The sequence below is a fragment of the Triticum aestivum genome, chromosome 4D (assembly GCF_018294505.1).
Source record: "Triticum aestivum cultivar Chinese Spring chromosome 4D, IWGSC CS RefSeq v2.1, whole genome shotgun sequence".
NCBI lineage: Eukaryota > Viridiplantae > Streptophyta > Magnoliopsida > Poales > Poaceae > Triticum > Triticum aestivum.
The window spans coordinates 514,974,814-515,045,766 of NC_057805.1; the positions used below are offsets into that span (position 1 = coordinate 514,974,814).

Genomic DNA, 70,953 nt, shown 5'->3' on the forward strand with positions numbered 1-70,953 from the left:
ACTGACCTTACCCACAATCTTTTCCCTTTTCATTTCCTTTTATCAAGGAAAGAATGTAGTGTTCGTGTTTTCCTTGTCTAGGACAAGACATTGTGAAGGCTTTTGATGCAGTTTGACAAGAAGCATCTGGGGATACTAATCCAGAGGTTAGGCAATGCTTGTCTTGATTTTTCATTTTTGAAGCCACATATAACGAACTGTTTGCTGGCTTGCCTACATCAATGTAATCCTCCACGCTGAAAGCACTCTTTTGAGATTTGCAAGAAACCTATCATACTGCTCACTGTCAAGCCAAAATTAGATATCTGAAGGGCAAAAACTTAGATATATTTATTCTGTTTTATTTATTAAACCTATCATACTGCTCACTGTCACCTACAACTACTAACCAGTTATTCTTCTCATATCTACAAGAACACACTTTTATATATGCGCTTCTATTAGGGCGACTGGATTGATGTAACAACACTTTTACCTTCAAAATAATTTAAAGGAATGTGAAGATGGGCCTTCTTGAGTTTCAACCACATCTACTAACACTTCTCAATTATGGCTAATCTCCTCGCAGTTTGGTCTGCTTATTTCACCAACTAGCCCACTACCATGTGCCGGAAGTTATATTGTTACTTAATAGAGGCTACCCATTCTAAACATCTTTTTTTGACTGTGTTGTTAGATTATTTTATCCAATGAAACCTGGCATTAATAATAAATTCCCTACAATAACAATGTGCTTTATATGAACATGGTTGAATATAATTACCAAACTTTGATGGATGTTCTGTGGCATGCCAGTCATGCATATGGAGAGCACAAATGCAAATGTCCATTTTGTATTGACGATGCTCCCTTTTGAGCTCCCTTTTGAATTAACATGATTTGCCAATTATTTTGGACATGATGTATTACTTATTACTAGAAGATGCCCCGCGCGTTGCTGCGGGAAGTTTGAACAAATAATTTGTAAGGAATAAAATACCAACTACATGATATACAGGCAAAAGAAAATAAGGTAATAAAGCGGAAGCTCAATGTTGTATTATCAGTGCATCAAATGGTGTTTTGAACATCCAAAAAATGTGGCTCACCCACAAAAAGGTGGCTAATAAAAATTGTTGAGTATACGACTATTAGGAAGTATAGGATAGACTAGGATTTGGTTCTGCCTTGTCTTGTACTCCAAGTTGATCATTGTACTCCTATATATATGTCCACGAGGCTCAAGCAATACAAAAAACTATTTCACCAATTCCCTTCATCCCTTCTAACATGGTATCAGTTTCCGGGTTCTAAACCCTAGCCGCCGTCACTTCCGCACCCGCGCGCCGCCCCTGGGGCGGTCGGTCTCCATGACCGCCGCCGGGGGCCGCACCGCCCGTACCTAGGGTTCGTCCGCCGGTCGTGTTGACCGGCTGCCCTAGAAAGTCTTTTCCCCGAGCCCTTGCTCCGGGTTTTCTCTCTCCCGCCGGTCATCTTGATCGGCGGTTTCTTTTTGGTTTTCCGATCTAATCATGATCGGTTTGCGTCGCCCACCGCCGCTGTCGACCCCGTGTGCCTCTACTCCAACAGCGGCGTGATCGGCCGGCTTCTTCACCGACCCGGCGGCCTCGCGCGTCGTCCGCGCGTCTGCCCGCCGGTCGCCCTGACCCGGCGGCCTTTCACCGCCGCCGTTCGCGCGCCGACCCCCCCCCCCATCGATCTACGCTGGCCGTCACCGCCCTGCTCCGACCGAGACTCCTGCATCACCCTGACCCGGAGGCCTCGCGCCATGCGGCGGCCAATCATAGCCGCCCTGCCGCCCGCCATTGCCGGCTTCATCTCGGACTCCGCCGCCACCCAGCCTCCACCAAGCGGCGTCCCCGACCTCGCGCGCGATCGGATTGATCACCCGCCCACCGGCGCGATCCGCCTCAGCTATGCCGTGCGACCGACCTAGCCCGTCGATTGCGCGCGCCTTCGCAGACCCTGTGAAGAGCGTCCCCGAGTTCGGCGCGCCCCTCCACCCATCGAGCAACGGGCTGCCGCTGTGTCACCCCGTCGGGCCGCAGCGCCGCCGCCCCGTGGTTCTTCTCCAGGCTGCACCGACCCGCATCATCGCTGTGTCGCCCTTCACGCCCTAGTGCCACGGCCCGCGGTCCACCGCCGCCCCGAGGTCGTCCGATCCAGGTCGTCCCCGTGGTTGCAACCACCCTCGCGCCGCCGCTGCGTCGCCCCGTAGGGCCGTAGCGAGCGTGGCACCCGGTCTCCGCCGCCGCCTGAGGCCGTCCCCGCGGCTGCACCGACTCGTGCGCTGCCGTTGTGTCGCCCCTTCGGGCCACATCGCCACGGCCCGCGATCCCCGCCGCCGCCCCGAGGTCTTCTCGCCGTCGCCCCGACCCGCCTGTCCGCCGCTGCTGCGTGGCCCCTTCGGGCCGTAGCGCCGCGGCCCGTGGTCCACTTCGCCGTCCCCACGCGTCGACTTCCCGTGGTATGCGCCGCGCCGTCTCCCTTGGCGCGGGAACGCCACCGTCCGCGCCGGTCTTCGTCACGCTGTCAGGGTTGTTCGCCTACTTCGAGCATAGCCGCCGTGCTCCTAACCTAGCCGCCGCCGCTCTTATTTGGCCGCCGCCGCAGCTGCCCGTCCACCCCCTTCGTCTTCGTCCAGCACCAGCCCGTCGCCAGCGTCGCCGTCATCTACCCCGACCGCTTCATCTACTCCGACAACCGCGGGCGACATTGGCCCCGCGCCGATTGGCACCGCAATTGTCGTCGAGTCCTTCTCTGCTGGCCTCTCCAACTTCTTCGACATGGCGTACAGCTCGTGCAGGTCCCAGTCTACGCATGCCCGTTGCTTGCAACACCGCCGCGTGCCTTCGTCCACGACGTGTCCCCGGGCCTGGCAAGCCTGGTGCGGCGCTTCGTCAACTTTGTCTTTGTCCGTCTATGCATGCGCGGTGCTGGCAACACCGACGTGTGCCTTGGTCTACGACGTGTCCCTGGGTTTGGCAAACCCGGCGCGACGCCTCGTCAACATCATCCTCCTTCCGGCGCACCACTACATCGACACCACTGCGCCCATGACTAACTCGGCGCCTCCTTGCGCCCGCTGCTCCACGGCGACTCCCTCGACAACACCTGCCCCGACTCGACACTACTAGGAAAAGGCCTACTAATGGCGCACTACAGGTGCGCCATTAGTACCACGCCACTAGAATATTTTAGTAATGGCGCACCACAGGTGCGCCATTAGTATCCCACAGGTGCGCCACTCGTATCTGGTATACTAATGGCGCACCACATGGAAGTGCGCCATTAGTAACAATTTTTTAATTTTTTTTCGTTTTTTCTTAATCTCAGGTCACTATTTCACATATGAGATATCCAACACATATATATACAACAAGCATCCATATAACAATCATATCCAACACACAAGTTTCATCATATATACATACATAGCCAACACATAGTTGCATCGTTACATATTACAAAAGTTTCACATTGTTCATCCAACACCGTTATCCATCAATTCACAAAAGTTTCACATTGATACAAAATAAAAACACAAATGGAAAAGAAGCACTCCATCCATGCAAGCTTCCGTGAATTAAATCAAATCTGCAAAATGATAAACAAGAAGTTAGAAGAAGAAGAAGAAGAAGAAGAAGACTAGAAGAAGACTAGAAGAAGACTAGAAGAAGAAGAATAAGAAGAAGAATAAGAAGAATAAGAAGAAGACTATAAGCTTATTATGTAAACTTGATCATTTTGTGCTAACATAAGTAATTTTGGAGCTAACCTATAGGAAATTAAGCATATTAGAGATAACATACGTAACTAAGTATATATATATATATATATATATATATATATATATATATATATATCATTTTGGAGATCTGACATACCTGACATAGTTCAGTTCTCATTGTTCTTCTCCTTCTCCTTCCTTAGCCTGATGCGCCAAGAGCGGCGAGGCGGTGGAGGCAGCTGTGGGATGTAGTCTTCTACCACAATTGGCGTGGTCATGTCGCCCAGCTGTGGGATCGCCGGCGCCACCACCGGTGCGTGGTCATTGTCAGGCACCACCACCATCGCGAGGCCACCTTCAGGCAGGACGGGCACGACCATCGCTAGGTCATCCTCAGCCACCACCATCTCTTGCCCATGGTCAGCCACCACCATCTCTTGCCCTTGGTCAGCCACCACCAGCGCTAGGTCATCCTCAGCCTGATGCCCATCGTCATCCTGCAGCTCCTCATCCCCACTCTGCTCCTCTTCTCCCTCACTCCAGTCTGGATCATCCTTCTTGTTGTCTTTGCTGCTGCCAGAATCGCTGCTGCTTTCGCTAAAGCCAGAATCGCTGTTGCTTTTGCTACAGCCATAATCACTGCTGCTTTGGCTATAGCCAGTGTCGCTGCTGCTGCTCCCATTGCCTGTCCAAATGCAACAATGACCGTTAACAATCGATGTGAGACAAAGCCAAATGTAGAGGAATAAGAAGAGGCAGAACGCACGAGCATCTTCGTCGTCAGCGTAGCGCATGCGACACATAGTCGTGTTGAAAACCTTCACGATGAGCATTGTGGCGTCATCGTCGTACCTGAAGAGAAGAAAGTACCCGGTCCGCAGGTCGTAGGCTCTGTAGAACTTCTCCCAGCCACGGCACAGGTACATGTGGCCCTCCTCGATCACCAACTCCACGTCCCACAGCCTGCGAACCCCGCTGCCGGCCTGTCGGAGCTTCACATTATCTGGCGGATCTTCACCAAGCATGTTCATAAAAGTGTCAGGCAGCCTCTGCAATTTGGGACAAGGAGTGATGTAGCAAACAACAGAGTTATCATAATGAGATGGATGAAGGGGAGATCTCTCGTTTTATATACCTGCCTCCTGGCTGATACTGAAGCCACAAGGTTTTGACATCATTAAACCCACCCACATGATTGAAATAAAAAAAACATAACTCTACATATGCAAAGACAGAAGGCATAACAGAGAAAAAAATCATTATAAAGAAACTAGTTGCTGACATTAAGCTTGCACATTCAATAGGTCACACCTTTACTGCTGAGCCGGATATAGCGTTGGAACTCTGTTTTGGGGTCACTGCCATACTCCATGACATCATTAGGCTGATGGTTCTGAACCTGTAGAAAGCAATATAATTCATACAGACATAAAAAAAAAGGCTCAAGCAGCACTCCAGAATTAATTGAACATGGGGAGGAAATTGTCAGGGCCAACCTTGGGTAAATCAGATATTGCATCTTCGAGGACGAGAGCTTTTTTCAAGTGTTTATTTGCTGCTTCCTCATAAGCAACGAGACATCTCTGAGGACAGAACATCATTTTAGTAGGATGTAACAATCATTAGTCTTCGAGAAGAATGATATCAAATAAGATAGTGGCCTGTGATGTATTTTCGTACCGAAAATGCATTTGGCACTAGTCCTCGCTTAACAACATCATGGGTGGGAAGCGGGAACTTCGGAAGTGCATTGGTGTAGTTGATTATCTTCTGCTCAAAATTTATGCTGCTATAATGTTGTATGATAATGTTGTAAGGGTACTAATTGGTCTCTTCTGCTACTTATCAGAGATGGGGGGAAGCAGCCACCGCCGCTCTGGCTCACCGGAGTACGAGTTGGATGCTTTCGAGTTCTTCAGTATCATATTTGGGACTTCAGTATCAGCCACGAGGCAGGTATATAAAATGAGAGATCTCCCCTTCACCCATCTCATTATGATAACTCTGTTGTTTGCTACATCACTCCTTGTCCCAAATTGCAGAGGCTGCCTGACACTTTTATGAACATGCTTGGTGAAGATCCGCCAGATAATGTGAAGCTCCGACAGGCCGGCAGCGGGGTTCGCAGGCTGTGGGACGTGGAGTTGGTGATCGAGGAGGGCCACATGTACCTGTGCCGTGGCTGGGAGAAGTTCTACAGTGCCTACGACCTGCGGACCGGGTACTTTCTTCTCTTCAGGTACGACGATGACGCCACAATGCTCATCGTGAAGGTTTTCAACACGACTATGTGTCGCATGCGCTACACTGACGACGAAGATGCTCGTGCCTTCTGCCTCTTCTTATTCCTCTACATTTGGCTTTGTCTCACATCGATTGTTAACGATCATTGTTGCATTTGGACAGGCAATGGGAGCAGCAGCAGCGACACTGGCTATAGCCAAAGCAGCAGCGATTATGGCTGTAGCAAAAGCAACAGCGATTCTGGCTTTAGCGAAAGCAGCAGCGATTCTGGCAGCAGCAAAGACAACAAGAAGGATGATCCAGACTGGAGTGAGGGAGAAGAGGAGCAGAGTGGGGATGAGGAGCTGCAGGATGACGATGGGCATCAGGCTGAGGATGACCTAGCGCTGGTGGTGGCTGACCAAGGGCAAGAGATGGTGGTGGCTGACCATGGGCAAGAGATGGTGGTGGCTGACCATGGGCAAGAGATGGTGGTGGCTGAGGATGACCTAGCGATGGTCGTGCCCGTCCTGCCTGAAGGTGGCCTCGCGATGGTGGTGGTGCCTGACAATGACCACGCACCGGTGGTGGCGCTGGCGATTCCACAGCTGGGCGACATGACCACGCCAATTGTGGTAGAAGACTACATCCCACAGCTGCCTCCACCGCCTCGCCGCTCTTGGCGCATCAGGCCGAGGAAGGAGAAGGAGAAGAACAATGAGAACTGAACTATGTCAGGTATGTCAGATCTCCAAAATGATATATATATATATATATATATATATATATATATATATATATATATATATATATATATACTTAGTTACCTATGTTATCTCTAATATGCTTAATTTCCTATAGGTTAGCTCCAAAATTACTTATGTTAGCACAAAATGATCAAGTTTACATAATAAGTTTATAGTCTTCTTCTTATTCTTCTTCTTTTCCAAAATGACATAGGTTAGCTTCATTTTACCTAAGTTGGCTCTAATATGCTAACTTAGAGAGCTTATATGCTTAGTTTCCTATAGGTTAGCTCCAAAATTACTTATGTTAGCACAAAATGATCAAGTTTACATAATAAGCTTATAGTCTTCTTCTTATTCTTCTTCTTATTCTTCTTCTAGTATTCTTCTAGTGTTCTTCTTCTTCTAGTATTCTTCTAGTCTTCTTCTTCTTCTTCTAACTTCTTGTTTATCATTTGGCAGATTTGATTTAATTCACGGAAGCTTGCATGGATGGAGTGCTTCTTTTCCATTTGTGTTTTTATTTGTATCAATGTGAAACTTTTGTGAATTGATGGATAACGGTGTTGGATGAACAATGTGAAACTTTTGTAATATGTAACGATGCAACTATGTGTTGGCTATGTATGTATATATGATGAAACTTGTGTGTTGGATATGATTGTTATGTGGATGCTTGTTGTATATATATATGTGTTGGATATCTCATATGTGAAATAATGACCTGAGATTAAGAAAAAACGAAAAAAAATTAAAAAAATTGTTACTAATGGCGCACTTCTATGTGGTGCGCCATTAGTATACCAGATACGACTGGCGCACCTGTGGGATACTAATGGCGCACCAGGTGCGCCATTAGTATATATACCAGATCGCCATTACTAAAATATTCTAGTGGCGTGGTACTAATGGCGCACCATGGCGCACCTGTAGTGCGCCATTTGTAGCCAAAACAGATGCGCCATTAGTAGGCCTTTTCCTAGTAGTGCCTTTTCCTAGTAGTGCCTTCACCCCTTCTAACAAAAATTAATCTTTTATGTCCATGCTTCAAGTTAGGCTAAAGGTTTTAGTTACATTACATATCTCAGCCATTTAGATGGTTCGTAGATGTTGGTATATAGATCAGATTTAGATACAGCACATTCACGTATCCTTGTACTTCCTCCGTTTCAAAATAGATGACCCAACTTTGTACTAAAGTTAGTACAAAGTTGGGTCATTATTTTGGAACGGAGGGGGTATTACATAACAATAAAATGAGTAAGTAACATTTGTTGACATTATGTGCAAGCATCAATATATTTTGCCTGTCAATAAATGATACTCCCTCCGTCCGATAATACATATATATTGTGGAATGGAGGGAGTATTTCTGAAGCTTTCGGATGACCAACATTACCAAGTGTATCAAGTTTGTTCTCTCTCTCTCTCTCCAATTTAGTCTCAATACTGCCATATGGAACAAACAAAAAAACAAAATACTATCAGTGAGTGTTGGGGAAAGGGGAATCGTCGCCTGAAATCAAACAAATCTGACTTATATCTGCTATAACATAGCTGTACTACAATAGGTGCTATACTCGAGTTACTATCAGTATAAAAATAGCCATTTCATAAACCTGGAGGAGAACTTGGGAAGAATATGTACCAGCAGGGAGACAAAAATCTGCAGAGTATGCCGACCAAGATGACTACTTGGTCGTCGTCCAGCACGCACCAGGCCACCTGAGATGATGGGGAGCACCATCTCGGATATTATTAGGATAGGGAGCTCCAACCATCAATTACTGAATACCTGTAACAAAAGTTGTAGATGAGAGACGTTGTTGTTTCTTCAAGAGTAGACCGTTCCGCTGAATCCACAAAGTAATTGTTGTGTAGTGGGATTTGATCAAGATTGGAGAAGATGAAGACGAAGGGGAATCCGCTGCCGTGGGGAACTGGCGAGGCACTCTGTTTCTGTTTGGGAAGGATGCGATGGGAATCGCCACAGACGGAAATAGACGTGCGTGGGCAGGCTCTCTCGCCGGTCCTACTGACAGTAACCGAAGCTAACATGACTGTTCTCTGGTGTACATGTTTGGTCCCACAATGTAATCCTCTAACTAAACGTTGATGTGGCACTGATGCTGATGTGGATAAGCTGCATGTCAAGTAGGTATGCACTGCATTATATAAGATTATTTTTTGTTGTTTTTTCTTCTGGTTAGTATTTTTAATTACGATTATTACTCTTTGGAATAATCAATAGTTTAGTCTCTACTATTAAAGCGGAGTACGTAGGTCGTTTTGTTTCGGGGAGGGTGAGGCGCAGCCTCGCGAAGGAGTGGAGAAGACAGCGTGCTCTGGTCCTCCTAATGTCTTCCATGACAAGATCAGATTAACTTCCCCACCCTTTGATTCTGGTTTGATTTCTTGAGTTTAGCTAAACACCTTTGCTTGTGTCCCTAATTCCCCATCACTCTTTTTGTCACAGCATGGTCAGAAGTTGAAATTCCTTTGGGCATAGTTTCCCAGCGCCTTGAGGAACAACATATAGTGTGAACAAAAATGACATTAGCCCATTAGAGAGACTGGTGCTAATTCTTTAGCATGTGTGGTGAGATTATGTTGGTGTGTGAAGTGTTGAGGAGCAGAGTATTACCCGTTCCACAACTTCAAGCTTGGGGCATCAACAACGGTGCCTTCACCCTTTACTTGTGCCTGTGCCCACATGGCCATCTTTGAGATGTGGTATTCAGTCACATGGCAGAGTTTTTGCAAGTGATTATATGATTTGAAACTCGGTCACTTGACACATGTTTCATTGATCAACTTTGATATTAGTTACCTTTCAGATATTTAGCATTCTGGAAGTTGGATCCACCCGAACTGGATATGCATACTCTTCATCACCCCCAATTCCCGAGGTCACTCATGTGGGCTCCTGATCTTTGATTTACTGATTTGAGTATATGTCGCGTGTTGATGCATTCTAGGTCCTTGAGGTTAGGTGTGATAACTAGCGACACATGGTGGAGCTTTTTTGGTAGGATGTCGCCGGCGGCGGCATCACCTGCATCATCGTCTCCCAGACCGCCTTCGAGAGTGTGTGCACCCGACCGTCAAGCTTGTTATGACGCCCTTTGAATTTCCGAGAAAGTTGCAGCCTTTCCAGATTCATCAACACAGTTCACGTTAGTAGTCAATATGGTTGAGATGCATAATAATACGTACTTCGTTTCATTTTTTTGTGTACATGGCATCTTGTGATAAAGTGTTCCTTGTACCATGTAACTAGGGACAATTAATGGATAATTACAATGGACATGCTCCATGAGACGACCGGTCAGTTGATAGATACCACCTGCATATAAACGCATCGAGGTGCTATCTAGATAGCACCTGCATAAAAAGGCGTCCAGGTGTTACCTATCGTTTGTAATGCAGTGCACGATGAAGTTGTTCTATATGTTTTAAACCACCTCCTTTTATTGTGTGCATCAGATGATTTAGTATATGTCATTCGTTGAATTGCATTTTTTATCTAAATACATTGCAAGTAAAGTAGAATTCAATTTTTCTACACATTTGAAAATTGATATGCATTATGTTTATATAAGCAACAAGTATTTTTTTAAAGCCCGTGGCAACACATGGGCGTTTTACTAGTGCCAATAGTGTATGATATGTGATGATGTTTAGCTGCAGGCACGTTGGAACTCCTGCGAAGTATTTGCTCTACTCTAGGAAACAATCTGGGAAGTATTCACGAAAGCTGAATTTACCAAATCGAGTGTTACATGCACGGTACATGAGTTTTCATTCTAGAATACAAAGTGATAACACACCCGTTTAGTTACCTCATGGGTACATGTTTTCCTTACAGAACTAGAATAATACTACAGATGGAGTTATATAAGTGGTACATTAAGGATAAGCACTCACGCAATGAAAATTGGGGTATAAAAAATAACCGTGGACCGGATCTAGTCATAGTCCCTCCTCAAGTGAGCTGAGAGGGGAAGTTATTTTGGTTGGTCACTCGGAAGCTAGGTGAGGCTCTGGACATACATATGTGGTAGGGGAAATGGCCAATCTTCTGGTGTGTTTGGCTAGGCATTCTTCGGCTAGGCGTAACCGCCGGTTGTGCTAGTCGCCGCCATCTCCGGCTGAGCAGTCTTTGGCGCAGCATAAGCGTCAGCAGTGCTAGCTGCCGGCGTCTCCGGCTGAGCATTCTTCGGTGCAGTGTAACTATCGGATGTGACGGTCGCCGCGGTCTCCTCCTTCTTCGGCTCCTCCTTCTTCGGTTCCTTCTTTGGCTTCTCCTTCTTGGGTGTATCTACTTTTTCTTTTGGTTTCTTCTCCGCACCAGTGTATCCAGAGGCGTCATTCTTTCCTTTGGACTTCTTCTCATTTTTACTTTTGGGTTTCTTCTCGATGGTGGAAGGCTGGGAGGGCTCACTCTTTCTTTTGGATTTCTTCTCGGAGGCAACTTTAGATTTCTTCTCCTCAGCAGCCTTGGTGCCACCTTCGGGTTTCTTCTCCTTGCCAGTATAGCCAGAGGCACTTACTGGTTTCTTCTCTGCGTCAACATTGTTGGGGGCGACGTCAGGTTTCTTCTTACCACCATCATAGCCAGCGACGACTTCGGGTTTCGTCTCCGCGCTGGAGGAGACGTCTGTTCCGGAGACGGCATCTGGTTTCTTCTCCACACCAGCGGAGATGGCTTCGGGTTTATTCTCAGCACTGGCCGAGACAGCTTCGGGTTTCTTCTCAATACCGGCGGTGTATCCGCCGGTAGCTTCAGATTTCTTCACTCCACCGCCATAGTCAAGATCACCATGGGCCGATGCTAGGGGGCTGGCTGAGGCAACAACGAGGAAGAGCAGAAGGGCTAGAGCGAGCTGGGCCCTCATGATAATCAATCAACCCGACGAACAGTGGTGGTGCGATGAAATGTCTGCAGGAGGAACTCGGGAGGTATTTCAATGGTGAGGGAGGGATCTAGGGAAGGAGATGAGAGATGGTGCTGGTGGGTCTTGTTCGTTTTTCCTAGAACCGTAGCCGCTAATCTCGTCCTGTAAAACCATGCGCCCGCCGTGAAGAAAGGAGCCCAAAGAGAAGCCGGTAACTTTACTAAATAAGGTCTAATCCATGTTTTGTTTACATCTTTTCTCGGTGATGTTTTCAAAATAGGCAGCATGCATGCATGCAACTTCCTTTTCCTTTTCCTTTTTTCTTTTTTTGAGAGACTTGGTTTTCTCAATAACATGTGGGCGCTGACTCGAGCTATCGACCATGGTAGACGCAAATAAGATTACTCATCTAGCAATTCAGACATGTTGCAAAAAAAATTCCTTTCATGCATCTACAAAAATTACCATGTTATAGCCGTCTTTGTAATGGACCATAGGATATTATTGCGGACTACAACAACTGTGGCATGTGCTCCTCGATACGCCATTGATCTCCCATTCCTGACAAGAACAAACATCGCTCAACGCTCATGATTCCACTGCTCTTGTCGCAACACCGCCACACGGCTTGCATAGCACAATGCAGTCGCAGCACCATCTTTCCCAGTGCTGCCACAATTAAACTAGATAGACGCAAGTTTAGTGTTCATTAGATACGACAAAAAATCATAAAACTTGCGTGTGGCAGTTAAAAAGGAGAGCAAGCGTTAGTTTCCATGGACGAAACTGGTCGTGACAAAGCCTATCAACCATCTCAACACCTTCTCTATGGTGGTGTTATCTTTGGGATATACAAGTCACTGGTTCCAGGATCCAGACATGAAAAACAACAACTAGTATGGGACTGCCGGAGCTGGACTTGCCATTTTTCTTGAAAATTTGCCTCATCCTCCTCTGATCTGTACGTAACATTCACGAAAATACATTTCAGTTATATGTGAACCATAATATTCTTGCCTACACGCCTATACCTACTCAATATATACTATTTTATGGGGTGCCTTTCAAGTGTACCAAAAAGTTCTTTGTTATACTCTTTGTGAAGAAATTAATATAGCTCCAATGTCCAAGCCTCCATCTGCGAATATAAAGCTTACAATTAGAGCGGGATGGGATACATACCTGGTTTTCTCTAAAATTTGATGGAAATGGGGCACAAACTACATCGCCCCTCTTCAAAGAAACCTACCTTGAATGCTCGGATCAGGAAACTAAATTTAACAAGTAGTACAATTTTGTCTTCAGCTGATCAGCAGTTCCAGCTCCTCTGTTTGGTAGGAACAATGCTCAAATATTCAGAATCTTCTACAGTTTTGACAAAGATTCAGAAGATGTGTACTTATCTTGCACAATTTTGTCAAATACAGCTTCTTTTGTAGATATTCATCATATCTCCATGGTTATTACTTAGAGCATTCCTAACCGATCCCTGATAAATAGTGGAGTATTTAGTGGAGTTAACATTTAGTGGAGTAAATTTACTACACTAAGTTTTGGCCAGACCTAGCCGATCCCCTATATATGACGGTGTAAATTTTTTTCATTTGTTTTTCATTTTCGGCCACTGAACACATTTCTTTGCATCATTATTTCATTCAGCGACATCTTGATACATTGGAGTACATTATTCACATATTCGCTATGAGATCGAGAGCAAAGAAAATAGGAAGCACAATTTGACATTTTAAAAGATATCCAATTTCCATAACTACTACCACTAGTTGGATTAATATTTTCTCTATGTCTTCATTGTTTATCTGCAGCTTCTCGGGCTTGCACACTTCTTTCTTTCTTCTTCGACTTCAAAGAAGTAGATGTTGCTTCGCATGTAGTCTCATCTCTAGCCTCTATTCTAGCAATCAGTGCACGAGCATCTATCAATTTTCGTGATATCAATATATCGATGTAATCTTCTTATCAATACCAAAACTTGCATCCATCATACACATAAATTAGAGCAAACAATGATCTACCGAAATTGTGCCGAATCCGGTGGAATGAAAAGACTCATACGCCATCTTTATTGCACTTGAAGAACACCCAGCCAGGATGTTCCGGCATGGTAGAAACTTGGTGCACCACCTGCCACGGGTAATCGTTGCACTTTATGAGCGGCAACTGTGAGCCAACGAGCCGTTTGGCCAGCGCTGAGCCCAGCCAACGGTCGCCCGTGTCTTCGCCAGCGAACCGCTGACGGGAGAGATCCGAGCGGCTAGAGGCAGAATCAATACCTGCATGCGGTGTGGAGGCATTGTCAGGGCTGTGCGGCCCGGTACCCGGCCAATCCATGGCAAGGCACAGTCGCCGGATGCGCCAAATCTGGCGGCGGATGCGGAAACCGCAGATCTGCCGGTTGTGCGCCAGCGAAGGGCGAGAGATCACAAATCCGGGTGGTCAAGGACCGCGGCAGCGGGCAGTGAACGGCGGGGGTGGGAGGGGCCTCGCCAGCGAAGATGTGGCGCGGGAGTGGCGCGAGGGAGGCAGCGGAGGAGAGTGGACATTTTACTCAACCGCCGATAGGTGGACTAAATATAGGGAGGCCGGGCGCGGCTGAGGATAATTATCCTCCACTACGGCGGATTGGGTGTCTGTTAGGTGCCGGTTAGAAAAGTAAAACCGAATTTTTACTCCTTTAACCGGTTATAGGGGATCGGTTAGAAATGCCCTTACTAGATTGTTCATCTTTAGTTTTGTATGGCACAAAACAGACAAAGGGAGGAAGAAAAAAACACTGTGCACTGCAGTCTGCTATTCTGTGTGAAAAATGCTAAATGAAGAGTGAAAAAGTTGTGGACTGTAAGTTTTCTGTGATTTAAGTGTTCGTTTGCTGGAAACCAAGTGCTGTTATGAGTAAGGTTGGAAAATTCATATATGCTTGTCATGAAATATGGCATATCTTGTTCCTCTTTTGCGAGTGGGACCTCAACTAATATGTTTCCTCCAGAAACTTGGGTTTGTAGTGTGTTTCACAGATTGTTGCAGTATGTATCAAGGACTCATGGCATAACATAAGGATATTCTTGGTGCTTACATTGTAAATCCAATCTTGACATGTTGCAGCAAACGTGCAGATTTACGTCGATCGTAGTTTTCTAGCGTTTAGGCCAAGAGTTTGGTGCCCTAAGATCATTCTTAGCACCGTGTTTGGGCGTACGCTGCACGCGCTCTCATCATTTCTGCACCACACACTAAAGGACCTCAGGACACAGACCAGCAACATCAACGTCGACAATGACCCTGTGAAAAGGATGATCTGTTTTGAACAGGGCATGCACTGCCGCGCAGCAGACCAACAGCCAGCGCTTCTTCGGCGGAGAGCTGCTGGAGAAAAGTTGCACCCTAGGCTGGCTACAACATTTTGGTTCATTCGTGTCCATCCACCTTGCAAAAAGATTCTTGCTGGTTAAAAAGGAAAATCAGGTTTTGATAAATGGTAGCACAGTGTCGTTGGTTAAAGATAATTAAGCTCGTTGAAAGGGAAAAATGTATAATCACACAATGAAGCACGCACAAAGATAATTACTAAGTTGACTGCCCCTTTCCCGTCAGCACCAAAGTCTTACGGATACCGGTCAGTCAGTCAGCCACGCGCTCTAATTTCATACATCGGGAAAGAAAGATGAAAAGGAAGGATGCATCTCAAAGAGGCAGCAAAAAAGCGGCACTCAAGTAGAAGCAGTAAGAGCATCTCCGGCCGTTGGCCCCCAGGAGGGGCTAAAAATCGCCTCCTGGGGACGCACCGGCGCTAAACCGCACGCTGGGGGCGTGATGCCCCCCAGTCGCGGCGCCCATTTTTTTTTGAAAAACTTAAATATGGCGCAAACACGGCTCAAATTTAACGCAAACATAGGCGAGTTCGTTCAAATTTAAACATATTTAAAAAAAAAGAAAAAAAACTACTAGGGGCTGCTCCTCGCCGTCTCCATCGCCGCTCCTCGCCGTCTCCATCGCCGCTCCTCGCCGTCTCCCTCGCCGCTCCTCGCCGCCCGCCACCCGCCCTTGCAGTTCTACATGCCGAGGAGGCTGTACAACGGCGTGTAGTCGCTGCCGCCGCCGTCCCTGCTGCATCCCTCCCCTGGTTGGCGCGGCGGGTTGGACGGTCCGGTGGCGTCCTCGTCGTCGCTGTCGAGGATCACGACGCCGTGCTCGTCCTCGCGCCCACGTTTGCGGGCTTCTATCTCCTCCAGGGCCCGGCGCTGCCGGACCATCTCGTCGCGGTAGTAGTCGTCCCGCGCCCACTGTAGGGCCTCCTCGTCGGAGAAGCCGCGCCGGGCTATCTCCTCGTACTCCGGGGGGAGGCCGGGCTCCGGCTTGGGCTCGACGAGGACGAAGCGGCCGGAGGGGGGTGGAGTCGCCGATGTGGACGCCGGAGCTGCGGGTGCGCCCGCTGACAGGCGTGTCCTGGGGCTCCGGCTTGATGGGGCGGAGGCAGGGAGAGCCGGACGAGCGGCCGAACGAGGAGGAGGACGCCCCGGGCCGCTCCATGCGCCTCAGCGTCCAGGAGCTCCCACGGCGGCGTGAGAAGGACGGGGGAGAGGGGTACTCGAGGCGCGGCGTGTTGCCGCCCTCGATGTACTCGAGGACGGCCTCCAACGTGCGGCCGGGCACGCCTGGCCGCACGCCCCCGAGCGCGCCGGGTTCGGGTTGGGTCCGCCGGCGCCAATTTCGGCCCGAGCCGGCGAAAACTGGGCCCTTGGGGGCGCGACTGGGCCTTTTTTTGGCGCCGGCGGCCGAAAAATCGTCTGGGGGGCCTTGTTGGGGGCGCGGCTGGAGATGCTCTAAGCTTCAACAGCACACGTTGGGAGCGCCATCATTCTTTTGCCATCCATTCAGGTCAATGTCATCGTTCATTTGACGTTTCACAACGGATTCCAGAATTTCATACTTGATCAGGGATACTCTGGTAGCAATGCATGCCGGGATCATCCAATGCCAACTTTGACTTACAAAGGCAATGTGATGTTGATCAGAGTTTTTGAACTTCCTTTTAAATCCTAGCGGAGTTTAGTACACCATAACCCATTTCATAGAACTTAGCCGAAAAAACAAACACCATATGTCTACGTGCTGAAAAGATCAGAAAATATCAAAATATTAATATGCAAACATATATTATTCGATAAAGTTGATATGACTATTTATGACCTGGGTAAGTCATAGAGCATCTACAGCAGGATGCCTAAACACACAACCCCCCCCCCCCCCCCCCCCCCCCCCCTCAAACGGGCGCCGGCGGAAGGCTCTCATTGCCGAGCGCAAGCGGCGGGAGAAGCTGCAGCGGCAGTTCGTGTCCCTGGCCACCCCTTTGTTTCTTTTTAGTTTGTTTCTGAGGTCAAATTTCATAAAGCTTGGTCAAGTTTATAGAAAAAATATATCTTCATCGACAATACCAAATCAATATTATTAGATGCATAATTAATTAATTTTCGTATTATACAACTTTAATATATTTGATGTTGATATGTTTAAATATAAATTTGATCAAAGTTATATGAAGGTTGACTTCAAACTTATATGCGGAGTAAAAAGAAACGGTAGAAGTATGTGACAAGACAACTTGGCAATGGCATTTGTGTGAGCATCAATAGTACCTGCAGCTTAATTAGCCATTTCTTTTAGGCGGACAAGATCTCTTTGCTTGGGAGCGCCATCGACTGCGTCAAGCAGCTGGAGGAAAAGGTGAAGGCCCTGGGAGAGCAAGGCCTGCTAAAGTCGCCAGAGTGCACCTTGTTCGAGAGCAAGTGCAGCATATCCGCCGCCGACAAGGACGACTCAGCAGGCCCCAGCGGGAGCGGCTCCGGGTCCGGGGACGCCGAGTACTCGAGCCCGGTGGATGTCGAGGCCAGCACCCGCGGGAACACGGTGCTCCTGAAAATCTGCTGCAAGGAGAGGAGGGGGGGTGCTGGTGATGGTGCTCTCCGAGCTCCAGAACCAGGGCCTCTCCATCATAACCACCAACGTCCTACCGTTCACAGACTCCTGCCTCAACATCACCATCACCGCAAAGGCAAGTCCTCTCTGCCCCAGTAATACATTGTGCAAATCCGGTTATAACTTGCAATAAAATAAACTGCGGTGGCTAGTCTACTACTAATGCAATATCAAAAGATTGACATGTTCACTTCTGTGCAGATCGAAGAGGGGTTTTCGTCTGCAGTTGAGCTGGTGAAGAACCTGAAAATGGCTCTCAGAAGCTTCAGCTGGAACTCGGTAGAATTAACGGAAGCGATTTGTACAAATGATTAGACCTTCCCCCTTTTACTTTCTGAGTGTGGACGTGGTATCCATTTCCATGAGTGTTGTGTGAACTCTGTAACCATTTCAGTTTACCTTTCCTGAGAAACCGGCTGAAGTGCTACTTTTTTCATTATAGATAAGTTACATTTATGAGTAACCAGATTTCCTCTGATTCCTTGCTCCAATGTATTCGGTCGACAAGAATGTTCTACATACAAAAACCGTCTATGAATCACTGCTGGGGAATGATTATATGCTGAGTGTGTGTGGCTTTGCCGAGTGCATTCCTTCAGGACTCACCGAATGACCACCTAAACCGAGTGCATATAAAAACATATACTCGACATTCAGAATGAAAAACTCGGCAAAGCCACGTTTTACTGACTGTTTTAAGGATGGCAATCGATAAATCATGTGACACGTGTCCGCCAGTCAGCCTGGTTGACAACGGAGAAAGAGCACTCGGTAAATCCTTTTTTCTTTCTGTCCTTTATTTGCTTTCTTCTCTTCTCTTATCTTCCTTTCTTTATCTCTTTATTACAAGCCAAGCCAAACAAAAGTGGACGGCGGCATGTAAGAGTGAAAACGACGGTGCCATTGCACAAGACAACGGAGATCCGAACCTCAACCGTACGCAGCGACCAAAGGAGCCACAAGCATGATGAGGGTCAGAGTGAGGTCGAAGCCAGCGCCAAGGTGGAACAACCAGCAAGCATATGGAGGAAAGAGGTGGCGAAGCGAGAATGCGAGAGGACTCGGGGTGCCGGAGGAAGAAAAGGGTGGCACACAGTATCACTACAGACGAAAGAGCACAGCCAAACCCCCTACCCACTGGCAAGCGGGGCACATAGTAGACGGACCCAACGACAGCTAGAGAAAGGTCAATCTAGAAAATGCACAAAGACAGGAGAGGAGAAGCTGCAAACCCACCCACTAGGATACAACTAACGTGACCACAGTAGAAAGAGCAGCAAGAGAACTCACCCAAGGACCCGATCACACAAGCCACTACACCGTGGGACCCAATGGGGCCCAATGGTAATCGAGACCACCGCAAAAGCAGGGAAGAGCAAGAGAGAGTAACCGGCAGGATGAAACCTTAGCTTGGTATGTTTTCTATATATAAACAATTAAGTGCATTTCTGGTCCTATTTTAATGGATAAAGCTCAGGTTCAAACTGCAGGTAAACTAAATCATGGCTAGAAATGGGTTGAAAAGTCCAAGAAGGATTCCCAAACACTAGGGAGTCGAGACTCGGGCACCATGGAGCTTATTGCCATTTTCATACTCAAAATTTCAAAAGAAGTCGGGAAATCATGAAAATTGGTATGATGTCATGATATGACCCCTTTTATGCAGACGGGTTTAGTCGTTTGAGGGACTTTTTTGCGTGATTTCTCACAAACCCAGGGGATTTCCAAAAAAATACACCCCTCACCTCCTTTTCGGCCACTGACAGACGGCCAGGGCCTTTGACGGCTATAGGCAGATTTACCACAGGTGTTGGCACCGATTCGATGTACTTTTCAACTCCAGGCAGCAAAGTGGACATTGCATGCAACTTCATGTACGGCTAGTGTATTTGACCCTTTATATATCTAAGATAACAGTACAATTTCCAAGATTAAGTTATGATACCCTGACAGATCTAAAGATCTAGATCTGTCTTCTCCATTGATTGCATCCGCTTAGAGCGTTTTGGTTTAGCTGTACTTTTTTCGAATAGCGCCCAATTTCACTCATAATGCATGAAAGTGATGAAACAAGATCCTCCCAGCATCAGGTCCAAGCCCACTCAACTGCCACCCTCACAGTCATAGAACTACCACCACAAAACTCACAGCGCCCAGCACCTCATGCATCGAGACTTCAATACTCCAGGCAGACAGCGAAGGGTCCTAAAGAACCGGTAACCAGAACAGATCATCTACCAACTAGTAAAAGAACTAGTGAATGGACCAACAAAATATTTAGATGCGATCCATATACAACGTGCCAACAAGATGGTTCTGCTAGACATAGGTATTTACTTAGTAGCACAAGTTGACGCAAGCAAACTCCTCAAAGTTCGCTAACTTCGTCCAATTAAGCTGAAAAGGTATTTAATTTCATATTTTGATGGCACCTTTCACAATCAGATCAACCTCGTCGTACGTGGGATCTATGACCACTATGAGCAAAATAGCACGGTAGGACCTGTCAGTGCTAGACATGGATCACGCCATTTGATCCTGCGTGCAAATAGTATAATAATAAAAGTTAGCTGAATACAACAGCATATAATATATGTGAAAGTTAGAGATAAGGTGAGCAAACCTCGTCAGTGAGCAAAACTACCTGTAAATTTAAACACACAAGTCTTACTTTTATAAATCTGTGATAACATAGTATCCTTTACAAGATTGGTTTATGATATCCTGACAACTCAAAAGACCAGCCTTGTAAATTATTTACTTCTGTTGGAGCTAGCCTTTTGGCTAGCTGTGCATTCCGCAAACAAAATATTCAGATGCCACCCGAATGCAATATAATGTGCCAACAAGATGGTTCTGCTAGCCCTAGGTGTTCAATTAGTAGCACGGAAGATGCAACCAAACTCATCAAACCTTACTAACTTCATCTAACTAAGATGAAATGCAGTTAATTGTAGCATATGTGATATGCATGTGGTTGTAGTGTGGGTAACTACCCAGTGGAGTAATTTGTCGATGCTGGCAATCCAGTGGAGTAGTACAGAGTAATCTTGAGAGAACCGAAATGGCCTTTAGAGTAAGCAATTTAGAATTCCAAGAAACAACTAAATCTAGAGAAAAATCTGCATCGCAATCTTATATTGCTCATGTCAGCCGAAAGGTGGCATCAAATATTCCAAGCTGCACATGCACCTAGAGCAATGCGACAACATGATGAGTATCTAATCTAGTAGCTTAAAGCCCTAACCTCGTTGATGGGATTACTAAAGCAAAACAAATATACAAGGCATTTGTCCTCTTCTCGTGCCCTCTTCAGGTTTCTACTTTCCAGCTGGTTGGTCCGGCCGGCACAGTTGTCTTGTATTTGCACTTTTTGATTTGAAGCCACCTTCCTGGGATTTGCTTGCGTATCTAATGTAAAGCTTTTAGGCTCAGCATAAAGAATGCAGCGACATGATCGCATGGGCCTCCAAAATAATTTATAAGATGATATATATACACTATGGTATTAGTGTATGCACACTAGTGGAGTTCATAATTACTGTACTTAGTGACCCTCCAACAAAACTAAATTCATCCAGATATACTTACAAATTACAGGCACGTTCGTCACGAGCCTTTTGCTATCAATCACGACGGCTTTGCATTGCCCAGCGTGTGCGTGTTGTTCACCAGCCAGGAATCTATCAGCTAGCCAAAATTAAAGCACACCCGCCAGAATCGATCAACATCCACGAGTTAGGTCGACCAACCCACGCCACTCTATATATGTATGCTAAGCATGACAGGACGCCGGTCAAGAAACGAGAGCAGCGGAGAGGAGAACGCAGGTAAAATAACGGAATTGGAGGTTTCAGGTATATTCACCAGAAACTCTACTACTTCTCCATGACCAATAAGCTTGGTGTTCTTGGGTCTGCGCTTGTATATGTTTAGTGATCAAAAAACCTTCTTGTGCAGGCAGTTATGGAGCAACCAAACCAATGGCTTGCGCAGACGGTATAATATAAGCACATGCACTTGTTTCAAATCTAATTACTTTTGACATCTGAATGTTTAGATGGTGCGAGTTAATGGTATTGCATTGGTATGTAGTTTAGTATGAAGTAATTAACTCTTACTGCAATGGCTCATGTCATGTCAGCAAGAGGAGGAGCTAGTTTACATGTACCAGCAAGAAGGGGGTCACGTACCTCTACCTCTACCAGGCATGGAGCAGCAGTTCGCAGAGCCACCGCTGGCGGATCATCAAGAGCGGTACTACACGCCACCAATGGCGGTCCCGCCGTTCAATCCATCTCGCAGCTCCAATTTCCCAAGCTTTGTCCGCCAGGGCAGCCGTCTCAGCCGCCATCGTCCAACTTCGTCTCTTTCGATAGCACCCTCAACTGCTCCGGACGAGCCTGCTGGCGGCACGACGGCGCCCAGGGGACGATGCAACAGCTGCAGGTGCCACAGAGGCGGGGCAGGGCGCCAGCGAACGCGCAAGAGCATGTCATTGCCGAGCGCAAGCGACGGGAGAAGCTGCAGCAGGAGTTCGTGTCCTTGGCTACCATCATCCCCGGCATTAAGAAGGTGCGTTTATGTGAACGCCAGGTACCTGCAGGCTGCAGCTTAATTAGTTAGCCATTGCCATTCTATTCAGACAGACAAGCTATCTCTGCTGGGGAGCACCATCGACTATGTGAAGCAGCTAGAGGAGAAGGCGAAGGCCCTGGATGAGCAAGGCTCACGGAGATCGTCAGAGTCCATGGTGTTTGACAGCAAGTGCCACATATCCGCTGCCGACAATGGTGCAGCAGGCCCCAGCGGGAGCGGCTCCGGGTACTCGAGCCCGGACATCGAGGCCAGCATCCTGGGGAACACAGCGCTCCTGAGTATCTGCTGCAGAGGGAGAAAAGGGGTGCTGGTGATGGTCCTCTCCGAGCTGGAGAACCAGGGCCTCTCAATCATAAACACCAACGTCGTACCTTTTACCAACTCCTACCTCAACATCACCATCACAGCAAAGGCAATGGCCCCTCTACCCTCCTATCCTACATTGTGCAAATGCGTTATAACTTGCGAGAGAACAAACCGCGATTTGCACTCTAATGCGGACTACAAACGGAGCAAAATAAGTGAATCTACACTCTAAAATATGTATATATGCATCTCTATGTAGTCCATATTAAATCTCTATATTTAGAAATGGAGGGAATAGAAGAAAAGGAAGATAAATGTTCTGAAACTTTTTGGTCTCGTGCATGTCCTAGAGTACAGGTACGGGCCTTATTCATGATTTTTCCTAAATCAACCTGAACTGCAAAAGAGAGGGGCAGAAATTCATCAATCAAGTTGAAACTACTGGGAGAATCGACCATACAAACACTGTCTGATCCGAAGTGCCCTTATTTATGGATTCATGCCTACAGATTCATAGGAGAAACTTGCTTCGAAGGCTAATTTGTACCCAAGTTTGTTTATGAAGTTCGGACAATAACTAGTCCCTTAGCAGAAGCTCTGTGCAAGAAAGAAGCCATTTGCAGAAGCAGAATAGTTCAAGGAAGAAAGGAGAGGATGGCGGACGAGGAACCTGAAATGATTCAAGAGCCCGCACCAGACGCCGACGCCTCGCCACACCCACCGGCCGGCAATGGAGGCGCCGTCGCCGCGGAGGGTCTGGAGCATGATGCCATTGTCACCGAAACCTCCTCATCTCGACTTCCTCAGGCCCAACTACACGGCCCATGTTGACTCCCATATTCCGTCAGTTCAAAACGGTCGTGGCCCAGGTCAACCACCCATTCCACCGCAGCCATGCGCGCCGGCCGGCCCCAAGCCGTACGACCCCGCCCCAGCGCCTCCCCTTCTCCATCCTCCCTCCTCTCTCTTTTGTGAGCCGGCGGCGCGCATTCCGGCATCTCGGCCGCGCCTCCCCTTCTCCTTCCTCTTTTCTCTCTGTTTCTCGAGCTGGTGGCGCGTAGCCCCGGAGCAAGCAGCGGCGCGGCCTCGCGCAGCACGGGGGAACGTGGGGCCGGCGACGGCCGCGCCTTCCTTCTCCATCCTCCCTCCTCTCGGCTCCAACCTACCTGGACCTCGCGGCGCCCTCGCGCCCGTCCCGTCCCTGCGTCATGGTGGCCACATGAGCGGACCGGCGTCAAGCACGACGTGCGGGTCATGGCAGATCCGGACCGCGCGGCCATGGATCCACTGTGGTCCCCGGCGTCCTGGATCCGGCGAACTTTGCGGCTAGACGGCAGGCGGCTTCCTCTGGTGGCTCGACCACAGGCTGGGTCGACGGACGCCGGAGCTCTAGCAACCTCGGGCTGAGGGTCAAGGCGCGGCCCACCCGCCCGGCCAGCTCCGCCGCCGACTACTGCAGCAGCCGCTCACCTGTGGCCGTGCCCTCTACTCCCGCTCCCGGCGACGAGACCATTGCAGGCGTGCTGCTCTGCTCGCCTACTTGGGCAGCTCAAATCTATGTGTGGACCTGATTGCGTTTTGTTTTTTTTATTGAAGGGTGTCCCTGTAAAATTACAGGGACTGTTTTGTAAATCAAGAATATCCCTCAGCTAACAATGTATAAAGTCGTCCACCATGAACCGTTACGCCACGTCATCAAATGTGGGACCCACATGTCATAATCACAGTTAAAATGCCTGAAGTGACCGATTAGTGTTTTTTGCAAAAAATTAGGCAAAAAATCAGTGGTTTCTGGCAGAAATTCGTAAAACGGTCTTTACTGCAAACCTAGGCGCTAATGTGGTGGTTTTCTGCAATTCACTCGTTTCCTATAGAAAGACGGATATTGCATATTTTGAAATATAAGACATAGGTTGCTATAGAAATCGGAAAGTCATGGTAAAATGGTTAAAAAGAAGTGATCAATAAAACCATGAGAACTTAATAAGTGATCGCATGATCAATAGTGGTACCCCGCAATTCAGTATCAGTTGTTTGAATTGTTTAAACGTTTGGATTTTTCCTTGAATAAACCTGTAATATAATGGTGGTTTGGACCCCGAATGTTTCTGTTATATACTTTGAGGGATATAAAGTTCATAAGACGATGTCTTATGAGTGTTATATCAACAACTGGCATACTACATCATGCAGTGGTATTGCTGGGTCACCACCATGAATGTGGCAAGCCAGACACCAATGCGAAAGCGGACAGTGATGTTTCCAGCAAGACCGTCCATGATGGACATGTAGAAAACAGCTGGCATGGAAATCGTGACGAGAAAAGCGCAACCATAGAGCATGTCAAAAAGGTCACATATCGTGCCATGGCTAGCCTCAAGAATACATCGCCGAAGGCAGAGGCGACCCGGGCATTGCCGATGTCGGCCTTGGTGAGGTTGAGGTGTCACAAATGATGGTGATGAGCGGCGGGGCAGCGAGGGCTGAGACAAGGCTTGTGAAGGACATCCATCCGAGATGGAAAGCGAGCGTGTGAGGATTGCCGGGGAGAAGATTTTGATGGACAATTACAGATAGCGTTTCAGCTGTCTACTGCATTCAGCTTTGATATGATAATCAATCAAGCAGTGTTTTCACTTGGTCCTCGCAACAGAAACATCGGGCTTTAGTTAGTACTCCCTCTGTAAAGAAATATAAGAGCGTTTAGATCATTTTTATATTTCTTTACGAAGGGAGTACATTACTGCATAGTGGGACAACGCATCCCACTTGCAGTAACCTTGGTTCAATCTAACTAAATACTACTGCATGCATAAAATATATGTTAAAGCTTGCCCGCTTGTTACTAACACATCATTCTCTTACTCACCCCACCAAAGCCATGCTAAACCAGCAGCACGGTGTGGTCATCAACATGCATGTAGCCTCAAAGCAACGTTTAGTTCTACTGCCGCGTTAGAACCACATCACTAACTTGGAACCGATTCGATTCAACAATGGTGACTGATTCTGCAAATATCACGCATAACAACAAGCGGGCGGGTCCATGAATAGGCAAGCGGATCAGACTAGTATCTGTGTATCATGCAGGGCACCTGCTTGCTTTAGTTACATAGCATCCTGATTAATCTAGTGCAAGTGCAGGTTACAGTGGACCTGCTGCTATTAAGGCAGTGCAGCTCTCTGCTATTTATTCCTTGACGAGGCCCTGTCCAAAAGCTTCTTGATATAATTGTTCTTCACATGGCACTCCTGTTCCTGTTTCAGAGGAAACAAACGAACGATCAGAATCTGAGATAGATAACCAAGCATCATAATATATTTGTTTTTATTGATCCTTTTTCCCCGCAAAATATAACAGAATATATTTGATTTGCCACTTTAAGGACCAAAATATCAAATGGGCAAACAAGAGAAAAATGGTTGGTACAACGATAGTCAAATGTTATGCACGCTCAGAAATCAAATCAAATAATGGATCTGCTAGATCTATGTAGTTGTTTTTTTATTACAAAAGGCTACAAGAGTGGAGGTTCAATGCCACCATATCCCATACGGTCAGAAATTTCCAATCTATAGTTTGTATTCCACCACAACAAAACTCCCATCATACAAGGGAGAAACACCACACAAACACAAATTGCCCGTAGCTTTGTAATAGCCACTTTGCAATCATCACACACAAGGAAAGATTTCATGGTGAATCAAAATTCATGGATAAGCTCAAGCATACTGTAAGCAATATTGGGGAAAAAACAAGCATTGAAAATCTCATACATAGCTTGAGGTTCACAGTTTAAAGGAAGACAGCAGAAAATAACAGCATGGTAATGTTGCTTAAGTAGTATTGTTCAACTGATCTTACGGCAAGCATTTCAAATATCAGTTATGGCCTAAGGAATAAATCATGCAGCCAACACCACCACACAACTATACCAAACACGATGTACAGTAAAGCACAAAATTTTGTAACCCCAACAAGTGCACTACACAGATCCTCTAAAGTTCAAAAGGCAAACCTTTTAGGATCATCCTTGAGGGCAGGGAATGTGGGTGGCCAAATCATCATAATAGGATGGACGCCGCCATAACATCGATCATCATCTGTCTCCTCATATACTTTACGCAGTGTCCTGCACTTGATATCCAAGTAGAATATGTATCGAGAAACCTTTAAAAATACAAACTGAGCATCGTCTCCCACCTTCCCTATAAGCACATACGGGTGATCTTTCTTCCCCAAAATAGCACGCATCTCATGCAAATAGATGTGGTATCTACCAGCAGCCAGTTGCCCCCCCTTGTGGAGCCATACGCAAAGTTGAAACTCCTTGGGACGGACATGAATGAGATATACACCAGAAGCATCATCAGTCCGTGACAACATGATTTCTGAAGAGGCATACTCCACTCCTTGTGGGAGGTGAATCGTGGAGAAACTTGAGTCAGTCAAATCCAAGACAATAATGTCGTCACTTTGGGCGGCCGCCATATAGATTTTGTTGTGGACGAGCACAGGCTTTGGCCTTGGCCGCGGACAATGGAGCTGGTTTGTGGCCAAGGTAAGCATGCACCAGGCACCATCTTGCAACACATATAGGCGCACCATGACCTTCTTTGTCTCCTTGGCAGGCTCCACCAACAAATAGAAATAGGACAGTCCATCGCCTTCTTCTCTGGAGAGGATTTCAGCGAGAATGTAGTAAATTCCGGTCTCGACACAAGGGAGTGGTGGGATGATGGGCATATCTCTCTCAGGGCACAACAGGTGGTAGACTTGATACGTCCATACTCCTCCTCGTCGGCCGCTGGTTAAGATATTGCCATTGCGGCAGTCCTCAATGTTGATGTAGTAGGCAAACCTGCAGCTCGCAAGGTGGCGGACAACGACGGCAAGCTCCGGGGGTTGAGGCTGCATCGGGATGAAGCGTGCACGCTCGAAAAAAGCGTAGAAGCCGAGGAGGCGGGGCGGGTGGATCTTGCGGAAGCGGCGGAGGAACCGGCTGTTGGAGGCGTGGTGGAACCAGCGCCTGCAGACGAGTGCGGCGCGGACGAGCGCGGTGGGGAACGCGACACGGAGAAGGATCTCAACGAGGAGGTCGCTGTCGTCGAGCACCTTGGCTACCGCGGCCACCATCGATGTCGGGGTGTATCGCTGCAACTCGAGATCCACGCATGGTTTCTCCTCCTCGCTGGAAAATCGGCAAACACAGAGCGGCGTCAGACAAATTCCTCCGGCCAACAATGTTGCTGCAGTTAATACATCCAATGCTGCAAGAACAGAAACAAACTGCGCGCAATGAAAATGAAATCTTACGGTTGGGGGATCTCATTCTCATCAGCATCCATCATCAATCCCCCTCTCTCTCACGGCTTCTTACTGTCGCCGCTCCACTACAAGCAAGTAGTAAAATGCAAGCTAGGGTTTCCACGAGAGAAGAAAAGAAAAGAAATCGGTGGATCTCTAAGAGGGAAGGAAGGAGATAGAAAGCCGGAGCTCAAATCGGGAGGCAAAGCGGTGGCCGCCGACGGGGACGGTGTCAAGCTGCCGGCTGAACGGCGGCGCACGCCCTGTCCTTCCCTTCAGGTAGGGCTATGAGCTAGGGGGCGAGTGATCTGGGCGGAGAGGAAGATAGAGGCAGCGTACCAGTTATTCTTATGTCCAGCCCGGTCCAATTAACAGTTTTATTTCTTCCTGGGCCAAGAGAAGAAGATAACCTTTTTCTTGTTTTTTTAGATATACGTATTTTCCGTTTTTTATCATCTTTTTCATGTTTTATTTCGTGAACTTTTAAAAAAATTGGAACACTTTTCCAAACACGGGAATATTTTATGGAAATATAGAAACATTCTTGATATTCATTAATATATTATAAATTTCTGAATAGTTTTTGAAATTCAGGGAAAATTTTAAAATTCATGAAAATATTATGAAATTCAGGAATATTTTTAAAATCCAGGAATATTTTTTGAATTACACAAATAATTTTAAAATTCATGACCATTATTAATCCACGAATAATTTTCAATTTCCCCTTCAGATCTGCATAGGGAGCATGTGCTGGCAGCTGTTCGTAGGGTGTTGCATAGAGATCATGGAGCTCGGACTGATGATCATGAGATGTATCCCTTCTGTGTTGGATTGGTTAGATTTGAGGACCAGCTGATTCGTGATGCTCTGGTTGATACTAGTCCGCATGCGCTTGGCAATCACTCCACTTTTACCTTGCTACGACATGATGAGGGACCTAACATGCGTAGGCCATTGATCGAGAGGGAAGCTTGGACCATGCTCCTTGCATTTCCTATGGATTATCAGACTGAATATCATCTCATTAAAGAGGTGTCTTGCTTTGGGCGTATTACTTACTGGCATCGCCCTGGTCACTGTAACGCGCATGTTATTGTGCGTGTTCTTATCAATGAAGTTGCTCTGGTTCCGTTCAGTCTTGTGGTGAAAAGTTTACAGATATCACCGGGCTTGGAAAGTCGTGGTCTGTCCCTGTCTACATTCTCAATGGAAGAAATCCCAACCCAAACCTGGCTGGGAATGAAGATGAGGTTCCTCCTAGAGGCTGCAATTCAGCAGGCGCAACATGATGCGCAGGTTTGGCAGATGCAGAACACGGCTAACGCTTGGGAGGCTGCTCCGGCTCCTCCGCCGCCTCGGCAGGGCTGGGGAGAGTGGCATGTGCTGCCTCCTGTCCCTGAACCTTATCGGGGCTTCAGTTACCGTCAGATGACTGGATATGAGGGGCCGTCAATGATGGATGGAATTCAGACTAGTGGCGCAGAGTAGGACGATGGTCTTCGCGTCTGGAATGAGCACGTTGCTATGGTTGAAAGGGCAACTGATAGTGTTGTTGATGGGACTGCTGCAGGACAGTTTGTTTTTCGTCAGATTGGCAATGACGATGTGGAAGTAGAGCTACCTGTTGGTGAAAATTAACTTGACTTCTTGATACACTGCTATGCTACAGTTTTCATGCCTCGTATTGGCCTCTCTGCTACTAATGTGAATCCAATGGAAGAGTGCATGATCTTCATGCATGGCGTTCAATCTTTTCTGCATGAACTGATCGGAGTGGCCGCCGCACCAGGTTCCCTTTCTCCTTCTGCTCATGTCAATGCAGTTACTTACATCTCCCAGGAAGTTTGGTGTGCAGTACTTGAGGTCCTTGACGACAGGTTTTTGAATGCAGCTGATGACATCACTGATGAGTATGACAGTTACTCTTCTTCTTTGGGCACAACTGAAGCTATGGCTGTTGACACTGCTGCGTCTAAGAAACGTCGTCGTGTGATCACTCCACTGGATGTCTCTGAGGTCAGGCGTAGCAACAGATCCACGAGGTATTTAGGTTTCAAGGCTCCCTCTCTTTCTGAAAAAGGAAGCAAGTTTCCCATGTTAAACCAAGGCTAGCTGGTGCCTCATTAATTGGAGGATGTTCCACATGATCAATCAATGGAAACAGAGGATGATGCTACTGTTGGGGAGTCCGATGATCACAATGTTCCAGAACCTACCTCGATTGCTATGATACAGATGGTGGGCACCTCCATGCGCGGTATCCCTGAAGCTGAGCTTGCAGAGGAAATCCTTCTGAAGGATCCGTCTACCTCCATTTAGGCACGATTCCTGATAGTTTTCTCTACGCTTCAGTATTTTGTGGTCCCTGTCATTTACTTCCCATTATCACTTTGTTTATTTTATCTGAACTATCCCGACTGCACTATGGAACATCCTATGTTGGAATATGCGTGGTATGAATGACGATAACAAGTGTCTTGCGCTGCGCAATGAGATTGATGAAGCTAACTGCTCCATTGTTTGTTTGCAAGAAACAAAAAAAAAAAGAGAATTTTGATCACTCTTACATTCATAAATGTTGTCCACACCGCTTTGACAAATTTGAATTTATGCCATCGACCGGTGCCTCGGGTGGTCTAATTATTTGGTGTAGTAGCCAATTCTCGGGTGTGGTCATCCACAAAATGCCTTTTGTGCCTACAATAAAATTTGAGGCTCTGTAATGCAATAAAACCTGGTCTCTTTCCAACATATATGGACGATGCACGGGTCAGGAAAGAATTGTTTTTTTTTTGATTGGCTTTCGGATTTGGAAATCAATGTTGATGATCTTTGGAATTTCATGGCAGATTTTAATTTTATGCGATATCTGGAAAATAGGAATTTACCAGGAGGAAATGTGGATGATATCCTTAAATTTAATGAAATAATTAGCGGACTGTCTTTGTTAGAAATTCCTATCAAGGGCAGACAGTACATGTGGTCCAACATGCAGGATCAACCTCTTTTGGAGCAGCTTGATTGGTTCTTCTCCTCGCCAGAATGGATTTTAGCCTTCCCCAACACTATGGTAAAACCCTTGGCTCGCCCAATCTCCGATCATGTACCTTATGTGATGTCAATTGACACTGCGATCCCTAAATGCAAACTATTAAGATTTGAAATTTTTGGGCCATCTCATCCGGATTTCATGTCAACAGTGGAGAAATCCTGGAATACTCCTCTCAAAGCTTCTTCCTCTGCCACTAGACTTTCGGGGAAACTTAAAAGGCTTAGATATGCACTTAAAAATGGAGTAAATCAATATCTAAGCTAAGTTTGTTAACTGAAAACTGCAACAAGGTTCTACTTCAACTTGATGAGCTAGAGGAGAAAAGATATCTCACGATACTGGAGGCAAATTTTAGAAGATTTTTGAAGAATCATTTAATCAGACTTCTCAAAGATCAAAATGAGTACTGGAAGAAATGATGCACATTTCGTTGGGCTGTCAAAGGAGAGGAAAACACCAAGTATTTTCAAGCTAGAGCTACAGAAAGGTATCGACAGAATTCCATTCCCAATTTAAAAATTTCAGATGGCCGTCTTATTGAAGATCTTGATGAAAACGTGGCTGCTTTTCTGGAATGCTACACTCACAGGATGGGAGTCTCTCAAATGCTCTTGTGTATGATTTCCAACTATCTAATTTAGTTCAAACTGTTCCTGGACTGGATGAGCTTCCGGCCCCCTTCTCAAACGATGAAATTGATCATGTGATCAAAATTATTCCTGCTGATAGGGCCCCTAGCCCAGATGGTTTCTCTGGACACTTTCTCAAGGTATGTTGGGATATTATCAAAGCAGATTTCTATCAGTTGTGTGCTGATTTTTGGGAAGGTAAAATAGATTTCAAATGCTTAAATACATCGCTTATAACTCTCATACCCAAGAAGATTACTCCAGAGACAGTCAATGATTTTCGGCCAATTTCTTTGCTGAATTGTGTGCTCACCAAAATTTTAGCCGAAAGATTGCAAGCTTGGATTCTTAAATTAGTGCATCGTAACCAGTATGGCTTCATTAAAACAAGGACTATCCAAGATTGCTTGGTGTGGGTGTACGAATATTTATATCAATGCAAGCACTCTGGCAGGGAAATTGTGGTTCTAAAACTGGACTTCGAAAAGGCGTTTGATACAATGGAACACAATTTTATCCTGGATATTATGGAAGCCAAAGGTTTCGATGATCGCTGGTGCATGTGGATAAAAAAATGTTGAACTCTGGATCATCTTCGGTGCTTCTTAACGGAGTTCCTGGGAAAGAATTCAAATGCAGAAGAAGTGTACGACAAGGCGACCCGGTTTCCCCATTACTTTTTGCGACAAGCCAAAGGTTTCGATGATCGCTTGTGCATATGATGGGCAAGGAGGAGAGCAATTCACGACGAGGAATATCAAGACCCGATGTCTACTTGGGGTCTCATAAAAAGATATTTGGAGGAGATTCAGGTTTCTGCAAAACCCAAGAAGTTGAATGTGAATCAAGGAACACCAAGGCCGACAAGAAAATGGCTTACTCCACATGCGGGGTGATTTAAGGTTAATGTTGACGGGGTTCTATCTAGAGATGGCCGGAAGGGTGCATGCAGCATCTTCTTTGTGTCGAGATGAAAAGGGCCAGTTTGTAGGTGCTTCTGTGGTTGTCGTAGAAGGCCAAACTGATCCATCGTGCCTTGAAGCTACTGCATCTGTATGCAATGAGGGTTTTGCTCCTGCACATGATCTTAACATAGATGCAGTAACATTGGCCTCTGACTGTCTACAGGCGGTAGCCAACTATCATAAAAAGGCCTTGTGCTCGTACATGATGATCTTGAGGGAGATGGAGCATCGTGCATCATCATTCAGACGGACGGGCGACTTTAGTTCATGAGCATTTTTTTTTTTGACAAAGGGTGGATTTTATTAGCTTATAATGGAGCATCAAGAGGATACAAACACAATGAACACACACCCGGCCTCTGCATAGCTAGGATGCACACAGCCAACACCAACACACACAAAAAACGCCAGCAAATAGCAAAGTCATATAAGACCAAAGCTATTCGTAGACGATGAAAAAAATTCCTAAAGAAATCAGATCTGCAAGTAGCAAGCTATAGCAAGGACCATATCCGCACCAACCATTTAATAACACCACACGGATGATGAAGTTCTTCAACAGCAACGCCTTTAAGAAGGGAGCAACGCTCAAGCGTCACCGTCACCGGATCCAATCACCAAAGGGAAGAATCTAGGTTTTCACCCTGAAGAATCAGTCCAAGCAAAACCGAGCAATGCCTTCAACAAGGTAACGACATAATATCGCCATTGCCAGGTATAACCAACTCGGGTCAGACCTAGGCTTTCACCCCGGAGCTCAAGACCGGAAAGCTCGAGTAGCATGACCATCGACGTCACACATGTGTTGTCACCACCACTTTTCCGCGATCCCAGCAACAAAATGCGATATAGAGAGAGTATAGCATAAGCTCATTTGTTTGCTAAGGTTGCGTCATCTTTGGACGTAGGCCGCTATGTCTGGCTGGGTTCTATACTTGATATATGTTGTATTCCTTTGAACGCTTTGAATGAATAAAGAACCCTATTCCATTCCAAAAAAAAAAACGTGAGTAACATGGCACTATTAATTAGGTCTGATGGGCCTGCCGCACGCTCTCGATATAGAACCGAACCGGTCCTTGGCGTATGACCGGTTCCCATGTTAGCAAACCCCATCCGTGAAGACAAGTATAGAACCAGAACCGGTCCTATATTTTATTCCTCACATCTTTATTTTACGTATAGGTTGAGAAAGCTGGTAAAAAAGAAAAGCTAAAGATGCCTCGTCCATCGGGCCGGGAAGACTAGGTCCAGTACCAGGTGCTCGTTCCAACGGCCGGCGTGCTCCCTGTGAGCCGGCTAGGCTAACGACATACTCCCTTCGTCCGAAATACTTGTCCTAAAAATGAATGTATCTATTTCCATTTTCAGGACAAATATTTACGAACGGAGGGAGTAGCATGCAACCACATCTTCTTGTTCTTGGGTGTTGCTAATCATAAATTGTATCCATTTAATTCTACATTTTTTAGTTAAGAAAAACGTCATTTATCGAAAAAACATCCTCTTGTTCTTGGGCAATTATAGAGTTAGTCGTGCTCAGTTTGGGGATACGTACCGTTCGTGGTTTTTCTATCTACGCTAGCTAGCTTGTTCTTTGACTCCTAGGTATAGATGCCTGCATGCATGCATGGCTAGACCGATCGATCTGCATGCAGCCTAGCTGGTGATTATTCGATCTCTTGCTCTGGTTAGTGCCCAAGCATGTTCTTTTGTGCACTACAAGCTGCTGGTGGTGGCCCCAGCGCCAGCGCCAGCGCTAGCTACTTTGCTTTGCACTGCAAACAGAGGTGGCACCGACAATATCTCTTCTACATAGATAGATACCCTGGCTGGGCTGGCTTTAGTTGTCCCTGATAAGCCATAAGGCTAATCACATCGCCAAAGCAGCTGTGAGTCAGTACACTAGTCATTTCACAGTTGAGAACGTAATACGTACTCCTTCCTGCATACAGTACGTACATAGATATAGATAGATAGAGAAAATGGAGGGAGCGGACGAAAGGCCGGAAGAACTGATCAACTACTATGTCAAGAGTCGGGTGGCCGCACGGAACATGGCAGGCGCTGCAGGGTTCTTTGCGTTGTTATGGTCCACCGTTGTGCTCCTCGGCGGCTACGTTAGCGTCCTAACCATCAAGGATTTCTGGTCTCTCTCGGTGCTGAGCCTTCTAATGGCGTCCCAACTGTATGTCCATTTCTCATCTCTGCTTCTTATCTGGTTTTTTATATACTAGATAAACTGATATTCCAAGTATGTTCATTTCTCCTATCGTACTGTTATTCTCTGTTTTTTTTATGAAAGTTTTTTGTGTCCATACATCTGGAGTTTTATGCCTCAGCTCGCTAACATAACATAACACAACACAGGATTCTGCTCGAAATGAAAATCGTAACTGGTTGGGATTATCTGGCAGATGTGCACATATTACGTTTGAGTTTGACTAAGGGACAGAAAATTCAGCTTAAGTGGACAAAGGAAAGTTGTGATCACTTGGTGAATATATTTATCGTGTCCACATCGCTCGTCGTGAAGATGATTGTCTCAATATGCATAGCATTGCCCATCATTTTGGTTGGCCCATTTTTGGCCATGGCACTCTCAGTGGCACGTCTCGTACAACGTGATTACGGCGATGTAGGTGGAGATGCTGCAAACAAAGCAAAACTGGACGCGGCAATGATCATCTTCTATGTTCTAGTTACCTTTCAGAGTTTATCCGTCTTTTTCTGGATACTTGTTAATACATCTCAGCCGGTGATGTTGGTGAGCAAACGGTCCGGATTTGGGGCTTGGGGTCCCAAAACTGTTAGGAGATACTTGAATAAAACCAGAGACAAGTATCGGAAGGACGGGTTGTTGCCCAACAACTGGAACTTGATCACATTCAATGTTGGGTTGCTGGAGTCTGCATCTCAGGATGACCGTCTATGTGGAGCAAGGGTGTTAGATACTTTAGTCATGCAAGGTATAACTATAAGACAAGAGCTACTGTCTTCTAGCCAAGCAATTCAGAATCTGATCAACATGATTGGCCTGACAAGAACAGATAACCACGAGACCAGAGAGCGTGCCGCAAGGATTGTTGCGGATCTAGGAAGTGAGCTATGTATAACCCAGTTTCCGGATCTACTTCGATGCATATGCTGCCTACTTGAAAGCTGCAACCAATATATTAAGCCAGAAGTTGCCCAGCCATTCGTCGAAAAAAAACAAGTCAAGTTGCCCAAGACAAAATCATTGATCCAGATCATAAAAGTCGCGTACAAGACTAGATTGCTTTTAGTTTTTGGAGAAGGGTACGAGTACTCCTATGTATCGAAAGGAACCAAAGACACCATCTCTCAAGGCCTGCTGATTCTTGAGAGGCTCACACAAGACGAAGACAACTGTATAGAGATAATCAAACACCAAAGGCTCCTCTCTAAGATCACATTACCACTAAGCTACCAGGACCTACCCAGCCATGGATGGGACCATACATGGGCTGAGATGCTAAGCAGATCACTCACAGTTGTGAGCAGGCTTATCAGAGCTGGACCTACAGATGACACCATAAGGCTGCAACATGCTATGTCGCGCAACATGGTAGCTGTCCGCAATTTGATGCGTATTTTGGAGGTTGACAGTGAAGATGCCTTCTCCGAACTACATGGGCAAGCGATAGAAATCCTTACAGAGCTGGCCTTTGATGATTCTTTCAGAAAACTAGCTTTTGATGAATCTACAAGCATGACTGAAATGCTCGTCAAGACACTGGGGCGCATCTCCCTTGAGGATGGCAACAACAATGGTATAGTGGCAAAAGAAGAGGAAGAGAAAGACAAGAGAGTGAGGAGAAAAGCAGGGAAAGCACTGGCGAGATTATTGCTTCGCGTCCCAAGTGCAAGAGATAATAGTGTTGCATTGACTTCTGCACCAAATGTTAATGATATTTATCTACTTCCCAAACAAGACATGGTCAATCTGTTGACCAAGGTAACACTCTAACATCTACCTATTTTAATCTTATTCCCATTGTCTTTGACGTTTTCTTTGCTTTTCAAACATACATAAACCAGGCAACATGGGTTGGTTTTGGTTCCTGGGCTTGAGTAATTCTAGGGCGAAATCAGTAGCTAGCTTTAGCAAGATGGTGTTCTGGGGATGTAAATACTTATCATTTTAGTTTCTGTATATAATTTTCCCTCTAATATCCGTCTTAATTTTAGGAGTTATTGGTCTAATGTGAAATCTGTTTTGACTGAAGATGAGTAATCCTGAATATGCTATTATTGTTGATGAGCACCCTATAAATACGCTATTTTTGTTGATGAGTAATTCTACAGTACTCTAATCTTTATTTCTGTTTGTGAAGAATGCATGCTATTGTCATTGCATTCATATGTATCAGAGTCATATATGATATGATTAAGCCTCTCAAAAAAATTGATAGGGTTATGACATTGTTAATACTCTCTTTGTGCCGAAAATATTGTTCCAGGTTGTTAATCAAATATTATCTAGTAAAGGAGAAAAGGCTGCAGATGTGGTAATGCTGGCTGGTCCAAGCAATGGTTTTCATGTAGAAATGATTGTAGAAAGCCAGCCTCCAAAAGGTTTTGAATCTGACACTAGACAGCCTTCCATTCAGGAAACTGAAGAACAATCTGAGGACAGAAAAATGCTTATGTCCATGCTATCCCTCACCATGGCGATATGCAAAAAAAATGTGATCAGCGGAGATGATTTTACCCGTGCCATCCCTGATGATGCAGCACTCGTGAAGAAGCTCAAGGAGATAGTAGAACTGCTTCAGGATGCCACGACTGGCGGCTGGAGAATTCTGAAGCTTGTTTGTCAGGTGGTTATAGCAGTGGTTCAGCTCACACCCAGCTGTACCAGAGAGTTCAACAGACATAACTTCAAGGAGGCACTGTCCAAGGCTCTTGCTACCATGTCGGATGTTGATAACTGCATGATATTTGCTGGCAATGACCGTGAGGTGCCTGTCAGGTCTCTCGCTTCTCTTGTGGAAGAGGCACAGGAGCTCTTTGCACAAGAGCAGGGTGACATAATCTCTACCTGATGATGAAGGGGGCATCATTCGAGTTTATTATTCGTCTGTATTTGTTGCAAAAGGTGTGCTTGTGGAGTTTGTCTTGCTGAGTTATGTTGATGATGGTACAATGCTTAACAACTTCATTCGAATGTATTATTCTTCTATATTTGTTCCAATTGAATTCTCTTTGTCAATGTTTAACAACTTCATTGAGGACCTTTGTTACGTCTTTTATTTGTTTAAAGTTGAAAAACGATGTTTGTCGGCTTAGAGTATAATTTATTGGCGTACTATTTCCCAACAACTAAGGTGGTTGCAAGTAAAACAGTTAGCAAATTGCATTTGCGATGCATATACACACATACACAACAAGCATGCACAAAATGTACCTGCACTTGGGGCTGCAAAAAAGAAACAGATAGAAAGAAAGCTTGGGAAAAAATAATTGTCAACATAAGCTACAAAAAGTTTCAGTTTTTCACGTTATCAACTATACTTGTGTTGTCAGATTGTTTCCATGACTAACTCGAACTTGTGTGATGATTAGTTGCTATTTTATGACTAACACAAACTGACAAGCCGCACACTCGATGCCCAAAGAAGATTGTAATCACAAAAAAAACAGAGAATGGAAATGTGACTGTTGAGGAAAATCTTCACCGAATTTGCTCTACAATGTGCAAAGTAGTCACAGAAACACAAACATATTTCAGTTTGTAGCACAACACAGCCAGCACTCTGCAGAAGAAGAAACAGAGAGATTGCCTGGCAAAAAATGTCTCTGAACCAAACAAGTTTATTGCATCCATGTGACATCAAAAGTTATGTAGTATAAACTCTCCAATACAATTTTGCCGTGGCAAGCAACCGTTGATTTGCTTGCAGACAGCAGACACTGAAGAAATACACCACCACAAGGCATCACATCACACCTCCACTCTAGCAGATCTGCAAACTTGAGCCTGATGCTCTGCAGAGAGGATACTAGACACAAATCACCAATGAATTGCCTTCCCTTCATGCCGAAAGGACAGGCCAATCGAGAGCTATCCGCCGAGTTAAAAAGATTAGCAGCCGCACCAGTCACCTATCACAACTGCTTCAGCAAGAATTTCAAGAACACATATGTATGCCTTCACCACCGCTTGTCGCCGAGCATCGAGATGAAAGAACCTGCAGCAGTGGAAGAGGCAGGCCTCCTTTTCTTGCACGATTTGCTTGGCTGAGCAGCGGAATGAACCTCGTCTTCAGGAAAGTTCTGACCACAGACTTCTGGAGAGAAGAAACGAAATGCTTGTCAGTTTAACAGGAAACACTCAATAACAGTTTCTGAATTCTGCCAATAATGAAATGCTTGTCAGTGGAATGAACCTCGTCTTCCCATTTAAAGAGCTACTCTAGACAATTATGCATCAAACATGGAAGTCTGACCAGATAGCCAATTCAGTTATAGCCGCTTTATATGATAAACAATTCCATATAATCATTTACTGTTTCCACGTATCTTGACAAATACCTGCAGTCTGGCATGCAAAATTACCCCATTCCTTGGATCACAATTATTATTTATCGACTTGCAACTCTTACGACATGATAATCATTTATCCTTTTTCTTAATCTACGCTTTTGAATTCATATCAGACTAAGAGCCAACACTGCATAACAGTTCTGAACTTCTGCCAAAACTGAACACGACATGTACCAAGGAAAATCGACACTTCTGGATTCATATCAGACTAACAGCAAACACTGCATAACAGTTCTGAACTTTTGCCAAAACTGAACACAACATGTACCAAGGAAAATCAACACTTCTAGATTCATATCAGACTAACAGCCAAAACTGCATGACAATTCTAAACTTCTGTCAAACTGAACAAAACATACACTGTAGGAAACAATCAGCAAACAAGATGAAAAGTGTAACAACCTGAGGTTTTGTCAACAGGATTTCCTCCGACGCAACTGATCACTTCTCTTCCATGCTTCGGAGCCATCCCTTGAACCGTATCGGTGCCCGATTCACCATCGGAAGCACCAACCCCATCGCCACGACGATTCATAGCAGAATCGCGTGGCTTGAAGCGCCTCGCCCACGGATCCTCGGGCAGGCCTCGTGCACCCACATCACGCGGGCGAGGCACGTTCTTCTCAGAACCGAGGTTATCGGAGGCTCCTTCTTGGTATGGCTTGAGCCCATGGCCAACAAGACCCACATGGGTGATGTTCCTGTCGGGAGCGGCGTGGTGGTGCTGCTGCTGCTGGCCACGGAGTTGCTGCATGAAGGACGCCTCCATGGAGCTGATGTACATGTTGTGGGTGTCGTTGGTCCATCCGGCCGACACCAGCTCTCCAACCTGATCACCCTGCTGAAGAAGAAGAAGGTAGAATGAGTTTCCATTTTACAGGTGCAAAATCAACTCATCGGACAGCTGTCCTGTCCCACCGTAAAACTGGACAGACATCCAGATGTCCAGGATGATTATTGTACTACTACATGATGTGCTTTGCACTACCTTTTGAGTCGAATTAACTGCCATCTACGGCGATTTGCAAAAGAAGAATCAACAATTTCATTCATTTATCGGAGACTAGGAACTGAGCATCTTCAGGCGGATCAAAAGAACAACCGGTCGTGGATGGATTAGAATGGAACAGATTATTACCTTGGCGGCAGTGCCGGGCGGGCGTTGAATCGTGGACACGTCCCCCATGGATCCGGGCGGTTGGTCCCTCCTCCGCCCAAGAACTGTCGCCGGACGGCCAAATCAGGGAGAAAGCGAGGATATTTTCCGTGGATTTTGTCAGGGAAAATCGCAGGTCGACGGAGAAGAGGGGAAAAGATCCGCTGGATTTGTTGGTCCGTCGTCTTCCTCGTGGAGATGGAGGGATAGGGATGAGGAGGAGGCCGAGATGTATACTCTCATCGGAGCAAAAATATCTGCCCTGCGCCAGCAGAGAGAGAGAGAGAGAGGGGAAGAAGAGAAGGCCAAGAAAAGAAAAGCGCAGGCCGTGTGGCCGGAGGCGTACTTTAATTTTCTCTTTGGGGAAGGAGGCGTACTTTTGCGTCGACGTGGCCGCGCGGGGGAGCGCAAAATATCGGGCGCAGATATTTTCCACGCTATTGGTGTTTTTTTTTTCGAGGGATTTCCACGCGATTGATTGCCGACTGGAGGGCCGAGAGGCCGGCCCGCCTGCCTGACAGGTGGGGCCCCGGGCCGGATTTGAGGACTGGCTGGAAAAAGATCTTGTGGCTCGGTGACGACGATGCTCGTGATGATGGGGTTGGGTGGCACCGTCCAACCTCTTTCTTGTGTTTCTCACCGTCCAACCTCCCTTTGTGATGCACTTTGTGCCTACTCATGAGTGAAGAATAATAGAGTATGCAATTTGTTCTAGCGTAAAGCATGGTTTGTTAGGTGTTTATGTACGCTCATCGCTACGAACGCACGCATGCACGCACGCACATTGTATCGATGTGAGCGCGTCTGAACGACTGAGTTTGGCACATTTTATGATTGGCCAAGTGGTCAGAAGCGCCTCGTAGTCGACGGGAAAGCCTTTTCTCACCGAACGAACCTTTGTGCATGGTCACTGGTGCCTAGTGACGTTTTGTTGAGACTCATGCTCGGTGTCACTTTGTTCACAAATATAAGATATTTTAATATGGACTGAAATGAATGAACAAACTACTAAAATGCGTATATGTACATGCGATTAAGAAAAGAATTAATACATCTTACAATAGTGAACAGAGTGAGTAGTATATATAAAAAAGAAGAAGGTGCCTTAGTTTTATCATTCTCACCTTGGTTTTGTCCATCTATACCATTCATGGAGCGACACGTAGAGCCGGCAAGTGGGGCCCAGGGCCGATCGATTGGCCTTTTGTGGGATAGACTTGTATGAGATCTCACATAAGGTAGGATTGTGAGATCAACCCTAAAAAAAATATTTACACATTTCTAAAAAAAATCTGAAATTATCTGACAACATCCATGACAGGTATGTCTACAACTTCGAGAAAAGCCAGCTCATAACTGGATGTGCATGTGGAGATTCAAAAAAGAAAAATTCAAAAATGAATAGTGACAGCTTTGGGTGAATAGTACTTTGACATTATTCGCGTTCAATTTTATTTTTCTTATTTTTATTAATGTAGGTCGAATTAGCAGCTGAAATTATCTGAGGTTGTACATCAACCGTACGTTGATGTGTGTTTACGAAAAGTTTATGAATGTTTGAGCATATAACTTAAAAAAAAATCGATCACATTGGTCAAGTATTCTTAACCTTTTGGGCTCGCCAAGGAAATACATACATGTGGCTTTGGTGACAACATACATCATCAGTACATCATGGACTCATGGGTGGGTGGCAACTGTCAATCAGCTGGGACGTGCATGGAAGAGGCCAGCGTGCAAATTCTTTAAGATGCACTTTGTGCTCCCTAAAAAAAAGATACACTTTGTGCTGTGAAAAGCTAAAAGATACACTTGTAAAGGAAAGGAAAGGAAAGTAAGTTATGCACTTGTTTGCATGCAAGCCCATTGGGGTCTAGCTAGCGACGTTTAGTTGAAACTTTGCCGGGCAAACAATTATTGTATATCCCTCCTTAAATATTTGTCTTTCTAGAGATTTCAACAAGTGACTAAATACAAAGCAAAATGAATGAATCTACATTCTAAAATATGTCTATATACATCCGTATGTTGTAGTCCATTTGAAATGTCTGGAATGACAAATATTTAGGAACGGAGGGAGTATACGGCATTTCGGCATTTTAAAATATCTAACAGACCACCTGTCCAAACTAGTGGCATAAAAAAAACTAGTGGCGAGAGCATCAGATTCTGTCAGTGGCAAAAGTAATTACGTGCTAGTAATAAAGATCAAGCAATACTGAGATAAGTCAAACATGTATAATATATATGTCCACTGGTTTTGAGATGGCCAATGGAGACGACGCGCGCTCACGACGTCTTGTCGACGTCGAGTGGTCGCCTGCTCGTTCGGTGGCGCTCGCCAACGACGGCCACGTACGTACGTAGGCATGCATAGGGGTAGCGCCATGATCGCACCTGGACAACAGCTAGCTAGCTTCCGCCTAAGCATGGCCATTTGCACGCCATACATATCCACAGGTAACTCGACCCAAATGTCTCGTACGTTCATCCTTGTTACCGTTTTCCACTAATCAGGCCTCTTGATTCGCAGGATTACGAAGATTTTTCTTAGAGAGAAGTTGCATGTGCCCGACTAGAGGATGAAGAGAAGAGAATTTCACATGGCTTCTCTATTACTTGGATATAAAGAAACTAGAGAGAACTAGAGAGGCGGCGCTCATGAGGAAGAATAATAGAGTATGCAATTTGTTCTACGTAAAGCACGGTTTGGTAGGTGTTCATGTATACTCATCGCTACGAACGCACATTTGTATCCCTATGAGCACATCTAAACGACCGAGTTGACACATTTTAATATTGACCAAGTGATCAGAAGCGTCTCATAGTCGACGGGAAAGCCTTTTCTTATCGGACGGACCTTTGTACATGCTCACTGGAGGCTAGTGACGTTTTGTTGAAACTCATGCTCAGTAACCCTCTGTAGGGATAGGGTGTGTATGTGTGTTCATAGAGGTGAATGTACGTGCATATGTATGAGCGTCTGCATCTATACCGTTTAAAATAAGTACCACTCCCTTTGTTCACAAATATAAGATATTTTAGATATTTAATATGGAGTACGTTCGTACAGACATACAAATTGAAATGAGTGAACAAACAACTAAAATGCGTCTATATACATACGATTAAGAAGAGATTAATACATATGACAATAGTTAATAAAGGGAGTATTATATATATAGATATATATATATATCCTATATATATATATATATAGAAAAAATTCATCATACAACCCGGTGGTAGTTACCCCACATATCTCATATACTACCATGTGGTACTATATATATTATTTTATTATTTTAAATATGTTCATATACTATATCTAAGATATTTCAAAGCAAGTTAAATGAAAAAAATTGCATATGAGCCCATAGTTTTTGTTATATTTGTGAAATACGTACATATTTATAGAGCACATGGCACATACTACCTAAAAAATAATATATATACTACCTAATCATTGTTATATACAACATACTACACGTACATACTCTCGGTTTCGATAGATACTACATACAACATACAAAACGCAAGTGATGGTAACTACCATATATATATATATATATATATATATATATATATATATATATATATATATATATATATATATATAAACAAGAAGGTGCCTTAGTTTTATCATTCTCACCTTGGTTTTGTTCATCTATATTATTCTACACCATTCATGGAGCGAGACACGTACAGCCAACAGGTGGGGCTTATGGCCGATCGGTTTGGCCTTTTGTGGGATAGATTTATATGAATAAGATCGTGAGATCAACCATAAAAATTCATATTTAGACATTTCATAAAAATCTGAAATTACTCGACAACATCCATGTCAGTTCTGGGTGAATAGTACTCTGGCACTATCCACGTCCAATTTTGTCTTTTTTTTGTTTCTGTTAATGTAGGTCGAATTAGAAGCTGAAACTGTTGTGGTTGTACATGTTTACAAAAAAATTAAGAATGTTTGGAAATATTACTTTTTAACAAAGAAACTGATCTCATCTAATATGAGATCTCACACAAGTCTTCCCTGTCTTTTGGGCTCGCCAAGGAAATACATACATGTGGCTTTGGTGACAACATACATCATGTCCTCATGGTTTTTTTTTTTTTTGAGGCAATGTCCTCATGGGTGGCAACTGTAAATCAGCTGGGACGTGCCTGGAACAGGCCACCGTGCAAATTATTTAAGATGCACTTTGTGCTCCCCTCAAACAAAGAAAAAAGATACACTTTGTGCTGTGAAAAGCTAAAAGATGCACTTTGTTTCATAAAAAGGAAAGGAAGTTGTACACTTGTTTGCATGCAAGCCTATTGGGGTCTAGCTAGCGACGTTTAATTAGTAGAAACTTTGCGGGGCAAACTATTATTGTATATACAGGAACGTGGGCATTTCGGCATTTTAAAATATCTAACAGACCACTGACCAAACTAGTGTCATAAAAAAAATTAGTGGCGAGAGCATCAGATTCTGTCAGTGGCAAAACTAATTACGTGCTAGTAATAAAGATCAGGCAATATTGAGATAAGTCAAGCATGTATGGGTCGTCCACTGGTTTTGAGATGGTCCACCTGTCGACGTCGAGTGGTGGCCTGCTCGTTCGGTGGCGCTCGCCGAGGACGGCCACGTACGTATGTACGTGGGCTTTTGCTGAGCTGGCGGCGATGGCGCCCGTGGGTGTCATACCCCTTCTTGGAGGCGTCGCCGAGGTGTTTTCGACATTTTTCTCCCTCGGTTGGAGTTGGTGGTTGTCTCCGGGCGAAAGCCTTGATTCGGTGTTGGATCGGCACGATGGCGGTGTCCTCGGCGTCGTTCCTCCGTTGGGAGCATCGTGTTTGGAGGCACGGCTTGATTCCTCGTTGCTCTCCTTCGGTGTTCGTCGTCGTCCTCTATTGATCCTCAGTGGCGCAATGTACGGCCGTCGTCGGTGTGTCCAAGATGTTGTCTTCCTCGGATTTGATCAAGTCCTGCCATCCACTTGCCACCTCCTCTCAAGCATTCAAGGTGGATGGTGCGTCGACGAGCGAAGTTCGGTGGGAGCTGGTGGTCTTCGAATGTGTCCGGCGTTGGTCGAGACGCGGTGTTAGGTTCAGTTAGGACAAGCACTTTTGCTCTGCTGTTGTTGTTGACTGTCTTCGGACTTGCCTGGGTGTTGTGTTGTGTGGTCTTGTGCTACGCTCGCTGTTCGCATCAAGTGATAGTGTTCTTGTACTTAAAATTCTGCCTTCTATAAAGCTATGATACGTCTAGGCGTACTCTGGAAAAAAAAGTATGTACGTAGGCATGCATAGGGGTAGCGCCCGCCATGATCGCTTTGGCATCGGACGGCGCCAGCAATTTTCCTCACCCCACGGTCCTTTTCATTGCCAAAAAAATTTAACAAATACTCTGATTTAATACTATTCATTCCTTCCGTAATACATGCACATCAATCTATTACGCATGATGTTGGCGTCAATGGCGGGCAGCTAATTACTACATCTGGTGCCCCCGCGGCGAGCACAGCCCCGGCCAAGAACCACATCTCGAGTCCCCCGCGGCGAGCTCGCCGTACTCCCGACGCCAGCTTGCCGGCTTCGGAGGTCACCCGTGTGCAGCTAGTGGTCGGCAACATATACATGACGAGGCGCAGGACGAGGTCAGGCAGGCCATTCCCACGGGCTAGCTGGGCATCCCCAAACGGCGAGTTGTCCACCATGATCGCGCGCATGGACGCCGACAACGACGGGTGAGTGGACGTGAAGGAGTTGGGGGAGTTAATCTGTCTCGTTATTCAGGCAGCACGACGAGCCATCGCCCTCCCTCTCCGGCCCTCCGCTGTCAAGCTCTCCTCTCGCCGGCGAAGCGCAGCGGCCACAACTAATGTTGTCCGTGCGCGCACGGAGCTCCTCGTATGGCAAGGTGAGGCACGCTCCAGGCTCTGCCATGGTAGCTTCATCGGAGTCGCGGTCCTCTTGGAACGCCGTCGAGCGGTGGTTCTGCGCGTGACCTGTTCATGCATGTGCCGTTCTAGAATGCGGGACAGTCGGATTCACCTCCGGCATCGACCTAAGGACGGGCAGTGCTGCTGTTGTGTCAGACACACCACTGTGGACGCCGTGGTCATCAACGCAGACGACATGGTTTAGCTCGAGGCACCTCCGACATCGACGCCATGACCACCGGCGCCGGCTGCTGTGCCAGCCACACCGGTGTGTACGCCGAGATCATGACAAGTATGCCGCCATCGCCAGAGTGAGCTTATCTCCGGCATCGACGTGCGGACTGCCTGTACCGCCTGCTACGCCGGCCACGCCGCAGCATCGGTGCCGTATGCAGTCCTCGGTGCACGACTCCCCTCTGTTGGGAAAAGGCAAATACGATTGTTTAACTGTTATACCGGGTGACAGACGGAAATACTGGATTTTTAGCACTTTCTTTTGGTCAGAAAAGAGACATGGGGGAGGAGACTTGATGAACCGTCGGATGGGAAATGTGAGAACGGGAGCACCGATGAGAGCATAGAGGCGGAGCAGGCAAGCCCCGTCCCATGATCGCACCTGGACCACGGCCACGACGCACCAACCAAGCTAACTAAGCTTCCGCGTAAGAGCAAATATAATAGAGATAAGTCAGCGGGCTATAAGGAATAAACTAATATATTTCTGCTAAGTTGGAGGAAAGAGAAGAGGGGAAAGAAGGTAAGCGGACTCTTCGTGAAGAGCCAGCTTTAGCACGTGCTCCTAGGCACTTTGTGAGAATGAAAGGTGAGCCACATAATAAAAAAAATAGTACAATCTTTTAATCTACTATTATACATGTTGGCTATAAGAAGGACTGTAGATGACATGACACTGGCTTATAGCCAGCAGCTGGCTATACTATTAACCATGCTCTAAGCATGGGATGGATGCATGGCCATTTGCACGCCATACATATCCACAGGTGGCTTGAGTCGACCGAAATGTCTCGTACGTCCATCCTTGCCACCGTTTCCCACTGACCAGGCCTCTTGATTCGCAGGACAGGATTACCAAGATATTTCTTTGAGAGAAAAGCTGCATATGCCCGAGTAGAGGGTGGAGAGAAGAGAATGTCACAGGGCCTCCCTATTATTTGGATCTAGATAAATTAGAGAGAACTAGGGAGAGGGAGCGTTCGGTCTTAAGGGACTTGTGTGTCTCTAGGGACGCCACCCTCTAGTATGTGTGGGTGGAGGGGAGGGGAGGCAGCCGACTTGGGGATCCCTCGGGCGTAGATATTTTCAATCAGTTACCGACTGGAGATAACGTGTAGGGGGGCTGGCTGGCTGACAGGTGGCCCCCCGGGCCGATTTTGAGGACTTGCCCCAAGGAAAAGATCTTGTGGTTTGGTGACATCATTCATGATGATGGGTGGTTTGCCCCAAGGCCTCTTCATTCACGGGACTTTGTGCTTCCTCATTTACTCACGAAATAAAGTATGCACTTTGTTATATGGGAAAGAAAAAAAACGTGTCCACTCTTTTACCTGCTCATTGGAGTAATGACATTTTTTTTCGAAACTCTGCTCAGTAAAAAAAATCAAGCAACCATAGAAGGTCTGTCTTTTCATTAAGAAGAATAGAGTTGACCAATTAATAAAAAAACTGGACTAAAATCGATGCTTGGTAAATAATCATTTTTCAGTTTTCTGTTGTCCTAATTTTGTTTTCATTTCATTTCATCACCTTTTTTTATTCTGAGGTGCTTTAAAAAAGAACTGACCAATGCATGTATTCATTCCTGCTAGCGCCGCCCCTGCCGACAAGTGGTGCTTAGGGCGGGTTGTTTGGCCTTGCGGGGCAGGTTCGCCAATTAAAGATATGTGGCTTGGTGACAACATCATGGGTGGCAAGCAAGTTCTTTAAAATGCACTTTGTGCTATGAAAAACAAAAGGACACACTTTATTTCACGAAAAGCCAAATAAAGGTATACACTTGTTTGCAAGCTTATTGGGGGTAAAGCGACGTTTAGTTGCAACTCTGCTGGGTAAACTATTATATATTGTGGGCATTTTTCACTTTGAAATATCTAACACATCACTGAGCGGTCCCAACATCAAAACTGGGCAAGGTGTCCAAACTACGTGCGTAGGTGAGTAGGAGATTTACCACAATTTTAGTATAACCTTATACTTCCTCCGTTTGGATTTAGTTGGCGCTCAACGGATGTATCTAGTATTGAAATACGGGGAGTATTAGTTTGGATCAGTCGACTTTTGAGCCTTTGATTTCTGCTTCAAGATTCGTGCTCATAGAGTAGATGGATCTTAGGTGGTGAATAGGTACTCCTAGATTAGAAAATCCTAAAATATGACTTGGTCGAACGCTTGGGGCTACCTTAACCAAGACACATTACTCAAAAGTTTATTTTTAGACTTCAGCTATATTTAAGATGTCTGGAAAATGAATTTGGACAAGTGTATTTTTGAGCCTCTGATTTCTGCTTCAAGATTCGTGCTCTTTGTTTTCTTTTTTCTATTGTGTCTGCTTTCATATTTTGGGCTGAAATTTCCGACTAACCACTGCTTTGGGTTAGTTGATTCCTTATTGGGCTGAAGCCCATATCGTGTTTCCTTATGTTGTCTGTTTATAGGCCGACTATGTTTTCCTCTTTTTCTGCTGTTTGTATGCCTTATTAGATTTCTTTCTTAGTCAATTTTATGGATATTTTTTGAATGTTGGGTGAGTGCAAAATGTATACATGCAAGTACTAGATAACATGTGTATAAATAATACTCTCTCTGATCCAAAATAAGTGTCGTGGCTTTAGTTCAAAAACCACGACACTTACTTTGTTTCGGAGGGAGTATTAGAGTGAAAATGCACTACTACAAGTTTATTTCGTACATATTAAAAAAGTGCAAAGATGTATGCAAGTTTTTTTCTTTCTTCCTAAAGGGTAATACCAATACCCTTTATTATTTTGATTATGTTTTAGTTTTTATTCCATTGTTTCTCCTTTAAGGTTACAAACCCCATAATTCATTCCTTCTAAAAATCTACTTGTCAAAGTTCCACTATCATGCTTGCTTTTGCCTAATACAGATAAGCACACTTTGTATGTAAATTCTATGCGAAATTTGTCATTATTTGCTTTAATTTTTGCTAAATTATCCTTCTTCTTAAAGGGTAATACCAATGTCACAAATTTGTTCTTTCTTAGAAAACTTCATTATTTGTTTTTTTTGTTTTGGTTCATTTTATTTCTTCTTTAAGGAACCAATGACACTAAATTTATTCCTTCTAAGATTTCTTCTTCAAAATTCCACTATTATCTGCTCATTCCTGCATATTATAAAAACTACTAATTTATGTGTAAATTATTTGCAAATTTGTCATTTTTTATTCCCTTTCTTGTTAAACATTAACACCAATGCCACTAATTTATTTTTGTTTTAATTTCATTTTTCCTTTAAGGGAAATAGTAATGCCACTATTAAAAAGAAACTTCTTTGTTCTAAAATTCCACTATTATATGTTTATTTTTGCATATTATAAAAAAAGTATTTATGTCTAAATTTTGTGCAATTGTTTTCAATATTATTGCATTGTTATTATGCCAAAAGGATAATACTAATGTCACTAATTTATTACTTCTTAGGAAACTTCTTTTCGGCAAAATTCTACTAGCTTACCTTTATCTAAAAACAGTAATTAGTGTGCGCACAGAGCAGAGCTGATCGATTGATCTATCACATCAATGATGAGTCACGTAGCCTGGGCCGCCTTCGGTCGCTAGCTGCATTGCGAGTTTTTGCTGGCTTTTTTGGGCTTATTCTAGAAGCCAACAATCTTAAGTAGTAGGTTTCTAAAACAATATTTTTGTTGGGTTTCTAAATAACCTAAATAGAGGCAGCTTATTTCAGCCTATTCTAGAAGTCAACAAAAAAACTGACCCTCGCCAACGCTCTGGTTATATCGGCCAAAGCTTGTGCTCTTTGCTTGTTGGACTGGCTATACTGGTTGTGTCCAGCCCGGAGCATGTAGTAGTAATCTAGCAAATTATTGCCAGCCTAACTACAATGGATCTCCTTTCATCCTCCTCAAGAAAACTCTCCTTCCCATCACGCCGCTAATCCACCGCACCTTCGATGGCCTTTAGCTCATGGAGGTGTGGAGGATCTCGGCTGCCAGCTGGTGGGAGGGACCCCGTTCTCAATTTGTTAGGTTCAACGTCTAGGTTGGGGCTATGTGGCGGTGGTGATATCCTTCAGTAGGAATAATGTCTCGTATGTCCGATCCTCGTCCCAACGGTGCGAATAACGTTGTCGGAGGGCGTGTAGGGGTGTGTCTCCGTCGGATCTTGCGGGATTTGGTCGGCGCTGGTCTTCGGTGGAGCTATTTGGATCCAATTTGTGCTCGCCTTCGTTTGTGTGCTTGCAAGTTTGGTCTTTTGAATCTACAACTCTCTTCATCGACGATGGTTGCTGTTCTGGTGCGTTGATCCTTTGGAGCCTTAGCACGACGACTTCCTGACTGTCTACTACAACAAGGTTTGCCCGGCTCCGGTAAGGGAGGGATGATGTTGGCGGCCCGTCTTCGGGTCGCTCCAGTGATTGTAGTCGTGTTCCATGGATCCGGTTGTAATTATTACCTCTAGAGTTCTCTACACCGTCATGATTGATGAATAGATTGAAATTTCTCTCACAAGAAAATCTAGCAAACTATTAGACTAGAAAAGCAATCTAGCACATTGCCCGAAACAAATTTATGGTCACTTAGTTGACCCAAATTTTGTTTTCAGTCAACTGATCTCTAGCTGATCTCTTATTTTTATAGTACTCCCTCCGTCCCGAAAAATGGTGCCACAAGTAATTCGGGTTAGAGGGACTATAAAGAAAAATAGATCAAATCAAATTCAATGAATGTCTATGTTTGGCTTGCCGTTGACATCTGAATGAGCAGGCTCATCCTCACCAGTCATCACATGCATGTAATCGAACCAAAGCACAGTTTGAATACTTGATAAAGTATTGTTCATCCAGGAAAGTACACTGAAACCAGAACAAGCAGCAGCCACCGATCACGAACGATATAACAAAAATACAACAATATAGTAATTCGATGGTGCTCCACCCTTATTTATATTATTCAGCTAAGGAAAGTAAACGGGTCTGGACCAGTAGCTAGGCAGTAACCGCCCATTCATGCATCACGAATGGTTAATTCATGGCATCTCTCGCATCGCATGGTCAGCGACCCAGCGTCTCGTTTAACGCGACGGCGGGATGCTCTGCTCGTTGCTGAAGTAGTCGCTGGGATCCACGGCCGCCTTCACCGCCGCGAGTCGCCGGTAGTTGCCGACGAAGTAGCGCTCGCCCCACACCTCGCCGCTCTCCGGCGTGCCGTCGTTCTGGCCGATGTCCAGGTCCCGGAAGTTGACGTACGCCCGCCTCGGGTTCTTGCTCACGTGCTGCTCCATGAGGTCGTACAGGCCGCCGATCCAGGTCGTCGCCGCCGTGCCGTCGCCTCCCTGCTGCCAGAAGGCGATGTACTGGATGACGTACAGCACGCCGTGCCGGTGCGGGTACGGCGTCGCCGCGGCGGGGACGCTGCCCATGAACCCGCCGTGCGGCTCCAGCATCATGAACCCGGCGCCGTCCTTGGTGAACCAGGAGAAGATCTCCTCCCACGCGGCCTTGGGGATGGCGCGCCGGACGTAGTCGGACTTGATCTTCCCGGCGCTGCTCTGGCCGGCTGTCCTGCTCAGGAGCGCCTCCTCCAGCGTGCCGTTGCGGCCGAAGCTGATGAAGGGCGTCGCCGCCGACTGCAGCCAGGTCATCGGCTGGCAGTCGGCTCTCGTCATGCGCAGCTCCGGGAACTGGTCGCCCATCGTCGCCACCAGCGACCCGCACGCGCCGAGGTACAGCGCCTGGAACAGCGCCTGCTGCCCCTGCACGATCACCCTTATGGTGAGGTCGCTCGGGAGCGACGGCGCCACGTGCTGCCATCTGGTGAGGATGTCCACGGCGTCCTCGTCGACCGTCTTGGCGATGTTGAACACCGCCACCGTCGGCGGGACCTGCACGAGCTGGACCTTCCACGAGAGCACGATGCCGAAGTTCCCGCCGCCGCCGCCCCGGATGGCCCAGAAGAGGTCCTCCCCCATGCCGGCCCTGTCCAGGAGGCGGCCGTCGGCGTCGACCAGCGTGGCGTCGAGGACCTTGTCGGCGGAGAGGCCGTGCTTGCGCATCATCATGCCGATGGCGCCGCCGCTGAAGTGGCCGCCCACGCCGATGGTGGCGCACTCGCCGGCCGGGAACGCGAGCCGGGAGTCGTTCTTGGCAATGGCGTAGTACAGCTCCCCGATGGTCGCGCCCGAGTCGACCCAGGCCGTGGACTCGAGCCGGTTGACGCGCACGGCCCGGAGGTTGGCGCCGAGGTCGACCACCGCGAGCACCTCGGAGGGCCGCACGGAACGGTACGAGAGGCCCTCGTAGTCGTGTCCGCCGCTGCGCACGCGGAGGCGCACGCCATGCCCGCGGCCGCAGAGCACGGCGGCCTGGACGTGGGAGGCGTCGCTGGGCGTGACGATGCAGAGCGGCCTCGCCGTGGCGTTGGTGAGGAACTTGGTGTTCCTGATGGAGGATGCCAGCACGTCGGTGAAGTTGGTGGAGCTCTGCGTGTACAGGAGCTCGCTGGGTATCTTGGCGCTCAGGCACCGGAGGAAGCCATCGGCTGGAGAAGCAACGGAGCACGAGAAGAAGAAGCTCACAGAGAAGGCGAGTGCTAAGTAGCCTCCGAGTCTTAGAATGCCCATCTTTGTGCTGTGCTTAAACTACCTCTATCAAGCACTTATATACTACTCCCTCACTATTCTGACCGACAGTCTTTCTCAATTGTTTAGGTCATAGTTGATCAAGGTCAGGTGATATAATATGTATTCCCTCCATCCCATAATATAAAGCCTACTAGTGTAAAAAGCGCTCTTATTAAGACGGAGTGAGTAAGAAAAAAAATGAAACAAAAAGATTGTACGAATCTCAATATAAGATCTCATGGATATTAGACAGTGAATCTGAAGTGTTTCCTTTTTATTTTCTTGAGAGTATAAATTTCATAATATGACTTGGCCGAGGACACTAGCGTGTTAGCTATAACAAAGACACACTACGCGATTTATGTCGCTTGATTTTACTCATGTCATCTATGATCATTGTAATAGAGAAAGAAATCAAACAGCTCATGAACTGGCTAGGATAGCTAGATTTTCTCCTCTATGGACACCGCTTCAGATATGGTTATTCCTTTTATTGTAAGCAATGTTACGATCTTTATGAATGAATAAAGGGGGACATAATTGTCAAAAAGAAAAAAGACACACTACAATACTATGCTGGGCTTATCATAATTTTTGTGGAAAAAGGCCACTGCCCAACAGAATTGCCCGAAAAGACCCCCTCTAGATAAAATTGGCAGAAAAGACCCCTGAGCCGTGACGACAGGCGTGCCAGCCGACACGTGGCACCTGCCGACACATGGTGAGTCGGCGATACAATCGGCGCTGGGGGCGGTTGGGCATCCAGCCGTCGCCCCCAGGTCGCCGATATTGGCCTAGTTTTCGGCCCACTTTCGGTGAATAAAGGACCCATATGGGCGAGAATAGACCCATATTCGGCGTGGTTCGTCGTGGCTCGGCGTTCAGTTACCAACATAAATATTTTTTTTATTACTAGTTCATCACAGAAAATCAAATAGTTCAACAAAATAGTGCAACAACAAATAGTTCAATACAAATTATATAGTTCAACAAATAAAAACTCATATTTCATCACACGTCGCGCCCGGCGTCGCCCTTGAGCCTCCATAGGTGCTTCACCAGATCCTGCTGCAGTTGATGATGCACCCGTGGGTCTCGGATCTTCTGACGCTTACTGAGGTAGGCAGTCCAGGTTGCCGGTAGCTGGTGAGCAACTTCGGCTAGAGGACCCTGCCTGTAGTATGGTTCAGTGTCAAACACCGGCTCTTCTTGCTCGCTCTCGGTGATCATGTTGTGTAAGATGACACAGCAAGTCATGATCTCCCACATTTGATCTTTCGACTAGGTCTGAGCAGGGTACCGGACAACAGCAAATCGAGATTGGAGCACACCAAATGCCCGCTCGACATCCTTCCGGCAAGCCTCTTGCACCTTGGCAAAGTGGGACTTCTTGCCTCTTGGCACAACGTTTGAGATAGTCTTCACAAATGTAGACCATCTCGGATAGATGCCATCAGCTAGGTAGTACCCCTTGTTGTAGTGCCGCCCATTGACCTCGAAGTTCACCGGAGGAGAATGACCTTCAACAAGTTTGGCAAAGACAAAGGAGCACTGCAGCACGTTGATGTCATTGTGAGTTCCTGGCATACCAAAGAAGGAGTGCCAAATCTAGAGGTCCTGTGTGGCCACCGCCTCAAGTACCACACTACAGCCGCCTTTGGCGCCTTTGTACATCTCCTGCCAAGCAAATGGGCAGTTCTTCCATTTCCAATGCATGCAGTCGATGCTTCCAAGCATCCCAGGAAATCCTCTTGCTGCATTCTGTGCTAGGATCCGAGCAGTGTCTTCCACATTGGGTGTTCTCAAGTATTGCGGTCCAAACACTGCCACCACTGCCCGACAGAACTTGTAGAAACACTCAATGGTGGTGGACTCGGCCATGCGCCCATAGTCGTCGAGTGAATCACCGGGAGCTCCGTATGCAAGCATCCTCATCGCCGCCGTGCACTTCTGGATTGAGGTGAATCCAAGTTTGCCGGTGCAATCCATCTTGCACCTGAAGTAGCTGTCGAACTCCCGGATGGAATTCACAATCCCGAGGAAGAGATTTCGGCTCATCCGATAACGGCACCGAAATGTTTTGTCGCCGTGAAGTGGAGCATCGGCGAAGTAGTCGGAGTAGAGCATGCAGTAGCCTTTGAGACGATGCCGGTTCTTTGCTTTCACCCGCCCCGGCGCCGAGCCACCTCGCCGCGGCTTTTCATTGCTCGCCAGCAGCTGGGCGAGGGCGGCGAGCACCATGAGATGCTCTTCTTCCTGGACGTCGGCCTCGGCTTCCTCCTCCAGCAGCGCGGCAAGCGCTTCCTCGTCGTCCGAGTCCATCGCGAGGCAGGCAAATCGCCAAACAGCTTGCGCCCGGTGGGCGTGTACCCGCCACTAAACTGCCCCTCCGCGGCCGGAGACGGCGGCAAAAACGCCCAGCTGCTGCTGGAGGGGCTGCCTCGACGAACCTCTGCTCTTTTTCCAGCGGGGATTGGCTATCTAGCGGTGAAGGGCGGCGGGCGACGCCGGGATACAGCTAGTGGCGGCCGAGAGCGCGGGGGGTGGGAGGCGAGTCGGGGAAGAAAAACTTGACTTTTCCACCTGACGATGTGGGCCAGCCGCGCTTTTCCCTTGCGCCGGAGCCCCCGTTCGCCCCCAGTGCGCCGGGTTCGGCGTGTGATCGCCGGGCCCAAAAATGGGCCGAAACGGCGATTTTCGGCGTCCTGGGGGCGCCACTGGGGCGTTGTTTCGGCGCCGGCGCCGAAAAAGTGGCCTGGGGGGGGGGGGGGCTGTTGGGGGCGCGGCTGGAGATGCTCTTACATGCAGTACCCTTAAATATCCAGTTTAGGAGGTCTTTAGTTGGGGAGCATTGGAATTCCTGGTTACACTTGGTCCGGAGGTTGATGGATGTTCAACTCTCCCAGACTCCTTACTCTGGAAGTTAACTAGAAGCTGAGTGTTTATGGTCAAATCAATGTATATGAATCTAATTAATTCTGGCACAATCCCAAAATCGATACATATTTGGAAAGTTAAGGTTCTCTTGCGTATCAAGATTTTCATGTGGTTTGTCCACAAGCAAGTAATCCTTATCAAAGATAATTTATTAAAGCGACGGTGCATAGGTAGTGCATGATGTTGTTTTTGTGATCAAGATGAAACAATATAACACCTCTTCATAGATTGCCCTCTCATGAAATTACTTTGGCGTACCATCCATATAGCCTTTAATATTATGCCTCCAGCTAGTATTGATGCGTTATTTGGGACGTGGCTAACTGGACTGGATCATATTACTGTGGCCGTATTCGAATCGGAATATGCGCGCTTCTTTGGGCTGTGTGGAACTGCAGGAATGATATGATCTTTAACAGACAACACATTTCAACTTTTTTGCAGGTTATCTTCAGAGCTACAGTATGGATCCGTACGTGGTTATTACTCACTCCTCTGGACTCCAGGGAGCCTTTGGTTACTGGGTTCAACCAGTGGGAAATGGTAGCACGGGGTATCTTCAACCAGTTTGAATGGCGGTCTCATAATAGGATAGATGTTTAGCGATCTTGTCCTATTATCCTGCCGGTTGTGGCAATGAGTTTGTATTTTTTTGCTCTGTTTGCGAGCTGTACTAGATCTAAGACTATGTTTTTGTTCGCTTTTCTTAATAATATGGCCGCATGCATCTTTCGGATGTAGAGGCGGGGGTAAGCCTCCTTTTCCAAAAAAAAACTAGTCCATCATGTGTATACTCTCCCCTCACTAGTAGAAAATAGGACTTTGGTTCGGCCAGAAAAGAGCATAAATCCTGGTTGCATTACGAACTGGGACTAATGTGAGCATTAGTCCCGGTTCGAGCGGCTAGGGCACCGTACAGGCATTAGTCCCGGTTCAAATGGGACCTTTAGTCCCGGTTGGTGCCACGAACCGGGACTAAAGGGTGCGATGCCCATTAGTACCGGTTCGTGGCACCAACCGGTACTAAAGGTTAGACCTTTAGTCCCGGTTCGAGCCACCAACCGGTACTAAAGGTCCCATTTTCAAACTCTACCCCCCCTGTGGATCGCCTTTTCAGTTTTGTAAAAAGCAAAAAGAAAATGATAAAAACTTCAAAAATTAAAATCCTTCCAGATGTAGTTATGTTACTACATGTACTAGTTATGAAAATTTAAAAACTTAAATTTGGACATGTTTTGCAAAAAGTGTAGGGAAAATGTAAACGGCTATAACTTTTGTATACGATGTCAGAAAAAACGTATAATATATCAAAATGTTCAGCACAAAAATCCGCATCCGATTTTGACGGCCTCCGGCCTGTTTGCAAATTTTTAGAATCCTCAAATTCTAAAAGAAAAAAAAGTTATGCTCAAATTTCAATTTTTTTTGAATTTTGGTTAAATCAGGTCAAACTTTGGTCAAACTACTTATTCAAAAAGTATTAGTGTTACTAAATAATTATTCAATAATATTAGTGTTACTAAATAATTATTACAGTTTTTTAGAATTTTGGTCAAATCTGGTCAAACTGTGGTCAAACTGTGGTCAAACTACTTATTTAAGAAATATTAGTGTTACTACATAATTATTCAAGAATATTAGTGTCTACTAAATAATTATTTCAATTTTTTGAATTTTGGTCAAATCTGGTCAAACTACTTATTGAAGAAATATTAGTGTTACTAAATAATTATTGTTTTTTAGAATAATAGTTTGAAACTCAAACAGTGAAACATGTGACTTCATGCTCAAATTAAATTTATCCCATTGTGACTGTGGGGATATCCCCAACAATGCGGGACTTAATAAATTTATCCCATTGTGACTTGTTAAAATTCATCAGCGATGATATGGGGTTTCGTGAGGCGGTCGATGTATGCGTCTTATGTGGGATTGGTTTCACAGGGCGTGACTGGACTTTCGAGAAAAAGGTACAAGGTGACAATTATACGCTGGTGAGACTGAGATGAGCCTTTGCTACCATAGTTTAAAAAACGGACCGGACCGGCGGTCGAACCGGAAAAAACCGGAACCGACAGCATCCGTGGTTTTTTATGCTAATAAGACCGTTCTGCAATCAGACCAGAGAAAACCGGTCGAACCGGCTGGTTTTCTGAAAAACTAGTGAAAAAACCAGGCCATTGAACCGGGAAAAACCAGAAAAAATGTTTTAATAGAAATTGGGAAATCGTGATTAGATCCAAGGTCATGTGAGCAATACGCGGGGCCTGTCCATGGCCTAATAACCAACTTGGTTGTGCTACTTTGTTGTCCACTACATGGATATAATGTTATTTGACCATTGTTTCACATCATATTAGCACATATGTTAATCAACATATATTATTTTATTTCTTAAAAAACCGACAATCGAACCGGTGAACCGGCGGTCAGACCGGTAAAAACCTGAACCGACAACCTTTCCGGTTCAATTTCCGGTTCGGTAACTACCTGCAAGAAACTGGGACAATTGATTGGCCGAAGTAAAACTAATTGCAAGAAAACAAGATCAACATGTCAAAATTTCAAAGTTGTTTTTCATACGAGCATCCTAATTAACTTGGGATCAGGATTGCATCGAAGGATAACATAACAGAGTTACAACAAAACATAAACCAAAATGGAAAACACTATTGTATCAAACCAACCAACATGCGTCCTGGTGAAGAAGCAACTTCACATTGGACAAGATTTATTTTTGTCACCACATGCCACAATGAACCAGGAAAGGGAAAACATCATGTTCACAAAAGTATCCTTCTAAACACATCAGAAAGCGGGTTGGAACGAGCAGACCCTCGCGTCCGTGTACACCTTCCCTGGGAGGCAGTAGTAGCCCTCCTCTGGTGCACAGTGTGAGTCATCTGAGCAGATGCACATCCCCTCGATGGCGCAATGCTTCTCGAAGATGGCCGGGCTCCCATTGATACCGAGAACCTGGTCGCTCCACTCACTAGAGAAGATCCCATCCGGGTCATACCTCTGCTTCACCTCCAGGAACTTGTCTGCCTTGGGGTGCTTGGCCATTGTGCCTTCAAAGGCAAAGTTGCGGTTCTTGCCCCAGTGCGGGATAGCGCTGCACTTGTGCAGCGCCATCTGCTGGAGCTCGTCGAGCACGTCATAGTGCGGGTTGGGCTCGCCCTTGCTGTAACTCCGGTAGTAGGATATATCGAAGTCGATTGAGTCCTCTGGTTTGTCGAGGTAGGCAGAGGATGCCTTGACGTAGCGGAGGAGCATACCCACACTGGCGTCGATTCCACAAAAGGATAGCGGGCTACGGTCACGTAGCTGTTGCATGTCGGCGATGAACGCTGGTACCCTAGAGAGCGCGATGCTATAGCCATTGGTGTAGAAGAAGGTTCCCCGGATGCGTGGGTCCCATGCGCATGAGGTGAGGAGTGCATCTTCTTGGCTACCCGAGACATGCGCCAGATGCTTGGATCTGGTGCTGGAAGCCCACCACTGGGTACCCAGTGAACATGCTACCGTTGTTGGTGAAACCGTATGCTACTGTCTCGAATAGCGATACCGTCGCATTTGCCGCCTTGCACCGGGCGATGGCATTGATGTTCTTCTCGAGAAGCTCCATTGTGACTCTGCCGCTAATGAGCGGGGCCGTCGGGTTGGAGCGGAATCCTAGGTGGTCATTGAGGCCGTCGCCCACCGTCTTGATGGTCACACGGTCATCCTCGCGGTAAATGACCTTGCGGAGCTGTGGTAGCCACGCCATGTCGCCGAATTCGTGGAGGTCGCCCCACCTGGCCGCCTTTTCCGCCATGTCTGAGTCATCACGTGTCACAAATGTCACCGACCGCTTGAACATCGGCTGCAATGCCAATGTAACCTGGATATATGCATTGTTAAGAAAAATCTAGGATAAACAGTTGATTAATTAATTTGCTAGATAGACTCCATAAATTAGCACAACTAGTTAATTGGATTTCTAATTTCTTTAGTAGTACTTCAAGAGTTAACCTTGGGCCGTTAGGCGCATCAACACCTAAATCCTAATAACTCAAGCTGAGATGAGTGGGACCTTGAGAGTAGGCTAATCGGAAAACTTTCTTTTCCTCCTCCCTCCCTCGCGTGAAACACTTGGAGCTAATCCACGGCGTTGATCTACCTACTCTCCCTTGAGATCACGCCCCCATCCATTCTTTCGGCACGTCGGCAGCTCGTTCATGCGACAATAGTGGTCATTCGGTGGTCTGGAAGTCTTGATATAATATTTATTATGTTTGAAATGCTTTGTACTTTCAATAAACTTTTATAATAGATCTGATCCTTTTCACCAAAAACGTATAATCCCTGATATCTCTTTGAAAAAAATGGATTTGCTAATTCCCAGTCGCCTGAGAAATAGTTAATTCTCAGGAGACGTGAGGACTCTCTTATGCATAAGTTGAAATTTCCCCCTAGTTACGCACACAAGTTGGACTTTTCACGTACCTGGGAAACGACGCCAAGGACGCCAAGGGAGACCTTGGCGGCGTTGAGGTCAGGATGGTCGGCGCAGAGCTCCCGTACCACCGCGAACCCTTGGCTGGCCGGCGCTGGCGTGACGATCCTCATCCCGACCACGTACTCGTGCACGGCGCCGCCCTTTCCCCACAGCGAGCTGCCGTGCGCGCCCGTGGCCAGCAGGCCTCCTATGGTGAGCCCTGACCAGTACGGCGAGTGCGGCAGCGCGAGCCCTTTCGCGGCGGCCGCCTGGATGAGGTCCCGGAGCACCATGCCGCTCTCCACCGTCATAAGCCCCTTGGCGACGTCGACGCTTACCACCCGGTTGAGCCGCTCCGTGCTTATGATGGTGCCATCGCTGCCGCCGGGGCAGGCCAGCTTGGGGAAGCTGTGGGAGTGCTTGGTGGCCACCTTCACCTTGCGCTTGGCCGCCGACGCGGCTGCCACGGCCGCGACCAGCTCCTTCTCGGTGCGCGGGAAGGTGGCGTTGGCCGCGCGGCAGACGGTGCGGTCCAGGAAGGAGCCGAACGCGTTGGAGACAGTGCAGTCGGCCGTGCCGCGGGCACAGACCACAGGCTCCGGCGGAGGGCTCGAGCCAGCGAGGCCGGCCAGGAGCACCAGGAGGAGAAGCGTCGTGAGCACCATTGTTAAGGTAATTAACCAAGGCTTTCAGTGCTAGCTATATAGCTTGGTCAACTAGCTAGGCACGTTCCTCGCTTGTTAAACTAGCTAGGCACGTTCGTTCAAAGTCAATGCAAAACCCACATGACTAGATGTATCAAGGTTATCTGTCTACGGTGGGTGCGTACATTACAAGACGTAAAAAACATTACATGAGACGCAGCGCAACCAACAGACTACAAGAAGATGTCTTCTCTCTTTTCAGTTTTGGAGGCGGGTGACGGGCGATGGTGTCAAGCTCAGAGATGTTTTGCTATCTTTTCAGTTTTGTAATGTCGGTCTTTACGTGACTTGTATTTTATTGTTTATGATATGAATGGGAGACGTATTATCATGTAAAAAAAAACTATAAAAAGATGACTGCAGCACCCCATGAAGACTACACGAGCTTCTTTGAATACAAAAGCAAGCCGCCCATGCACGGAGTGTAATAACAGTGGCAATTTTTTTAATTCTTCCCTTGTTTATACCTTTAGACCAATTATTCTTTAGCGTTTCACGGGCAACAATGTGATGACTTACCAAAAGAATGTGCCCACAAGTCAACTTGCAGGCGGCTATAACATCAATTCTTGCTTGAATAGTTGGGTTGTCGTCACCAAGTGTGGATTAAAAACCTCCTTTGTTTTGGGTTGTCGTTTAACATTCGTTGTCACCGAAATACAGAAAGCCTCCAACTAGTTTTTATCAAAAACTTTTGACCGAAGATGCAAAACTTCATCTTCTGATTTGAAAGTTTTTTGATGAATTCCTACGGGATTTCCATCCACTTAATTTTTTTTCCTACGTTTGGTATTCATTCCATTGAAATTAAGTTACTAGATTCCTTAGGACCGTGTCCATAGTACAGAATCATACTGTTAAAGCCCCCAAATGTATGGCATGCCTATATAACATGATCTCAACCTATGTCATGATTGTCATGATGTATTGACTGATCAATTACACATGTGTATACTTATATTTATGTGTCTCTGCTTAATGAGAAATACAATTAGTGAACCTACAGACTCGGTCCAATTCCCCTGTAAGGAAAATCTCCAAATCAATTTTATATATGCATTTTTATTTGCAGTTATTATTTACTTCAAATATATATAATACGTCATAGCAAATTCTCTATTATTATTTGTTACAATTAACAAAGCTAGTTAGATTGACAACCTTATTAGAAATGCCAATTCCACAGTTAAGTTTTATTTTATTTTATAGTACTGCTTCTTGACGGAGACTTACGGGGTTAACTCTATGGATGGTACTTTGGCTCAGTGGCGGATCTAGGCCCCAGGCCGAGGGCGCCCAGGCCCGGGGCGTGAGGCCCATTTCCTTTGTGGGCTGTAGCAAAATACTGTAGCAAGTGCTACAGTATACAAAAGGTGCCCAGGGCGTTGGCTGGGCTGGATCCGCCCCTGCTTTGGCTTCTCAACTGAGAGAATAACCGCCCACCGCTAAAAATCTTTGCACTTGAGGACCCAACATTAGATACCAATCTATATGTATTAGAGGAAGTAGGTTTTTTCTAATACCATTGTCGAGGAGGTAACATTAAGTTCTCTAAGGTAATGTTGTAAATTAATTTTACCTTTTTGTTATTAATTTCATTTAGTTACATTTTATCATTGCTATAACTACTTCTACCTTTGTTCGCACCCGTCCTATGTGGAAAAATTGCCAAGATCAAGAAAAGTGAAGAAAATTCCAAACTAATCATCATGGTCATGTAGTCAAGGGAGAATAGCAAGTAAAAAGAAGAAGCGATAGGGAATAGGAAGTAAAAGGACAATCTCAGCAAGGAAGGCAAGAAGTAAGGAGGCTCAAGCCTAGATGTGACACAAGTAGCAAAAACCCATCATGGTGGAGGGATGAGAGGGATTGGTCCAGTGGCTCCACACTTTTTCCCTCTCCTACACCACCATGTACACAGGGACAAGACAACCACTCTTATATCTTTCACCTAGCTACCACCTCAACTATAGCCTTGGTCATTCATTAGGGACCCCAAATCCCCCTCACCACTCACATGGCTGGTCTTGAGATTTTAAGGGCTCGAGAGTAACAACCTTACTTGTACTTATACGGGATCATACGAAGACCATGTTACAATTGAGAAGTACAATGATGCCTTTAGTAAGTTGGATCTCAAACTGTTGAATTCTGTGGATAGCCAGGTGGAGTACCATAGATAGGATCTATTAGGAATTTGGTAGATGTTGAATGTGTTCTTTGTCTTGGTCGAACGCCTATATATAGGGGTAGGCCGGCCGTCATCCCTTCATCTTGGTCTCCTTGCGTTCTACATCGTGGAATCCTCCATGCTTAGTACAATTCCTTGTAAGGAGGCTGGGGTAGTACGTTGGACGAGGTCGGTCGCGCAAGCATGGCCCTCCAAGTCGTTTGCCCTTTGCAGAAGTTGTCTGACAGCTTGCTTGTCGACATTTTGACTCGTGGACCGTCGCTTCTTTGTGATCGTCTTCTCGCCCGCAAACCGCTATAACGTGGTGTAACTTGCGTGCCCGCGGGAGGGTGGTGCTGGCGCAAATTACAAATGGTGATGTAATTATTCGTTGTTTCGCACCCTTGCATCTCGATTCGCGTTCCTTTTTCACCCTTGCTACTTCGACTCCTTGGAACTTATGCAGGCAAATTATACACATGCACCCTTTCTCAGTGAACCGCAACGAAGTGTTTCCAACGTGGTTTAAGGCGGTCGCTGATCCGTCGGCTGTGGGAGCGATGCGCTCGTCGGGCGGTGCCACTAAGCACATCGTTATTGTCTATCCAGATTTTAAATGAATATTGGATGCAACATGATGCTCATGAGATGATCACGTTGCCCTATCAATTTATATATAAAAAAAGTGTACATCTTGTTGGAAATTTCACCAAAAAGTTCTACTTGTACATAAAATTCAGTGAGGAAAACAACAGGTTTTCAAACGGGTGGAAGGGAGCATTTTGGCTGAGTTGCTTTGTGGCCATGCCCTCGCCGGCGCGCTGCCCCGCCGTCCCCGCGTCCCCGCCTCTGTGCCCGCCGTTCCGTTCGTCGCCATGGCGCAGTGCGGCTGCAGGTCCGAGCCCTCTGAGGCCGAGCAGCCGGAGGAGTCGCTCTCGAGGTCCCCTTCCCCTCCACCACCCCTTCTCACCCAAAGGTCATGCCGATGCACGCCACCTGTTCGACTCATGCAGGGCCGTATGCATCACTCTGATGCAGAGGCCGGGGAGATCCCCCTTTTCGAAAAAAAACCTGTTCGACTCATGTTCATCGCGTGCTAATTGCTCTTTCCAGATCTTCGAGCTTCTGCGGAAACAGCTGTGATAATGCTCGGACCGCGCTGACGGTCGATGTGTGCACGGTGGCCTGCTGGACGAGGCGCGAACCACCGTCAATCGGATGAAAGGCGCTGAAGCCGGATGAGTACACCTTCTCCGTCCTCATCAACTGCTGCTGCAAGTCACGCCGCTTCCATCTCTTCCCCACGGCCCTCGACAACCTGGGGCTCAGATGCAATCATTGTCATCCACAATGGGATAATCGGTGCGTACCGCAAGGCCGGAATGCTAGAGGAGATGGAGGAAGCGCTGTCTAACACGCTCGGGGGTGGGAGTGGGACAATATGCCAGACATCATTTGGGCTCATGGCAACCGTGGCAGGGGGGTGGATGACATGGACAGGTGGTACGCTGAGTTTCAGTTGATGGGCATTGAGCCAGATACGTGGACGTTCAATACCATGATGCGGTGTTTCTTCTCGCCCTCTGCTGCTACCGTCAACATTAACATAATCGTAGAATGTTTTGAAAGGGCTGGCAACATTGAGAAGATGGAGTACTATTTCAGGCTGACATGAATTCAGGGCATCAAACCCAACCCCATCACTTACTGCTCGCTGGTTAATGGATACAGTAAAGCTGGGCTCCTTGATACGGTTCCTGTAATTATTCGACAGACGGAGAACACCTATGTTGTCTTAGAAACTCCATTTTTCAACTGTCCTGTCAGTGCATATGCCAAGTCTGGAGATATCAAAATAATGGAGGAAATGCTACAGTTTATATGAAAGAAACGAAATGTAAGCCTGGCAAGGTAATTTACACCACCATGATTCAAGCATATATTGCACATGGGATGGATGAAACAGCTAAGTTGTTGGAAAAAGAAGTGGAAAGAGTCGACAAGAATTTGCTGCGAGTGCTTGCTATATTTTAGTGAGCTTCTTGTTTTTTTTTTCCAACCGGGCTCACACCCCTTTCCATTAATTTTGCAATCAACGGAAATACATCAGTCAGTTATCGTTGTTCGAAGATCACAAGCTAGGCATCAGCCAAAATAGGACAACTACTAAGCAAAGGAGACTGAAAAGGGTGTAGCGAGTTGGTGCATCGCCAGGAAACCCACTGCATGACAACCCTGAAACGGACTATCAGCTGTGGGGCGAAAACCTGACGACACTATAACCACCACACGATACAGATGAAACTGTCTAGAGGATAAAACTCCAGCGAACAGAACCAACAACATCAAAAGACCGTTCCAGCGGGCATCAGACCCCAGTGGATATAGGACCTAAGCTGCAGCGAGCACTGAGCAGCCTAGCCAATCTGAATACCATCCCCATCTCCCAGGAGCCGCCTGCCATGCGTATATGGCCTGTCCGCCAGGGCAGCCGCCACCTGAGCAAGTCTCTTCACACCAGCCTGAAATCTTGTCTTGTCATCATCCTTCAGCAACCCTGCCCAATATAACATAAAAGAACAAGCGGTGAAGACAGCCTCCAAAGGAGTGCGAGCATTATAATTGTCAAAAGTAGTTTTGTTACGAAGACACCACACCCCCCAGCACACGGCTGCAACAATCATCATATAAAATCTCTTTCCACTTGGAAAGAATTTATATAGCCAAGCTAAACTTTGCCAAACAGATCCGGGGGCACAAGAGGCTCCTGCTGTCAACCCCAATACGCCCCAAACCGTATGGGCGAGAGGACAGGTAAAAAAGAGGTGATTAGCAGTTTCCACATTTGTGCAGAAGGAGCACACAGGGTTTCCTGGCCAATTTCTACGCCGCATGTTATCGCGCGTAGGCACAACATTTTGAAACAGTTGCCATAGAAAAATCTTTATTTTCAAGGGGATCGTAGCTTTCCAAATCATTTTATAACTAGGTTCAGATAAATCTCTTTCCAGCCACTCATAGACCGATTTGGTAGTAAATTTGCCCCTACTATTCAGAGACCAGGAGATAGTATCTGAGTTTTCATTCATAACCTTCTTCTTAGCCTCGCACACCACCCAGGACCACTGTTCCTCTAAATCACCAAACAACCTACGTCTAAAAGCCAGCTTATAATTATTGGCCACGAAGGATGCAATGGTGCACTCTTGGTTTTGACAGATGTCGTACAGGACAGGGAACTGGTCCATCAGTATGTAGTTATCAATCCACGGGTCATGCCAAAGCCTGGCCAAATCCCCTTTATTAATGTTGACTTTCCTCCCAGCCATATAAACCTCTTTGACCTTCATGATAGCTTTCCAGCAAGGGGAGTCAGAGAAACGACTGCGAATATTCGCAACGGTTTTATTTCTGAAATACTTCGCTCGAACAATACGTTGCCATAACCCATCACCAGTTTCTAACTTCTACCACCATTTCACAAGAAGACTAATATTCTGCCTGTGAATATCTTTCAAACCCAGGCCACCGATTCTTTTAGATCGACAGACCCTAGTCCATTTGACCATATGATAAGCTCGCTTCTTATTCTTCTTCCTCCAAAAGAAACGTCTGCGGTGTTTATTAATTTTTTCAACAAATGTTTTGTTGAAAAGTAACATGGACATCAGATACGATGGAATACCATCCAAACTAGAACCTAGCAAAGTAAGCCTAGCTCCTGATGAAGCTGCATATGCTACCCACGCATCTAGTTTTTTGATCAATTTACCATCCAGGAAGTCCAGCTCAATATTTTTAAGAGCGGAATATGTAACTGGTATTCCCAAGTATCTCATGGGTAAGGTACCCACTCGACAGCCAAACATCTCTGCATAGATCCTGTCCGTTTCATTATCTCCTCCGATAACAAATACTTCACTTTTATCATAGTTGATTTCCAACCCCGACATGAGCTCAAAGAGATAAAGCAGCAGCTTAATATTGACAGCTTTTTCAATATCATGTTCAAAACACAAGACAGTATTGTCAGCGTATTGTAGGATGCCCACCCCTTCCTCGATCAGTCCAGAAGCCAGCCCTTTGATGAGATTATTTTTCTAAGCTGTAAGAAGCATTTTAGTCAAGCAATCTGCTGCAAGATTGAACAAGAACGGAGAGTGTGGGTCGCCTTGTCGCACCCCTTTAGCACTCTGAATATAAGGTCCTGTCTCGTCATTAATCTTGACACTTACCGTGCCATTCCTTAGGATTTGCGACACCCATCCACACCACTTTGCGTTAAAGCCACGTTTAACATGACAATCAAGTAGGAATTCCCAATTCACTTTGTCATAGGCTTTCTCAAAATCGATCTTAAAGATCACTCCCACTTCTTCTTTCACGTGAGTATAATGCATCACCTCATGTAAGGATAGTATTCCGTCTACAATATGTCTCCCCTTAATAAATGCATTCTGTTGAATACTAAACAATTTATTAGCAAACTTCGCGGCCCTAAGATCCATAGCTTTAGTGATCAGTTTATAGGGGCACCGCAGCAAACAAATGGGTCTATATTGTTGGATTGTTTTAGCATCAGCTGATTTAGGCAGCAGCATGATGACCCCATAATTCAAGCGCTGAACATCCAAGTTGCCCTCGTAAAACCATTCAAAAAGATTAAACAGTTCAGGGCTCACAACATCCCAGCAATGTTGATAGAACTCCACCGGTATGTTGTCCGGTCCAGGAGCGCGGTTAGGTTTCATCTCAAACAACGCAGTTTTTATTTCCTCAAGTGAAAAGGGACGTGTCAGATACTCATTATCTTCAGGCGTGATATTTTCATCCTGGGACCAAAGGGAGGCATCACTCTTACAAGTATTACCAGGAGCCGGTCCAAATAGGTCTCTATAGTATGCAGTAGCATGGGACAGTAGATTATTAGTCCCTTCTACAATCACCCCCCCACACTCCAGCGAGATCTTAGAATGTTTTCTACGTCGCCCATTAGCCACTTTATGAAAAAAGTCTGTGTTATTATCACCTTTCAGGAGCCATCTCCCATTAGAAAACTGATGCCAATGGGTCTCTTCCTCAACATACATATTATTAAGTTCTACTAGTATGTCCAACTTCCTAGTGTAAGCCTCCCCACAAAGGTCATTCTCTTCCTCAAGTTTTTCTAGCTGTTGTAGCTTGAGTTTAATAAGATTTTTCCTGATCTTATTCTGACCAAATATATTGGAACCCCAACCTTTGAAAAATTTCTTAACTCTCTTCAGCTTGATGTTTAATACATCAATGGGATCATTAGTATAAACAGGTTGGGACCAGATTTCAGCCACCAGAGGAAGAAATTCTGGGTTATTCAACCAGGCATTGTCAAACTTAAAGCATCTATTTCCAGGGGTTCTAGAAGAAGCAACCCCCCCATCTAGAAGCAAGGGATTGTGATCGGATATCTCTTTAACCATTTTATGTACTGATACCAAAGGAAAAAGGTCCTCCCAGTCCGAGGACATTAGTACCCTATCCAACTTTTTCAAAGTAGGGTGCTCTTGCTTGTTCGACCATGTGTAAAGGCCTCCTGACATGATAATTTCTCTCAACCCAAGTAAATGAATCACAGAGTTGAAAACATCAGAGAAATGGGACAGTGGGGTTTTCTTATTTTTCTCCCCACTATGACGCAAAATATTAAAATCTCCTCCCACTATGTAAGGAATAACAATCCTATGACACATAGAAGATAACTCTGCTATAAATTCAGGTTTACTTTCATCTTGTGCGGCCCCATAGGTCACCAGCAAGGCCCAGTTACAATTCTTACTCTTATCCACCAAATTAACCTGCAGAATAAATTTCCCATGAATCACCTCAAGGATGTCAAACTTGGTTTTATTAACCCCACAAAGGATGCCTACAGATTTCCCCTAGAAGGATTCCACTCCCAATAGATTTTTTGTTGTGGGTCCAATTTTCTAAAGAACGAAAGGGAATAGTTACTTTTCATAGTTTCTTGTAATCCAAGGAAATCCACCTCATTGGCATTAATCATGTCAGTGAGGCAGGTAGACATGCCCTTCTTACCTGCCCCCTACAGTTCCAAAAGATGCCAATCATTTATAACGACTGGGTTTCTCTCTAGCCTTGGTAGGTCTGCCAGGATGCATAGCAGCCCTACCCTCCTCCTCTTTTTCTGATTTCTAGTCATGGGTCTAGCAGAATCTTTATGTGGAGAAAAAACCACTGTTCGCCTTCGCAGGTTTTTCCTCTTTTTTTGTTTAGATTGGACAAGGATGAAAGGTTCATCCTCTTCTCCCTTATCTGATTCCTCCCAAGTTAAAGACAAGGGAGTGCTGTTACCGAGGCCATCCCTAATAGCTATATTGGAATGAGCTTCTTCATTTTTCTTATCAAGAAGTAAATTCCTAGATATTTCTAGTTCACGAATAACATCAACAGTATGAAAATTGTCATCAGGAATTTGCACTCCCATGAGAGATGCACGCAACACGATCTCAGTATCAGATAAGACAGAGAATTGATTTTTTGTGTCAAGCATGTTTTTACCTTCAAGGTCTCGTTTCTTCCTCCTATTAGCGGCCTTGTCTTCCACGTTTTCCAGCTTCTCAAATTGTCTGCGTGAAGACAACTTTTCAGGAGCCACCACATCATGCAGAGGAGACCCAGATGGTGATTCAACAGTGTACACACTGCAGTTCTCTCCCCCCTCAGTCGAATCTTCTTCAAGAGGAACAATATGGGGTAAAGAAGGCCAGTTCACATAATCTGACACAGGAGGAAACACAGCCCCATGAGAGTTATATAATATTGAAGAAACATGGGGGAAGGAGGAATAGGAGTTTGGATGATTTCCCAAGCACCTTTTTTAGCATTGGTAACAGAAACATCTTCATTATCACATCCCATCCCATCCTCCATGCTGTCAGAAGACATGTTCATAGGAGAATCATAATATGGCACTTTTTCTTTGTCATGTTCCCTGGCCATGGACTCAATAAGTAGTTCAGTATGATTCCCTTCGTCACTATCCTCCTCTTCTTCATTCTCAGTTACCACCGTCAGCCTCTGCGAGCTTTTTTCATAATTTTGTGAGGAATAGTTGCCAACCATAGATGCATTGGTGTCCCCTGGTTCCGCAGAGGAAGCAGGGTATGAGTCCACCCTAGCTTTTTTCGGAAACGAGGGAGATGCACTGCTATCAATAGTAACAGTAGCCTGATTTTGTTCCTCCCCAACCAATACCACTTTCTCAACTTCATAAAAGAAGTCATAAAATTGCTCGCCCAACATCCCTTCAGCAGATGGAGGAATTTTTTAACCTCTCGACACCCAAGCAATATCCTGGCATATTCAGGTTTATGAATAGTTGCCTCATCGACTTCCAGAGTTATACCAACCAACCCACCAGCATATGCAACATGTTCAAAGCATCTTTTTTCTAATGGTATGTTTCTCACTCGCACCCAAGCTTTTTCCATGCTCCCCTTAGCCCCCACAGAAGCAGACCAGGGAGTAATGCAAACAATAACCAATCCATCTTTCAAAGGGAGACGTTTACCATAACAGCATGCTCTCTCAACTTCACTGGCATTAGGAAACCGCATGACAAACTGAGTCGGGCTAATGGAACGAGCAGTGCATCGCCATTTTTTCTTGCCAGGTTTGCGAGCAAAAATGCAATTAAATTCATGCTCGATCT

At 46.0% G+C, this 70,953-nt stretch overlaps 5 protein-coding genes and 2 pseudogenes across 7 annotated transcripts; 2 read left to right on the forward strand and 5 right to left on the reverse strand.

Annotated features, from left to right (window-relative positions):
- Window positions 1–10,444: 10,444 nt before the first annotated feature.
- Window positions 10,445–11,694, reverse strand: LOC123100783 (histone H1-I). Its single transcript, XM_044522661.1, has one exon. It carries the CDS (start codon window positions 11,595–11,597, stop codon window positions 10,809–10,811), a length of 789 nt encoding a protein of 262 aa, XP_044378596.1. The 5' UTR covers window positions 11,598–11,694; the 3' UTR covers window positions 10,445–10,808.
- A 9,675-nt stretch (window positions 11,695–21,369) lies between these two features.
- On the forward strand, window positions 21,370–24,064 carry LOC123097230 (uncharacterized; annotated as a pseudogene).
- Window positions 24,065–25,434: 1,370 nt separating this feature from the next.
- On the reverse strand, window positions 25,435–28,103 carry LOC123100784 (uncharacterized). The gene is made up of 3 exons (XM_044522663.1): window positions 27,811–28,103; window positions 26,513–27,685; window positions 25,435–25,751 (listed from the first exon to the last, which is right to left on the reverse strand). Exons 1-3 carry the CDS (start codon window positions 27,843–27,845, stop codon window positions 25,733–25,735), a joined length of 1,227 nt encoding a protein of 408 aa, XP_044378598.1. The 5' UTR covers window positions 27,846–28,103; the 3' UTR covers window positions 25,435–25,732.
- Window positions 28,104–34,363: 6,260 nt separating this feature from the next.
- LOC123099236 (uncharacterized) lies at window positions 34,364–37,874 on the forward strand. 2 transcript variants are annotated; one of them, XM_044521409.1, is made up of 3 exons: window positions 34,364–34,638; window positions 34,821–36,429; window positions 36,935–37,874. In XM_044521409.1, the coding sequence occupies exons 1-3, from the start codon at window positions 34,436–34,438 to the stop codon at window positions 37,517–37,519; spliced, it is 2,397 nt and encodes a 798-aa protein (XP_044377344.1). In that variant the 5' UTR covers window positions 34,364–34,435; the 3' UTR covers window positions 37,520–37,874. The 2 variants fall into 2 exon arrangements, with proteins under 2 accessions (XP_044377344.1, XP_044377345.1); XM_044521410.1 differs by having other exon boundaries at window positions 37,085–37,874.
- Window positions 37,875–38,268: 394 nt separating this feature from the next.
- LOC123099237 (cold-regulated protein 27) lies at window positions 38,269–40,498 on the reverse strand. Of its 2 annotated transcripts, none has more exons than XM_044521412.1 (3): window positions 40,159–40,498; window positions 39,423–39,858; window positions 38,269–38,764 (listed from the first exon to the last, which is right to left on the reverse strand). In XM_044521412.1, exons 1-3 carry the CDS (start codon window positions 40,204–40,206, stop codon window positions 38,628–38,630), a joined length of 621 nt encoding a protein of 206 aa, XP_044377347.1. In that variant the 5' UTR covers window positions 40,207–40,498; the 3' UTR covers window positions 38,269–38,627. The 2 variants fall into 2 exon arrangements, with proteins under 2 accessions (XP_044377347.1, XP_044377346.1); XM_044521411.1 differs by having other exon boundaries at window positions 39,423–39,861.
- A 10,548-nt stretch (window positions 40,499–51,046) lies between these two features.
- Window positions 51,047–52,951, reverse strand: LOC123100786 (berberine bridge enzyme-like Cyn d 4). The gene has a single exon (XM_044522664.1). The coding sequence runs from the start codon at window positions 52,949–52,951 to the stop codon at window positions 51,404–51,406; it is 1,548 nt and encodes a 515-aa protein (XP_044378599.1). The 3' UTR covers window positions 51,047–51,403.
- A 5,745-nt stretch (window positions 52,952–58,696) lies between these two features.
- On the reverse strand, window positions 58,697–61,033 carry LOC123100787 (L-gulonolactone oxidase 2-like; annotated as a pseudogene).
- Window positions 61,034–70,953: the final 9,920 nt, after the last annotated feature.

Coding starts and splice junctions, on each gene's coding strand:
- LOC123100783 (XM_044522661.1), bottom strand. CDS start 11,597: ATGAGGGCCCAGCTCGCTCTAGCCCTTCTGCTCTTCCTCGTTGTTGCC.
- LOC123100784 (XM_044522663.1), bottom strand. CDS start 27,845: ATGATGGATGCTGATGAGAATGAGATCCCCCAACC. Junction 27,686..27,810: donor GAGAATGAGATCCCCCAACC/GTAAGATTTCAT, acceptor CCGATTTTCCAG/CGAGGAGGAGAAACCATGCG.
- LOC123099236 (XM_044521409.1), top strand. CDS start 34,436: ATGGAGGGAGCGGACGAAAGGCCGGAAGAACTGATCAACTACTATGTC. Junction 34,639..34,820: donor CTTCTAATGGCGTCCCAACT/GTATGTCCATTT, acceptor AACACAACACAG/GATTCTGCTCGAAATGAAAA. Junction 36,430..36,934: donor TGGTCAATCTGTTGACCAAG/GTAACACTCTAA, acceptor ATATTGTTCCAG/GTTGTTAATCAAATATTATC.
- LOC123099237 (XM_044521411.1), bottom strand. CDS start 40,206: ATGGGGGACGTGTCCACGATTCAACGCCCGCCCGGCACTGCCGCCAAG. Junction 39,862..40,158: donor CGCCCGGCACTGCCGCCAAG/GTAATAATCTGT, acceptor CTTCTTCTTCAG/CAGGGTGATCAGGTTGGAGA. Junction 38,765..39,422: donor TCCTGTTGACAAAACCTCAG/GTTGTTACACTT, acceptor TCTTCTCTCCAG/AAGTCTGTGGTCAGAACTTT.
- LOC123100786 (XM_044522664.1), bottom strand. CDS start 52,951: ATGGGCATTCTAAGACTCGGAGGCTACTTAGCACTCGCCTTCTCTGTG.